This window comes from Mobula birostris, chromosome 1 (genome assembly GCF_030028105.1).
Source record: "Mobula birostris isolate sMobBir1 chromosome 1, sMobBir1.hap1, whole genome shotgun sequence".
Taxonomy (NCBI): Eukaryota; Metazoa; Chordata; class Chondrichthyes; order Myliobatiformes; family Myliobatidae; genus Mobula; species Mobula birostris.
In genome coordinates this window covers 51,938,746-52,009,268 of record NC_092370.1, presented here as the reverse complement: position 1 = coordinate 52,009,268, position 70,523 = coordinate 51,938,746, and the positions used below count along the sequence as shown (strand labels likewise).

At 40.8% G+C, this 70,523-nt stretch overlaps 1 long non-coding RNA gene across 1 annotated transcript; it reads right to left on the bottom strand.

Annotated features, from left to right (window-relative positions):
- Positions 1–18,719: 18,719 nt before the first annotated feature.
- LOC140197903 (uncharacterized) lies at positions 18,720–36,763 on the bottom strand. The gene is made up of 5 exons (XR_011886054.1): positions 36,648–36,763; positions 35,181–35,243; positions 32,975–33,092; positions 18,943–19,060; positions 18,720–18,848 (listed from the first exon to the last, which is right to left on the bottom strand). It is a non-coding gene; the product is annotated as an uncharacterized lncRNA (long non-coding RNA).
- Between the last annotated feature and the right edge of the window lie 33,760 nt (positions 36,764–70,523).

Here is a 70,523-nt window from a genome sequence, read left to right as displayed (position 1 = left end):
TTCTATCTACCTCAGCTTTTCTTTTCTGCCCATTCTCTACATTTCTTAGTATCCAAAACTATACTGTTATTTATCTTTTATGTGAATAAACATCCTAACCATCTGAATGAAAAAAATACTGTTTATCTCAGCCTTAAGTCCCACTTATCCTGTGACAATAACGGCTAACTTTAGGCTCTCTAGACATGAGCAAAGACCTCTCAGTACAGAGATCATAATTGTTGCTGGTGGAAAGGGAAAACTTACTGTAGTCTCTTTGCAAGGTGCAGCCATTTAGTTAAGAGTTATGGAAAATTGCTGGTAGTTTGTTACTGACCTGGTTGTAAATTGAGATCATATGGAGCCAAAAAATGGAAAACATTTTGTTTTCCAAAACTGGGATTTCCTCATTTCAAGAGGCATATAAATACAAGTTGGAGAATGATAAATGAAGCGGAAATGAGAGCCTGGTGTAAAAATTAACACTCTCTGCTGACATATTTATCGTCTTAGAATCGTAGAACACTACAGTACAGAACAGGCCCTTTAGCTCGTTTAGTGTATGCTGAATTATTAATTCGCCTAGTCCTATCAACCTGCACCCAAATCATAGGCATCCATACCTGTCTCATCCATATATCTATTCAAGTTTCTCTTATCAAATCTGAATCCACCACTTCTGCTAGCAGCTCTCTCCACACGCTCACAAATCTCTGAGGCAAGAAGTTCCCCCTCACATTCCCCTTCAACATTTTATCTTTCATACTTAACCCATGACCTCTAGTTCTAGTCTCACCCAATCACAGTGGGAAGAAGCCTGCTTGCATTTACCCTACCTGTGCTCTTCATAATTTAATATACCTTTATTAAACCTCCTCTCATTCTCCTACGTTCTGGGGAATAAACCTACTTAACCATTTCCTATAACTTAGATCCTCAAGTCCTGGCAGCATCCTTGTAAATTCTTCTGGACTCTTTGAATCTTATTGACATAGTTCCTGTAGATAGGTGACCAGAACTGTACACAATACTCCAAATTAGGCCTTATTAATGTCTTATTAAACTTCAACATAACATCCCAACTCCTGTACTCAATACTTTGATTTATGTTCTATAAGCTCTCTTTATGACCCACGTTTAAAGGAATTATAGACTGTATTTCCAGATGCCTTGTTCTATTTCAATCCTCAGTGCCTTGCAGCTCAACGTGTAAGTCTCACCCTGGTTTGTCTTCCCAAAGTGTAACACCTCACACTTGTCTGTACTAAATTCTATCTGCCGTTTTTCAGCCCATTTTTTCAGTTGGTCCAGATCCCACTGCAAGCTTTGCTAGTCTTACGCGTTGTTCACTATATCTCCAATCTTGGTGTCCTCTGCAAATTTGATGATCTAGGTTACTATATTATAAGAGCATAAGAAATAGGAGCAGGAGTAGGCCATCTGGCCCGTTGAGCCTGCTCCGCCATACATTAAGATCGTGGCTGATCTGACCATGGACTCATCTCCACCTACTTGGCTTTTCCCCATAACCCTTAATTCCCCTAATGTGCAAAAATCTATTCACCTTGTCTTAAATATATTTACTGAGGTAGCCTCCACTGCTTCACTGGGCAGAGAATTCCACAGATTCACCACTCTCTGGGAAAAGCATTCCTCCTCATCTCCATCTTAAGTCTACTCCCCTGAATCTTGAGGCAATATCCCTGAGTTCTAGCTTCACCTACCAGTGGAAACAACTTTCTTGCCACTATCTTATCTATCCCTTTCATAACTTTATATATTTCTATAAGATCTCTTATTCTTCTGAATTCCAGAGAGTACAGTCCCAGGTGACTCAATCTTTCCTCATAGTCTAACCCCCTCAACTCTGGAATCAACCTGGTGAACCTCCTCCGCACCACCTCCAAAGCCAGTATATCTTTCCTCAAAGGAAGAGACCAGAACTGCATGCATTACTCCAGTTGCAGCCTCAGCAGTACCCTATACAGTTGCAGCATAACCTCTCTGCTCTTAATTTCAAACTATCTAGCAATGAAGGCCGTCACCCTATTTGCCTTCTTGATAGCCTGCTGCACTTGCAAACCAACCTTTTGTGATTCATCCAAATTAATGATATACATGAGGAACAACAATGGACTAAGCATCGATCCTTGTGGCACACCAGCAATCACAGGCTTCCAGCCAGAGGGGCAACTATGTATTACCACTCTATGGATTCCCCCATGAAGCCATTGTCTAATCTAATTTACTACCTCATATTGAATGCCAAGCAACTGAATCTCCTTGACAAATCACCCACATAGGACCCTCTCATAGGCCTTGCTAAAGTCCATGTAGACACCATCCACTGCCTTGCTTTCATTAATCTCCCTGGTAACTTCTTCAAAAATCTTTATGAAGTTGGTTAGACATGACCTACCATGTACAAAGCCATGTTGACTATCCCTAATCAGACCCTGTCTACCCAAATACTCATATATCCTGTCCCTTAGAATATCTTCCAATAGCTTTACCCACTACTGATGCCAGGCTCACCGGCCTATTGTTTCCCAGCTTAATTTAGTAGCTGTCTTAAACAACGGAAAACATTAGCTATCATCCAGTCCTCTGCCGCCTCACAAGAAGCTAAGTTTTAAATGTCTCTGCTAGAACCCCTGCAATTTCTGCACCAGCCTCCCACAAAGTCCAAGGATACTGATACTACACCTTGTCAGGTGCTGGGGATTTATCCACCCTAATTTGCCTCAGGACAGCATACACCTACTCCTCTGTAATCTGTATATAGTCCATAACCTCACTGTTGTTTTGTCTGACTTCTACAGATGCTGTGTCCATCTCCCGAGTAAACAAAATGTAGCATTTTGAGTAATCCTGCTCAAGTTTAGTTTTGAGCATAAGTTATGCCTTAAATGTTAGCAATGTTTAAGTGAGCTTAAAAATATGTCCATTTGTTCATATTTGTTTTACATAAATATATTCTTTGGTGACCTTTAATAATTTAGCAAGCCCAAAGTCTGAAATTTTATAAATGATGTTTTCGTCCTCGAGGATGTTTCTTACTGCTATATCCAGATGGGCATAACAGTTGGATTCAAAGCATGACTTTGCAGCAGCAATCTGAATGGCCATGTCTCTATTAATTGTATGGTTGTAAAACAATCTTCACTTTCTGGAAAGGGATACATTTAGTCATCAATCAGCCCATACATAGTATTTGAATATACGCTCCGAACGTAAGGGTGGGAGGTCAGGGCGATCTAAAAATTAGTTTTGAGTTAAGATAGCCCAGGTACTCACTCCTTAAATAATTCAGGAGATCTCCCTGTTTCATCATTTTAGTGATAATGAACAAAGGTTGTGTTCTGGTGCATAACACATACAGTGTGATCAGATTCTGGTGCTTGAATCTCTTCATATCTTGTGCCTCTTTCAAAAAATTGCTGGAATCTGTATTACCTACTAATACACAATTATGTTTGATTCAGCAGGGACTCTTCCAAACATGGATTGCATACAGTTCTGGTCACCCCACTTTAGGAAGTATGCTGAGACTTTGCAGAGGGTGTGGAAGTGGTTTACAAGAAGGCTGCCTGGTTTAGAGCACGTGTTCTATCACGAGAGGCTGGATAAACTTGGGTTGTTTCCCCTGGAGTGTTGGAGGCTGTGTGGAGTTCTGACAGAGGTTCACAAGATCATGAGAGGTAGAGATAGAGCGGACAGACAGTATCTGTCTCCCAGGGTTGAAATGTCTAATGCTAGAGTTCAGGCATTCAAGGTGAGAGGGGGTAGATTCAAAGAGGATGTGAGGGGTAAGTACTTAACTCAGAGAGCTGTGGATGCCTGAAATGCACTGCCTGGTATGATGGTAGAAGCAAATGCATTAGAGACTTCTAAGCAACATTTGGATAGGCACATGGATGTAAGGAAGATGGAGGGATATAGACATGATGTAGTTAGGAGGGATTAGTGTTTGGGTGTTTTTGATTTGCTTTTTAGCTGGTTCAGCACAACATTATGGGCTGAATGGCCTGCTCTTGTGCTGTACTGTTCCATATTCTATGTTCTATGGATGAGACTGTGCAGCTCAGGACGTTGATTTACCTACAGGATGAAGCATATCCACACACAAACAAAAACCAGTTAGCAATTAGGAGAAAATGTGCATGCAGCTATGGTGGGTGATCTCAATATGCAGGTGTAATACATTCCTATTGAGAAGGTCAATAGTGTCAGTTCTCCCACATAGAACAAGATCATTAGAACATTAAGTTAATCTCCACTATATATGGGGAGCCATAACAGCATAGCAGTTAGCATAATGTTATTAAGCTTGGGGTGTTAGAGTTCAGAGTTCAGATTTCAATTCCAGTGTCCTCTATAAGAAAGTTTGCACGTTCTTCCCATGTGCCTGTGTGCTTCGTCCGGGTGCTCCGATTTCCCTGCAAAGTCCAAAGACGTACTGGTTAGATGATTAATTGGTTACTGTAAATTGTCTTGTGATTAGGATAGAGTAAAATTGGTGGGTTGCTGGGTGGTGTGTCCCAGTGGGCCAGAGGGGTTTGTTCAATGCTGTAGCTCTAAATAGAAATTAAAATATTCAATGCTGTACAAGCAGGAGTTAAATTCCAAAGCACAGAGAAAGAACTCAAGAAGGAAACGAAATCACTTGTAATACGCATCTTTGGCATATAATTATTTTCCTTTTTTTTAAATTTTATTTTTATTTGGATAAGGAATTCACAAATATCATGTACTTTTTTCACACATATAACCTTTTCCATTTTTTTATATGTATAAAACTACAATTATTTATACATTCTTAAGTACACATTGAGATGATATAAAAGGAAAATAAACATTTAAATAGATAATTATGTACTGTGGTAAATCTAACCTATTAGGCTAAGTAATGGAATTAGTTGTTAAGAAAAATGGTAATAATAGTTTCCATATAACCCTTCTGGACCATTTCCACTGGTCCAAAATGTTGTATATAAGCCTATGTATCAACCATTGTAGGTGTTTATATCCTAATTTGTTCATGCTTGCTCCTGCCCGCAGACATAATTATCCAATCCCTATGTACTTATTTACTTAATTTTTTCATTTTTTTATCCCTTTCCCAAATCTTTCCCTTTACTTGTGTTAATTCTCTATTTTCCAAAAGAAAACAATAAAAACAAACATTTAGACTAGGGGTGCTTACGTTAGCAATATTACTGTGTTGATGAGAAGAGCAGTATAAATCATTAGGAGAGTCATCTAAAGTCTGCTCGCATTGGGGTTATATATTCAATCCATTTATTCCAGATTTGATAAAATTTTTCTTTTTGAGTTCTCAGGGAGGAAGTCAACTTTTCCATTTTAAATATTTCCAAGATAATTTCGTACCAGTCTTCTAATGTAGGTGGTATTGGATTTAGCCATTTTCTAGTGATTGATTTCTTACTTGCCGCTAAGACGGCCTGCAGCAACTTTATATCTTCCTTCTGTTCAAGAAACAATACATGCCCCAAATAGAGCGTCTCAAAGTTCAGAGGTATCTGGGACCTAAGTACCTTAACTAATGTTCTATGAATACCTTCCCAAAATAGACTTAATTTAGGGCAATCCCAAAAAATATGAAAATGATTTGCCTCCTTGGAGCTGCACCTTCTCCAACACATCACATTTGTATCTTTATATTTTTCCTGATATGGGGTCTTGAAGTATCTTATAATGTTTTTCCAACAATGTTCTCTCCAAGTCAAAGAATTAGTCGAGGACCATTGAAAGCTGCAGATTTTCTCCCAAGCCTCCTCTGAAAGTACCAACCCCGCTTCTTACTCCCACTTCTCTTTAATATACAGTGTATTTACATTTTTAGCATGGGAGAGTGCATTATATAATCGAGAAACTGATTTACTAGGTATTGAACTGCAAGCCGAATTCAGAATCTTGAAAAATTCTAATTCTACTGTTGATAGGTCTGTATATCTACAACTCTGGTTAACATAGTTTCGTACCTGAAGGTACCTGAAAAAGTCATTATGTTCTAGGCCATGTTTGTCCTGCAGGATTCGGAAACTTTGTAATACTCTTTTATCTATAAATGAGAGGTAGGTTGTAAGACCTTTCTTTATCCATAGCTCAAATCTTTTATCTCCTCTGTTGGGAAGGAATTCGGTATCATATGCACACCATCTAAAGAGTTTTAACATGTTATTAATTCCACATGAATTAACCACCTTCTGCCATACTTTTAATGTAAGATTTATCCAAGCATTTTTAAATTTTTCCAACTGGGCCATCAATCCTTTGTCAGCTATTGAGGCCTGAAGAGGAAAACTGTCAACTAATCCAAATTCTATTTCCTTCCATCTAGCCTTATATTCCCTATTACACCAATATAACAGAGGGGTTATCTGTGAGGCATAAAAATAATTTCTCAGGCAAGGAAGAACCATACCTCCTCCTTCCTTCCCTAACTGTAAGGTGTTATATCGAATTCTAGGTTTCTTTCCTTGTCAAATGAAGCGGGAAATCCATTTGTCCCATTCCCTGAATTGATTATCATCCACCTCCACCGGTAAAGTACGGAAAAGATACAATAACCGAGGAAGAATATTCATTTTTATAGTATTTATCCTTGAATTTAAACTTAAAAAGGGGATAAGATTCCATCTATGCATATCTGCTTTTATCTCTGAGATTAATGGCCCTTAATTTACCTGTGACAGTGTTGAAAGATCCTTCGGCAGGGTTATTCCTAAATATTTTAATGATTTAGCTTCCTACTTAAGATCATATGTATCCTGCAATTTTTTGGATGGTGTATAATTTAGGGACATAACCTGCGTTTTCTTCACATTTATTTTATAACCTGATATTTTCCCAAAGTCATCCAACAGTGTAAACAATCCTATAAATGATTTTTCTGGTTCACTCAGATAGACCAAAACATCATCTGCGAATAACGCCACTTTCTGTTCAATCCCTGCCACCTTGATACCTTTTACGATTTCGCTCTGTCTTATTAGTTGGGCAAGCGGTTCAATATATAGCGCAAAAAGGAGAGGAGAAATTGGGCATCCCTGTCTAGTGCCTCTCTCTAAGATGAAGGAGTCAGAGAGGTCCCCATTTATCTTAATTCAGGCTGTAGGGCTGTCATATAGAGTCTGAATTACTTTAATAATCATTTCTTGAAAGCCGAATCTTCCTAACACTCTGTATAGGAATGCCCAACTAACCGAATCAAAAGCTTTCTCAGCGTCCAATCCTACTACCATTGTCTCTGTCGCGTTCTTATTAACCTGTTCTAATATGTGCAGAGTCCTCCTTATGTTGTCCTGTGTTTGTCTTTGTTGAATAAATCCAGTCTGGTCTAAGTGGATTAGGCCAGGTAAAAGCTTTTCCAATCTGCGCGTTAATATAGATGTAAATAGTTTGGAATCTAAATTAAGAACACTAATTGGCCGATAATTGCCACATTCTAGTTTATCTTTACCCTCTTTAGGAATAACTGAAATAATCGCTTCTCTCCAGGAAGGTGGAGTTTCTCCTCTCTGCAAGATCCAATTAAAGGTGTTAAGTAGTAATGGGGCTAACTGTGTCTTCAGGGACTTGTACCACTCTGAGGTAAACCCATCAGAACCCAGGGACTTTCCAGCCTTTAACCTAGAAATGGCCACGTTCAGTTCTTTGACAGTTACTGGTTCTAATAAACTTTCATTTTGTAAATCTGTAAGTTTAGGTAGATCTAAAAAATTCAATACACTGTCTATATAGGGCTCATTGGGGGCCCGGGGTTGGGAGTACAGCTCTCAATAATATGTTTCAAAACTCTCTTGAATTTTCCCTATTGTACTCTCCACAAGCTTTGTCTTTGGATTCTTTATTTTATGAATTGTATTGTCTGCTTGTTGTTTTCGTAATTTATATGCTAATAATCTAGCTGATTTACCTCCTACTTCATAATTCTTTTGTCTCAGGTAAAGAAAATTTCTTTGAGTTTCCAACGTATAAATATCGTCAATTTCACCTTGCAATTTCCTAATTTCCTGTTTTTGATTTGAATTACTTTTGTTGCTATCTACAACTTGAAGTTGTTTTAATTTTCCTTGAAGGTCTGCTAATTTTTGTGCATTGATTTATTTCATGTGAGCGGTAATGGAAATAATTTTCTCTTTCAGTACAGCTTTCAATGTATCCCATAAGATCACTGGTGATGTTTCTCCCGTGTCATTAAGGTCTAGATATTCTTTGATTTCTCCCCTTAATCTCTCCATTACTTTCGGGTTATTGAGTATATGTGAGTTTAGCCTCCATAGTGTTTTCCTCATTTTCCTTTCCAGGATTAGAGACATAGAGACTGGGCTATGATCCGACAGATCAATTGTTGCAATATTACAGTTTTTTATCCTGAGTCTATCTGTATTAAAGATAAAGAAATAGTCTATCCTTGAATAGGTTGAATGAGGGAAAGAGTAATATGTATAGTCTTCACTAGTAGGGTGTAATTCCCTCCAGACATCTATAATTCCCAACTCCTCCACCAATGAATTCACTTTCCGAGTCAGAGGTTTATTCTGAGTAACTATTCTTGAAGAATCTAATATAGGATTTAATCTAATATTAAAATCCCCTCCACAAATTACTACCCCTTGAGAACTGACCATTAGGTCAAAAATGTGTCTATAAAATGACCATTCACAACCTGGAGGAGCATAAACACTCAGCAATGTTATTTTGTACCTTCTATTCTTCCTGTGATTTTTACGAACCATCCTTCTTTGTCTCTAGTCTCTGAAATATGTTCATAATTAAGAGTACTTGATATCAAAGTAGCTACCCCTCTTTTGTGAATCAATTTATATAATGAATAAAATACATGCTTAAAGCCCATTCTTTTTAATTTTCCATGTTCAGATTGGCTCATATGTGTTTCCTGGAGGAAAGCTATTTGTGCCCTCTCTTTTTTCAATTTAGACATAATCTTATTTCTTTTAATTGGATTCAAAACCCCATTAACATTATAGGAAATTATTTTTACCAATTCAGTTTGCATTTTTCTCTAGTAGAAAAAAAAACTCTCCTTTTCTAACCAAACAGTAAGCAATCCCTTCTCAACAGTAAACCAAGACATATAACCACACCCTAGACATTTTTGAACGTGCAACATTTGAAAATTTTTCCCGACTTCCCACAGTGAGGCCTGAGCACCGACCCGCCTCAGTTCAGAGGGATAACCTCTATCTTCACCTTGTGTTAGAGGGCCCTCAGCAGTTTGAATAATCATAGAGAATTTTCTCCTATTTATGTCTCGACCATATTGCTATCATTTCTCTTAATTAATCTGTGTTCTCTGTACATTTGTGTCTGAATATTTGCAGCTTTTCCTTGTAGTTTGACACTCTGGTTCGAGTGGAGCGTCCTCGCCCCACTAACTGCCACGACTTCTGCCGAATCCTCTCCAGTAGCGACTCCGGTTGGGTGATAACTTTAATAGATAGTCCCCGGTCCGCCAGGTCCAACGTTGCCTCCTCCACCGTAGCGTAAGTTTTTGTCCCTTCGTCGTAAAAGACTCTCAGCCGAGCTGGATACAGGGTCTGGAATTTGATGTTGTTTTCCTTCAGGACTCTCCGTGTTTCCGTATATTCCTTCCGTCTGGCAAGAATCCCCGGTGCGTAGTTGTGGTCTAAACTGATTTTACAGTTGTTCCACATGAAACCTTTCTTTTGCCATGCCCTTTTAAGCACCTCTTCCTTCGTTCTGTAACTGAGAATTCTGACCAGAATCGATCTGGGCTGGGCGCCTGCTGGAGGCTGTGGTGCCAACGCGCGGTGAGCTCTTTCTATCTGTAGGTCTTTTGCGGCCGGTATATCAAGGTTCTCTCTAAGTAGCTTCTCCACGAAGGGAATCATCAATCCGGGTTTACCTTCAGTTCCTTCGGGAACTCCGTAAATCCTCACATTTTCCCTTCTCGAGCGGCCTTCTTGATCTATTAGTTTCCACTGGAGCTGGTCTTGCAGCTTCAGCATTTCTGCTATCATCTCCTCTGCGTTTTGTAGCTTCTCTTCAATTCCAACAATCCTCGCTTCGGCTTCATCTATCCGCGAGTTAGTTTTTACTATTTCTCCTTTAATATCTTCCAGCTGTTTGCTGTTATCTTGTCGGAACTCGCGAATCTCTCCGAGAATCAAGGACAGAGTCACCGATTCCCCCTCATTATCTCCGTCCTGGCTTGCCGTGGGGGAGCTAGGCCTGTCGCCTTGCTGCGTCTCTTTATGTTTATCAGCCTTCGGAGCGGACTTTTTAATCTTGTTCTTAGACATCATCCTTGCCCCTTTTATTAATATAGTTATGCAATATTAAGTATTTGTCTAAATTCGATTATGGGGCAGTTTACTTTCTTTTTTGTCGAGAGACCTTTTCCTTACGCCGCCATTCCCTTGATGACCCGGAAGTCCCCAACATATAATTATTTTCAAAACAAACTCATGAGTGTTGCAGACAATGGGGTATAATCGGCAGTGAGAACACATCTGTACATGGTGGGTGCTGTTTTGTCTATGCAACTATATATCAATTAAATAAATGTATGCATGTGGGAGATGGCTTTACCTGCTGTAAGAGAGAGTGAGCTCGAGAACAATACACATGTATAGAAAACAGATCAATGCACATGTGTAGAAAACCGTCCATACATAGAGCTAAGGGGAGACATTGGTCTAAAAGAAATAGATTCATACATAACAAGTTCCAAGCCCCAGACTTGGGGTTGGGACCCTGCTGCTGTTTTTGATTTATGTCAACAAAGTAGAGTCAGAAACTCAAATTGATTTGAAAATGGCAACAAGCTGCAAAGAGGCAGTGAAATTGAAAGATCCAGCTTAATACAAACTCAAATGGTATTCATTTGCTTCCTTAGGCAGTCTCTTGCAATAGAGGATGACTATTCACTTCATTTCTGTGAGTTCTGAGGTGAAGAGTAAGACCAATGTGTAGACCCTTCCACAAATGCTGGCTCCCAAAGTGGAAATGATCAATGTTTTTCCAGGATTTCGTTGTGAATCTTTATTGTCAGAATGTGCCATTGTGCAGTGGGAAGGTTGATAGAGGATCTTCATCTTGTGAATTTTGAGTGTAAGACCATCTGCAGTTTTTTTCAGGCAACGATTACATTAGTTCTGACTTCGGGGATTGGCAATTACAAATGCAATTGCTGTTTGCACACTGCAGCTTGACTGCCAAGATTGGGGTGCTCTTAACTCTGCAGTACAGTCATCAGAGTTGAACAATTTCCTTTTCGTTCTTAGAATTAGTAATGCTCCAATTACAAATTTTTCAGACTTAATGGAGTTGGGAAGGAATGCTGGAAGAGAATTCTGGTGACGAATTTCTCTCTAGTAGGCCTCTCTAGACTTTCACAGTTAGATTTCTTTTCTTTCATGAAAAATATCATAATTATGGATATCGGTAATCACCTGTTATAACATCCTTTTCCTAAAAGCGGATGAAGAGATTGTGGATTTATGATTGAAGCCCTTTACTGCCAATTTTTAGAACTTCAGAAAGGTACGGTAGCAAATCTTGTCTATATGGACTTTAGTAAGGCAGTTTACAAGATCTCTTTTGATAGGTTGATCTAGAAGATTATGATTAATGGGATCCATGATGATTTAACAATATGGCTAGGTTAAACTCCATCTTCTTCATATCTGTAATTGATCTATACCTTGCTGTATTCTTTGCCAGTCTTTTACGCTATCCACAAACCACCAATCTTCATATCATCTGCAAACTTACTAACCCACCAATCCATTTTCATCTATGTCACTTATATACATCACATCACAATTAACAGACGTCCCAGCACAGATTCTTGTGGAACACCACTAATGACAGACCTTCAGCTCAAATAAGTCCCTTCAACCACTACCTGATGACTTCAATGTGCAAGCCAGTTCTGAATCCAAACAGCCAATTTACCATGGATCCCATGCATCTTAATCTTCAGGATGAGCCTCCCGTGAAGGACCTTGTCAAACGCTTACCTAAAGTCCATGTAGACAACGTCCACAGCTCTACCTTCATCAATCACCCTCATCACCTTGTCGAAACATTCAATCAAGTTAGTAAGACATGACTTGACCTCACAAAGCCATGATGGCTTCCCTAATTAGGTCATAGTTTTCCAAATGCTCATAAATCTTATCCATAATAATTTTCTCCAATAGCTTCCCTCCCACTGATGTGAGACTCACCAGCCTACAGTTGCTGGGTTTATCCTTGGTTCCCTTCTTAAATAATGGAACAACATTAGCTACTTGCCAGTCTTCCAGGATCTCATCTGTCGCTAGAGAGGAGATGAAGGTATTGCCACAACAATCTCTTCTCCTGCCTCTCTCAATATCTAGGGTATGTCCCATGCTCAACAATCCTTTACCACACAATGCTCCAGCGTAGCAATACACTTGGCAATGATCTCCCTGCCCTCCATGTCCCTTTCCTTGGTAAATACCGATATAAAGTACTTCACCCACATCCTTTTCACCTAGGCAAATGTTCCTCTCTTCATCCTTGAGTGGTCCTCTCTTTTCCCTAGTTATGCTCTTGCTCTTGCTGTCTGCATATAATACCTTGGAATTCCCTTTAATCCTACTCACCAAGAACTTTTCATGGCCCCTCCTGGCTTTCCTAATTCCCTTCTTGACTTCTTTTCTGGCTTTTTTTACAATCCTCCAGGGCTCTGTTTGATTCTAGCTTCCTAAGCTTTACACTCATTTTTATCCAAGCAAGTGTGAGTTTTGCACTTTGGGAAGGCAAATGCAAGGAGAAGCTATAGAGTTGGACCTTAACAACATTGGCATGGATGAGGTTTTTGGTGTCCAAGTCCATAGCCACACAATCAGATAGGTACTAAAGAAGTATTATAGCATGCTTGCTTTCTTTGGATGGAGCACTGAGTTTAAGAGTATGTCATATTGTAGTTATATAAAACTTTGGTAAGGCTGTATTTGGAGTGTTGTATGCAGATCTGGCTCCTCCCATTACTGGAAGGATACAGAGTATTTGGAAAGACTACAGAAGGATGCTGCCTGGATTAGAAGGTATGAATTACAAGCAGAGGTCAGACAAATTTGGAATATGTTTTCCAGATGGCTGGAAATGGCAGAAACGTAATAAAAAATTATAGAATGAGAGTCACAAGTAGGTTGGATAGTCAGAATCTTTTCCCCATGGATAAAATTCCAAATACTATAGAACATGAACTTAAGGTGAGAAGGGATGAAATAGGGAGTTGATTATGGCATGACTATGCATCATGACCGCTCTGTCAGGAGAAGGCCTTCACTGGAGTCAGCCTTCCTTACTTCTTGCTTGTTCATCATGTCTTAAAAGCGAGTTGTGACCTTTGATGTTGAACTCACCTATGTGGTTTTGTTTGTCCGCCTTTGAGATGTACACCTAGATGCAGAAAAAGTACATCATTTATAAGGTGGGGCATTTGAACACATGGCTGTAGTGTGCAGTTAATGTTTTTAGTGTGAGTCAAAGGGTCATAATGTGTTTGCTAATTCCACAGAAAGTGATAGAAAAGTACAGCACAAAAAGAGGTCCTTCAGTCCATCTAGTTTGTGCTGAACCATTTAAACTGCCTACTCCCATCAATCTACACCTGGACCATATGTACCTATCCAAACTTCTAATAAAGGTTGAAATTGAGCTTGCATGCACCACATCAGCGCTGGCAGCTCATTCCACACTTTCACGACCCTCTGTGTGAAAAGGTTTCCCCTCATGTTCCCCTTAAACTTTTCACCTTTCACTTTTAATCCATGACCTCTGGTTGTAGTCCCACCCAACCTCAGTGGTAAAATCCTGCTTGAATTTACTCTATCTATACCCCTCATAATTTTGTATACCTCTATCAGTCTTCTACTTCCAAGGAATAATGACCTAATCTATTCAATCGTTCCTTACTACTCAGGTCCTCTAGTCTCAGCACCATCATTTTAAATTTTCTCCATACTCTTTCAACTTTATTTACATCTTTCTGCAGATAGGTGACTAAAACTGCTCACAATACTCCAGATTAGGCCTCACCAACATCTTATGCACCTTCAACATAACATTCTTTCTCCTGTACTCAATGCTTTGATTTATGAAGACCAATGTGCCTAAAGCTTTCTTTATGACTCTATCTACCTGTGACACCACTTTCAACAAATTATGGACCTGACTTCCCAGATCCCTTTGTTCTACCGTACTTCTCAGCATCCTACTGTTCACTGTGCAAGACCTACCCTGATTGGTCCTACCAAAGTGCAACATCTCACACTTGTCTGCATTAAATTTCATCTGCCATTTTTCAGCCTGTTTCTCCAGCTGGTCCAGATCCCACTGCAAACTCCGGTAGTCTTCTTCGCTGTCTGCTACATCCTTAATCTTGGTGTCATCCGCCAATGTGTTGATCCAGTTAACCATATTATCATCCTGATCATTAACATAGATGACAAATAACAACAGACCCAGCACGGCTCTTCACTAGTTACAGGCCTCCAGTCAGAGAAGCAGCCAACTACAATCAGTCTCTGGCTTCTCTCACAAAGCCAATGTCCAATCCAATTTGCTACCTCATCTTGACGCCGAGCGACTGAACCATCTTGACCAACCTCCCACATGGGATGTTGCCGAAACCTTGGATTAGCTCACTCTTGATGACATATCTCACTCACTCTGTGAAGATAACTTTTCTGTTCCAATTTGTGTCTCTGTAAGATGGAGTACGTGTCTTCTAAACTGGCCACCATACCTCATTCAGTGTGCTGATGTTAATGTCAAAACTCCTGACTGTAATGTTACAATAGAAGAGTGATATTCATGGACTGCCATGACTGTCCATGACGATCTTGCCATTCCATGTCTTAAGTTTAATATTTTGGAATGGATGTTGCCTTGCGTGGTTCATTTGAACATTGGGTAGGTCAGAACAAAGTTCCATGGCAAGTGACCACAGCAAATGGAGATCAGGCTCTGCTGCTTGGAATCAATTGAAGAGAATTATACACATGAAGGAAAAGGGAGAATGTCTCATGCCTCACTAGCTCAGAAATATTGAAGGATGAAGATGAACTTGGTAGAGTTCAAGTACCAGGATTCTCAATATTTCAAGAATTTTGTTTTGTGCTAATGTATCACGATTAATTACTCGGCCTGAAGTCTTTAGCTCTTGTTGGGATTTGGCAAACCATTTGTGAATGGAGTGGGCATGGAGGAGATATGGCAGATGTGAAGTAATTTTGTAGCGTGTCAATATTTGCTCATTGAAAACAGTCAGCTACAAGTTGTGTCTTCTACTTCACCAAATCCATGTCCTTTCCTTCCTGTGAATCACATGTTGTGGAAATAGAGGTAATTTTCCCACTTAGGTATACATTTTACAAGAGCTATCTAGAAGTAATAGGAAAAGTTGCAATAGAACATCTAAAGTAATAAGTTTATCAGAAAAGACATAAAATATAAATTGCATAACATAAAACATAAATTACTGCAAATGAGATCCAAGCCTGAAGAATATATTAATAATGACTTTACCATCACCTGTGTAATAAAAATTTTAAGTAGATTTTATCATGCTTTGGAAGATGGGTGGGGAAGGTTTCCAAATTCATTTTAAACACAATTGAGAGAGAGCAAGATGAACACTTCAATGAAGCAATTGCTATCTCCTTCCACAAATCTTTCTAAGTTTTCTATTAATTCCACACTTTGAGGATAAATAGAAAGGATCTAATGAAACATTTCTCCTGTCCAACATTTCCAAAGTTTATATCACTCCAATTCTGGAATTGTGTGTCTAAGGAGGAACCATTAGATTTCTCTCAGCATCAAACTGAGATTGAGGGGGCTGGGAAAGAGAGCAAGTATAGCTTTTCTTTGTACTCCTGATATCTGGAGAATTATCTTCAATTTTTCCTCAACATACTTTTGCTCTTGATTTTAGAAAAGGCATCATCAGTTTACTGTAATGGAATTGACCAATCTCCTTTCTTGTTCAGTCATTAGTTGGTAATTTTCCAGTTCACTTCTGTATGGCCTCTGTGCACCCATCCACGTTCACGCTTGCAACTGTGAGTAATTATTGCAGATATAAATCCTGTTCCTAATGTACTGTGCTACTGCTGCAAAAAGACATTTTCATGCCATTTATACCTTGTGAATGTATGGCTATAACAATAAACTTGAACTTGAACCTGAATTATGATCGTGACATAACCTTGCAAATTTGTATTTTGGTGCAGAAAGCCAATCTGTAAAGATGTGCATGCTCTTTACCACACTGAATTAAAAAAAACATGAATTAAATTACAATCAAAAGCAAACAATGATAACCTGCTTTTAACATTTTAATGGCAACAGTTGTCATCTTCAGAAGTTTTCTGATGACTCTGCCATAGTTGGATGCATCAGCAAGGGAGATGAGGCTGAGTACAGGGCTATGGTCGGAAACTTTGTCACATGGTGTGAGCAGAATTATCTGCAGCATAATGTGAAAAAGACTAAGGAGCTGGTGGTAGACCTGAGGAGAGCTAAGGTACCGGTGACCCCTGTTTCCATCCAGGGGGTCAGTGTGGACATGGTGGAGGATTACAAATACCTGGGGATACGAATTGTCAATAAACTGGACTGGTCAAAGAACACAGAGGCTTTCTACAAGAAGGGTCAGAGCTGTCTCTATTTCCTGAGGAGACTGAGGTCCTTTAATATCTGCCGGACGATGCTGAGGATGTTCTACGAGTCTGTGGTGGCCAGTGCTATCATGTTTGCTGTTGTGTGCTGGGGCAGCAGGCTGAGGGTAGCAGACACCAACAGAATCAACAAACTCATTCGTAAGGCCAGTGATGTTGTGGAGATGTAACTGGACTCTCTGACAGAGGTGTCTGAAAAGAGGATTCTGTCCAAGTTGCATGCCATCTTGGACAATGTCTCCCATCCAACTACATAATGTACTGGGTGGGCACAGGAGTACATTCAGCCAGAGACTCATTCCACTGAGATGCAACACAGAGTGTCATAGGAAGTCATTCCTGCCTGTGGCCATCAAACTTTACAACTCCTTTCTTGGAGGGTCAGGCACCCTGAGCCAATAGGCTGGTCTAATTTACATATTACTATTTAACTATTTATGGTTTTATTACCATTTATTATTTATGGTGTAACTGTAACGAAAACCAATTTCCCCTGGGATCAATAAAGTATGACTATGACTATGACTATGACTAGATCGCTTTCTATGCCTCTCCATATCCGATGTGCCTCACTAAAATGAATTCTTCCTTTGGTCTTTCCTATTTGTCCACAGTGTTATATGACAAGTGATGAAGAATGGGCTTTTTCTGTTGTTAAAAGAGAACAACAGATTTAGGCAGACTAACTGCCAGCACGCACTAGATTTACAACAATGTGCATTTTGTACTCAGCATCATGCCAGTCATATTCACCCATTCACAGATTAAAATCCCTATTAACCTCAGACAAACATTTCCTGAAAAGGTCAAGAAAATTCTTCACCCTGTCCCCTCCCATGGAGTTCTACAAATTGCTTTGAGGAGATGGTTAGAAGAATATCAGATGAAGCACTGAGAGAAAAAAAAAACTGACAGGAGGATGAAATACATCCACAAACTCTGCAAGCCTTTTGTGAGGGATGAGCTGTGTTTAAGTGCTGAGAGAGGCGAGTGGTATTTAATCCTCTGGATACTGTATATAGAAAAAAAACTAAGTCTTCACTAAGAATAAAATTTGAATGGCAATTAAAATTAGCAAGCTATTTAAGTGTGATACATTTGTAATTATCTCATACTTGGCTCTCTCATAGTAATTCTGCTTACATTTATTTGTTAAAAATCTCCTGGTTTCATCATTAAGCACATGTCATTGACAAATTACCTCTCTGCACCTTTTCAGTCAAGTTGTGAAAGGTTCATTGTAAGCAGTGAGCAACAAGTCCAGGTGTGTTGTGCCTTATTGAAGTCTACACAAATTTCACCTCCTGGTTGATTTACTGGACTAGCATGCACAAGACAGGGCCACTGATGCAGAGGCACAAGTTCAAGTCCTGCTGTGGTATTCAATTGAAGTAATTAAATCAAGTTGGATTAAAAGTCTGAATAATATTTTAGATTATGAGGACACTCAGTCCTCATTTATTGTCATTTAGAAATGCATGCATTAAAAAATGATACAACGTTCCTCCAGAATTGTATCACAAGAAAACATAGGACAAACCAAGACTAAAACTGACAAAACCACGTAATTATAACATATAGTTACAACAGTGCAAAGCAATACCATAATGCATAAAGAGCAGACCATGGGCAAGGTAAAAAAAAAGTCTCAAAATCCCGATAGACTCATTGTCTCAAGCAGGTGGCAGAAGGGAGAAACTCTCCCTGCCATGAACCTCCAAGCGCCGCCAACTTGCCGATGCAGCACCATTGGAAACACCTGACGGCAGCAGACTCAGTCCATTCGAAAACTTCGAGCCTCCAACCAGCCCCTCTGACACAGCCTCTCCAAGCGCCATCCTCTGCTGAGCACTTTGACCCCGCCCCGGCCGCTGAGCAACAAGCAAAGCCGAGGACTCGGGGCCTTCTCCTCCGGCGATTCTGGATCACACAGTAGCAGCAGCAGCAAAGCAGGCATTTCAGAAGTTTCACCAGATGTTCCTCCGTGGCTTAATTGATTCTAATAAGATTCATCTAATTAATTGATATCTTCCAGGGAAAGAAATCTATCATGTTTGGCCAACATCTAGACCCTCCTTCAATGTCTTTTCAGTCAAGGATCAGCAAGGGAAGGACCACCACCACACTGTGAACAAACTTCAATAAAAGCTGAGTGTTTGATCAGCACTGAATAAATGACAGAAACATTGACATTTTCATATTAGCTTATGAATGTTTATTCTGAAATTACCTTCCAATTTTTGATTTATTGACAGGAAACTCCAAATAGGTCTGTTGAATTACATTACAGGTGTAAATTGATGAGTCACTTTCTTGCAAGTGTGATTTGAAAATGATACCAGATATTTCTGTTAAGGAAACAATGAAATTAGTGCAAGGAAGGAAGCAATTTGGCTTTTGCCTTTCTATAAGACTCATATCTTTAAATGGATTCATCTACCCCAAACCTTTTTTCATATGACGACCTTGTGTGTTCCATTTGCAAATATTTATGTAATTTTCTTTTGGGTAATAATTCACTTTAATTATTTTAGCATGCCAGTTCCAGTACTTACTTTATATTAAAATAATAGTAATAAACTGCAAAAAAATCTATTATTTGCTATCTATTGCTGGAATCTATTTTCAGAATATAGTAGCAGGACAATTAAGGAAAAAAAACAGATTTAAGTAAGGAAAATCAATATAAATTCATGAAAGGAAAATGGTAGTTGGCAAATTTATAGAGTCATAGATTTGTACAGCAGGGAAACAGACTATTCAGTCCAAATCATCAGTGGGCATCCTAATGTACGTATTGCTGCCATCTCCCAGCCCTTGGACCATAGCCTTCTATACCTGGGCAATTCAAATGCTCACCTACTCTCTAAAGGCTGGCAATGACTTATCCATAACCACTATCTCAAGCAGTACATTCTAGGTACTTACCATTCTCCTGGTGAACTAAGCCCTCAATTATCCCCTGTAAATCTCTTTCCCCTTCACTAGTGAGGTTTCAAAAGTGTCAGAGATCAACATATCTCAATTATTTATGACATCTGTTAGTGACTTTAATAACATTTCAAAATAATTGGACAGGTACATGGATAAGAAAAGCTTCATGGCATATGACCAAATGTGGGAAGAGTCTAACATACTGTAGATTTGGCATTTTTTTTTTGCATGGACTAGTTTGGCCCAATGGCTTCTTCCATGCTATACTACTCTCTGATTTTGACTTAAATGAAGAGGTAGCTGCATTGTGGCCAAATATGCTGGTGATACAAAGGTAGATGGGAAAACAAGATGTGAAGAGGACATAATGAGTGTGCAAATGAACATGGATAGGTTCCGTGTGTGGACAAAATTATGACTGATGAAGTAATGTGAATACATTTTATTATTGTCACATGCATCAAAGTACAGTGGAAAAGCTTTATTTTGCATTCCATACATACAGATCATTTTACCACTTCAGTATATCGGAAAGCAATAACAGAACGTATTATAGTTACAGAGGGAGTGCAGTGCAGGCAGACAATTTACCCTGACAAGGAAAGTTGTGAGTTCAAGAGGCCATCCTATTATAGAAGATGTTTGTTCAATTGTCTTATAGGAGGTGTCGTTGAGCCTGGTGGTACGTGTTTCCAGGCTTTTGTATCTTCTGCTCAATAGGGGAGAGGAGAAGAACAGTGAATGTATAATGTGGGGAAGGAAACCTAAGTTCATTGATTTACACAGGAAGAATAGAAAAGCTGAATATTGATTAAATGAAGAGACTACAGAATGCTGCTGTATAGAGGGACGTGGGTGTCCTCACGATATTTATTTTCCCCAGGGTAGGGTAATCTAGATCTAAAGTGCATATGTTTAAGATGAGAGGGGAAAAATTTAAAGAAGATTTTTCGGACAAGTTTTTAAAAAAAAATGGAGGATGGTGCATTCTAACCAGTTGTATTACCGTCTAGAATGGGGGTCACCGTGCAGGATTAATATAAGCTGAAGAAAGTTGTAAACTCAGTCAGCTCCATCATAGGCACTAGCCTCCCCAGCATCCAGGAATTCTTCAAGAAGCTATGACCTTCCAATATCCAGGCAGCCTTTCTTTCTTTCTTTCTTTCTTTCTTTCTTTCTTTCTTTCTTTCTTTCTTTCTTTCTTTCTTTCTTTCTTTCTTTTCTGTTTCCCCCCCCTTTTTTTAGGTAGGGGTATGTTACAGGGGGAAGGGTTAAGGGGAGGGGGGAGGGTAGATATTATTCTATGTAATCAAGTTTGAAAATTGAGTAAAAAACATTTAAAAAAAAGGTGGTATCCATCACTAAGGAGCCCCATCACCAAGGAGCCCCATCACCCAGGACATGCCCTCGTCTCATTGCTACCATCAGGGAGGAGGTATAGAAGCCCAAAGACACACACTTAACAATTCAGGAATAGCTTTCTGCCTTCTGCCATCTGAATGGGCAATGAACCCATGAAGACTACCTTACTATCACAATGTATGCCAGTGATTTTAAACCTGTTTCTGATTCTGATATGGAATGAACTGCTAGAGGGAGTGGTGGAGACTAGCAAATTACGATACTTAAAAAAACATTTGGACAAGTTCATGCACAGGAAAATTTTAGGGAGATATGGACCAAATGCATGTAAATGGAACTAGCTTAGCAAAGGATAGACAAGTTGAAGTGACAGGGCTGTTTCCAGGACATATTACTCTATGACCCTATAACTCCATGGAGCTGAGATTGATTGATAGGATCAACGTGGTCATTCCTACTCCTACTTCCTGTGTTAATAGACAATAGACAATAGGTGCAGGAGTAGGCCATTCGGCCCTTCGAGCCAGCACCGCCATTCACTGTGATCATGGCTGATCATCCACAATCAGTATCCAGTTCCTGCCTTATCCCCATTATCTTTGATTCCGCTATCTTTAAGAGCTCTATTCATCTCTTTCTTGAAAGCATCCAGAGACTTGGCCTCCACAGCCTTCTGGGGCAGAGAATTCCATATATCCATATATGTTCTAATGCTTTTATTTCCAAAGAGTAAAGCAGATGAGTTAATCATGCTGATCTCTGTTATTTATTGCTATTTATAGAACGGTATTCTGCATTTACACAGTTTGTTTATGGTTTATAGCTCCTGATGTTTACAGTTTACAATTACTGTTCTATAGATTTGCTAAGTATGCATGCAGAAAAAGAATCTCTGGGTTGTATGTGGTGATATATATGTACTTTGATAATAAATTTTACTTTGAACTTTGAAATTAAAAAACAGAAAATATTGGAAATACTTAACAGGACAGGCAGCATCTGTGGATAGAGAAACAGGTAACATTTTAGCCTGATAACTTCAATAGATTTCTACCAACTTTGTATTTAACTGACAATTCTATGCTTTCTCTGTGCAGTTTTTCTGCATATATTCATGAATTAACTTTAAATTCATTCCTTAATACTACCTGCACAAGTTTTTGGCCTGTTATTTCTGTTTTTAGCAATATATGACAATTGATGTCTTCACTTAACTCACTCTAATTTGTAAGTAATAGACTGCAAGGAATTGTAGGGCACATTATACCTTATACCTTAACATAGTCAGTGTATTTCAAACATCCAAATCTAATTTCCATGAGGGTGGGGTGAATTTTTTAAATGAGCCATAAGCTTATCTGGAAATTTCAGTGTCCAAGTTACGTCTGATGCTCAGAGGTTGCTCCCAACTGGGGCACAAAAAAGTAACAATAGATGAAAAAAAGTAAGGATGAAAATGAAATTTGCCAGGAATATCAAAGGTAATATAATAGAATGTAAGTATGCAGAGACATTAAGATAAAAAGGGCAGTTAAGGGGAACATACGCTCGCTACGTGCAGGTTAAAATGCAATTTTAATTGAGAGTATAGAATGGGCACCTGACTATTGATTTTTCACAGTGTATAAAAAGAATCAGATATCAGGGATCCAAGGAAAATCTGATGGGACAATGAAATGAACTGAATAGATCTAACATTGAAAATGACAGTACAGAATAACGGTAGTAGAAATTTATGGTGAATAAATCTTCAAGGACTAAAGATTTTCACAAGCAAGTATCAAAATAAATAGACGAGGAAGCCTCAGTCATTTCTTATAAAATTCCAAATTCAGGTATAGTATGGTTTTGAGTATCACAAACATTATTCTTTAAGAGAACAAGGTGGTAAAAAAAGTAAATCAGCATTCAATACCATCATCCCCTTAGTCCTTCTTCTTGACAATCAACACCAGCACACCTTAGGGATATGTGATTAGCCTCCTGTTCTACTCTCTCTATACCCATGACTGTGTGGCTAGACACAACAGCACAAATGGCATCCATAAATTTGCCAATGACACAAGTGTGTCAGAAATATCTCAGATAGTGGTGAGGAAGCATGCAAGAGTGAAATAGACTGGCCAATTGAGTGCTGTTGCGATAACAACCTTGCGCTCAACATTAAGACCAAAGAAATGATGGTGGACTTCAGGAAGGGGAAGTCGAGGGAACACACATAAGTTCCCATTGAGGAGTCAGCAGTGGAAAGTTCAAAGTAAACTTATTATCAAGGTACATATAGGTCATTATATCAACACACACAAACTGCTGGAGGACCTCAGAAGGTTAGGCAACATCTGTGGAAATGAATGAACAGTCAATGTTTTGCGCTGAGACTCTTCTTCAGGACTGGAAAGAAAGGGGGAAGTTGTTAGAAATAATAAGCTGAGAGGAGGGGAAGGAGGGTAGCTAGAAGGTGAGAAGTGAAGCCAGGTGGGTAGGAAAAGTAAAGGGCTGGAGAGAAAGGAATCTGACAAGAGAGGAGAGTGAACCATAGGAGAAAGGGAAGGAGGAGGGGACCCAGGGGGTGGTGTTAGGCAGGAGAGGAGAGCTAAGAGGATGGTTTGGGGAATATGTCACCATATACGACCTTGAGATTCAATTTCTTGTGGGCATACTCAGCAAATCCAAGGGCCATAATAGAATTAATGAAAAACAGCACCCAACAGGGTGGACAAATGACCAATGTACAAAAGACAACAAACTGTGCAAATACAAAAGGAAAAAAAAACAATAGCTATCGAGAACAGGAGAGGAAGAGTCCTTGAAATTCAGTCCATAGTTTGTGGGAACAATTCAGTGGTGGGATAAGTGAAGTTGAATGATGTTATTGCTACTGGTTCAAGAACCTGATGGTTAAGGGGTAATAATTTTTCCTGTACCGGGTAGTGTGAATGCTGAGGATCTTATACCTTCTTCCTGTTGGCAGGAATGAGCAGAGTGCATGACCTTGGTGGTGGAGGTCCCTGATGACAGATACTGCTTTTGACAGTGCTCCATGTAGATATGCTCAATTGACCGGAGGGCTTTACCCATGATGGACTGTGCCGTATCCACTTTCTTTATGTAGGATTTTTCATTTAAAGGCATCGATGTTTCCATACCAGGCCATAAGGCAACCAGTCAGTATACTCTCCACCACACATTTATAGAAGTTTGGCAAAGTATTAGATGTCATGCCAAATCTTCACAAGTTTCTAAGGAAGTAGAGGTGCTGCTGTGCTTTCTTCATAATTGCGCTTATAAGTGCTGGGCTCAGGTCAGGTCCTCTGAAATTATATCACCAAGGAATTTAAAGTTGCCGATCCTCTCTATCATTGAACCCCTGATGAGCACTGGCTCATAGACCTTTGGATTCCTTCACTTGAAGTCAATAATCAGCTCCTTGGTCTTGCTGGCATTGGGTGAGAGGTTGTTGTAGCACCACACAGCCAGATTTTCAATCTCCTTCCTATATGTTGACTCATCACCACCTTTGATTCGGCCTACAACACGGTGTCATCAGGAAACTTGAATATGGCATAGGAGCCGTGCTTAACCTCACAGTCATAAGTTTAAAACAATTAGAGCTGGGGTCTAAGCACACAGCCCTAAGAAGAACCTGTGCTGATGGTGATTGTAGAGATGTTGTTGCTAATCGAACTGACTGGGACTTGTAAGTGAGGAAATCAAGGATCCAATTGCATAGGGAGGTATTGAAACCAAGGTCTTGAAGGTTATTGATTAGTTTTTGAGAAGATAATAGTTTTGAATGCCAAGCTGTAGTTGATAAGGAGCACCTTGATGTATGCATCTTTGCTGTCCAGATGTTCCATGGTTGAGTGAAGACCAATTGAAATGGCATTTACTGTTGTGCCAGTAGGAAAATGGGAGTGGATCCAAGTCACTTCTCAGTCAGAAGTTGATGTTTTTCATCACCAACCTCTCAAAACATGTCATCACAGTGGATGTAAGTGCTACTGGGTGATCGTCATTGAAGCAGTTTACCATGTTCTTCTTAGGCACCATTATGACTGAGGCCTGCTTGAAGCAGGTGGGTACCTCAGACTGTCAAAGTGAGAGGTTAAAGATAGCGGTGAACACTACAGCCAGTTAATCAGAACAGGATTTTAATACTTGGCCACGACACTAACAGGACCAGGTGCTTTCTGTGGCTTCACACTCTTGAAGGATAACCTTGACCTCATAAAATGAAATGACAGGTCATCGGGGACTGTGGGAGTTTGTGAAGGTTCTTTCATGTTTTGACAGTCAAAGCAAGCATTGAAGGCATTGAACCCATCTGGTAGTGAAGCCTTGTTTTTACCTGTGTCGCTTGAGGAGTGTGCAATTTCAGTTTCCGAGGTGTCAACATCTCTGAAGATCTATCTGGATCTACCACATTGATGCAGTTACAAAGAAGGCATGCCAGCAGCCATATGTTTGAGGAGTTTGAGGAGCTTTGGTATGTCACCATAGACTCCAGCAAATTTCTAAAGATGTACTGTGGAGAGCATTCTAAATGGTTAAATCGCCATATGGTGGAGGATCAGAAAAATACTGGAGCACTGTAAACTCATCCAGCTCCATCATGGGCACTAGCTTCCCCACCACCGAGGGCATCATCAAAAGGCGATGCCTCAAAAAGGCAGCATCCATCATTAAGGACCTCTATCACTTAACACATGCCCTATTCTCATTACGACCATCAGAAAGGAGGCTTGGGAGCCTGAAGACACACGTTTAACAGGAGCTGTTACAGGAGCAGCTTCTTCCCTTCAGATTTCTGAATGGAGCATGAACCCATAACCGCTACCTCACTATTTTTTGCTCCTTCTTCACACAATATCATATATATACTTCTTATTGTAATTTATAGTGTATTTTATGTATTGCACTGCATTGCTGCCACAAAACGATAAATTTCACCCATATGCCAGTGATAATAAATCTGATTCTGATGCAGGATTTAACCCAATTGTGTCATGCCACTTGAAATTATCATTGCAGACTGAATGATTAAATTCTGTACTTGGACAAATACAAGTTCACCGAAGTAGATCAGCATAAACTGGATGTACAAATCATGTCAGGCTAATGTCGCTGAGGTTTTATAAGATAATAGGATGGTGGTTGAGGGAGTGATGAGAGGCATTGCTCATGTGGACTTTCAGAAACATTTAATACCTTTCCACAAAATACTGGAGTCAACAAAAGACTCACTGAAGCTTTACTCAAAACAGAAGAGGGAGGCAATTTTATTCATTATCACGCAACTGACTTAAACTTGGTGGTGTAGTAATTTTTGATGATGAGCCCACACATGACTCTTAATCTTGCCTATCACAGTGTCATAGTGCCTATAATACTGGGTGGTTCAAGTGAAGCTGTGTAATTTTCACCACACTAGGCAGGGTCTCACAGGTGTTGCTTGGAAGATACAAGGAATGAATAAGGAAACATAGAAACATAGAAACATAGAAACATAGAAAATAGGTGCAGGAGTAGGCCATTCGGCCCTTCGAGCCTGCACGCCATTCAGTATGATCACGGCTGATCATCCAATTCAGAAACCTGTACCAGCCTTCCCTCCATACTCCCTGATCCCTTTAGCCACAAGGGCCATAGGAATGGAATACCACTTCTCAGATTAGTGAAAGTAGAGCTCATCAATGACCATATAACCATATAACAATTACAGCACGGAAACAGACCATCTCGGCCCTTCTAGTCCGTGCCAAACTCTTACTCTCACCTAGTCCCACCGACCTGCACTCGGTCCATGACCCTCCATTCCTTTCCTGTCCATATAGCTGTCCAATTTAACTTTAAACAACAACATCAAACCTGCCTCAACCACTTCTGCTGGAAGCTCGTTCCACACAGCTACCACTCTCTGAGTAAAGAAGTTCCCCCTCATGTTACCCCTAAACTTTTGCCCTTTAACTCTCAACTCATGTCATCTTGTTTGAATCTCGCCCCCCTCAATGGAAAAAGCCTATCCACGTCAACTCTATCTATCCCCCTCATAATTTTAAATACCTCTATCAAGTCCCCCCATCAACCTTCTACGTTCCAAAGAATAAAGACCCAACTTGTTCAACCTTTCTCTATAACTTAGGTGATGAAAATCTGGTAACATTCTAATAAATCTTCTCTGTACTCTCTCTATTTTGTTGACATTTTTCCTTTAATTCAGTGACCAGAACTGTACACAATACTCCAAATTTGGCCTCACCAATGCCTTGTACAATTTCAACATTACATCCCAACTCCTATACTCAATGCTCTGATTTATAAACACTTTCTTCACCACCCTATCCACATGAGATTCCACCTTCAGCGAACTATGCACCATTATTCCTAGATCCCTCTGTTCTACTGCATTCTTCAATGCCCTACCATTTACCATGTATGTCCTACTTTGATTAGTCCTACCAAAATGTAGCACCTCACATTTATCAGCATTAAACTCCACCTGCCATCTTCCAGCCCACTCTTCTAACTGGCCTAAATCTCTCTGCAAGCTTTCAAAAACCTACTTCATTATCTACAACTCCACCTATCTTAGTATCATCTGCTTACTTACTCATCTAATTTACCACCCCATCATCCAGATCATTAATGTATATGACAAACAACATTGGACCCAGTACAGATCCCTGAGGCACACCATTAGTCACTGGCCCCCAAGCTGACAGACAGTTATCCACCACCACTCTCTGGCATCTCCCATCCAGCCACTGCTGAATCCATTTAACTACTTTGATATTAATATCTAACGATTGAACCTTCCTAACTAACCTTCCGTGTGGAATCTTGTTAAAGGCCTTACTGAAGTCCATATAGACAACATCCACTGCTTTACCCTCGTCAACTTTCCTACTAACCTCTTCAAAAAATTCAATAAGGTTTGTCAAACATGACCTTCCACGCACAAATCCATGTTGACTTTTCCTAATCAGACCCTGTCTATCTTGATAATTATATATACCATCTCTAAGAATACTTTCCATCAATTTATCCACCACTGACGTCAAACTCACAGGCCGATAATTGCTAGGTTTACTCTTAGAACCCTTTTTAAACAATGGATCAACATGAGCAATACGCCAATCCTCCGTCACCATCCCCATTTCTAATGACATTTGAAATATTTCTGTCAGAGCCCCTGCCCTATTTCCAGACTAACTTCCCTCAAGGTCCTGGAGAATATCCTGTCAGGACCCGGAGAGTTATCCACTTTTATATTCCTTAAAAGCGCCAGTACTTCATCTTCTTTAATCATCATAGTTTCCACAACTTCCCTACCTGTTTCCCTTATCTTACACAATTCAATATCCTTCTCCTTCGTGAATACCGAGGAAAAGAAATTGTTCAGAATCTCCCCCATCTCTTTGGCTCCACACATAGCTGTTCACTCTGATTCTCTAAGGGACCAAGTTTATCTCTCACTATCCTTTTGCTACTAATATAACTGTAGAAACCCTTGGGATTTATTTTCACCTTACTTGCCAAAGCAACCTCATATCTTCTTTTAGCTTTTCTAATTTCTTTCTTAAGATTCTTTTTACATTCTTTATATTCCTCGAGCACCTCATTTACTCCATGCTGCCTATATTTATTGTAGATATCTCTCTTTTTTCAAACCATATTTCCAATATCCCTTGAAAACTATGGCTCTCTCAAACTTCTAACCTTTCCTTTCAACCTAGCAGGAACATAAAGATTCTGTACCTTCAAAATTTCACCTTTAAATGACCTCAATTTCTCTATTACATTCTTTCCATAAAACAAATTGTCCCAATCCACTCCTTCTAATTCCTTTCGCATCTCCTTAAAGTTAGCCTTTCTCCAATCAGAAATCTCAACCCTGGGTCCAGACCTATCCTTCTCCATAATTATATTGAAGCTAATAGCATTGTGATCACTGGACCCGAAGTGCTCCCCAACACAAACCTCCATCACCTGACCTATCTCATTCCCTAACAGGAGATCCAACACTGTCCCTTCTCTAGTTGGTACCTCTATGTATTGTTGCAAAAAACTATCCTGTACAAATTTTACAAACTCCAAACCATCCAGCCCTTTTACAGAATGGGTTTCCCAGTCTATGTGTAGAAAATTAAAATCTCTCACAATCACAACCTTGTGCCTACTACAAATATCTGTTATCTCCTTACAAATTTGCTCCTCCAATTCTCGCTCACCATTTGGTGGTCTATAATACACCCCCATAAGTGTTACTACACCTTTCCCATTCCACAATTCCACCCAAATGACACAAAAAACAGAGCATTCTTTTAGCAAATTACACTTTGTGGCCACTTTATTAGGTATGCCTGTACACCTGTTTTTTAATACACATATCTAATCAAACAATCATGTGGCAGCAACTCAATGCATAAAAACATGCAGACATGGTCAAGAGGTTCTGTTGTTAATCAGACCAAATATCAAAACACAGAAGACATGTGACTTAAGTGACTCTGACCATGGAATGATAGTTGGTGCTAGATGGGATGGTTTGAGTATCTCAGAAACTGCTGATCACCTGGGATTTTCATGCACAACAGTCTCTAGAATTTACAGAGAACGGTGCAAAAAAAAAACCAAAAAAGAAAAGCCAGTGAGTGGCAATTCTGTGAGCAAAAGTGCCTTGTTAATGAGCGTGGTTGGAGGAGAATGGTCAGACTGGTTCAAATTGACAAGAAAGTGACAGTAACCCAAATAACCACACATTACAAGCCACTCATCTTCTGGTATGCAGAGGAGCATTTCGGAATGTACAATATGTTGAACTGTGAAATAGATGGGTTATAGCAGCAGTAGAGAGAGTGGTTGCTGAAGTCTATGCTCCCTGTATGTCTTAACCCCAAAATACACCCTAACAAACCTACTGTCCTGCTAATCTTCTACAAATTAAATGTCAATCCATTGAATTTATGCACTTCAGTGGAATTAGATATCACGTGTATTAAATTCTGAGGATTTTTGGAGTCAAAGTATTTATCATCCTTTTACTGTATTACTTTTTCTTCACCATTGTGAGAGAAAAGAAGGGGTGATATTTTAAAAACTCCCTGGAGATTTTTTATTAAATCTAGTTTTTACACTTACCTTTTCATTGATCTTTTTAAATTTAATTTCACAATGCCCTTCATTATTTTTATAATGTTCAACTAATTCAATGGTGGGAAAATCAAGATTCTCTTTGATATGAAATCTTCCATTCCTGTTTTGAAAAATAGACAATAGACAATAGGTGCAGGAGTAGGCCATTTGGCCCTTCGAGCCAGCACCGCCATTCACTGTGATCATGGCTGATCATCCACAATCAGTATCCAGTTTCTGCCTTATCCCCATAATCTTTGATTCCACTATCTTTAAGAGCTCTATCCATCTCTTTCTTGAAAGCATCCAGAGACTTGGCCTCCAAAGCCTTCTGGGGCAGAGCATTCCATATATCCACCACTCCCTGGGTGAAAAAGTTTTTCCTCAACTCCATTCTAAATGGCCTACCCCTTATTCTTAAACTGTGGCCTCTGGTTCTGGACTCACCCATCAGTGGGAACATGCTTCCTGCCTCCAGCGTGTCCAATCCCTTAATAATCTTATATGTTTCAATAAGATCCCCTAATAAATGATAAAATGGACTACAAATTCTTCAATTCTAGCTGAAAAAATATATAATTAATTAATTATCACATTTGTTGATTATGAATATTCTTTTCCTTGGCACAAGAGGAGTTGGTGCTGCAGAATACACCACAATGCCTGCTTCCTTTCCATGGTGCTTTCATTTCAGAGGATCTCTCCTGGATCCAGCACTTAAGTGCTATTACAAAGAACGCATGGCAGTGCCTCTACTTTCTTAAAAGTTTGTGAAGATTCAGCATGTCATCTCAAACCTTGACAAACTTCTATAGGTGTGTGGTGTACAGTATATTGAATGGTTGCATCACGGCCTGGTATGGAAATGCCAATGGCTTTCTTACGGAAAAGTCCATCACAGATAAAGTTCTCCCCATCACTGAGCACATCTGCAACGAGTGTTGTTGCAGGAAAGCAGCATTTATCATCAAGGATTGCCACCATTCAGGCCATGCTCTCTCCTCACTGGTGCCTTCAAAAAAGGAGGTAAAGGAGCTTCAGGACCCACACTTCCAGGTTCAGGAACTGCTATTACCCCTCAACCATTAGGCTTTTGAACCAGAGGGGATAACTTTGCTCACCCCCAAACTAAACTGATGCCGCACACTATAGATTCACTTTCAAGGACTGTCCAACTCACGTTCTCAATATTTATTATGCATTTATTATTATTATTTCTATTTATTTTTTTCTCAGCTCAGGCTGGTAAAACCTAAGCCGTGGGCATAGCTAAGCATGTTCATTTTATCAATTTCTAGGAACTTCCAGACTATTTTTGTGGTGTTTAATATTGTGGCTTTCCAAAGGTTTACATAGATATTGCTGTGCAGCCCTAATTGTTTAATGCTATTGTGTAGTACCTTTGGGATGATACCAGTTGTGGATATTACCATCAGGACAATGTATATCCTGTTCATGTTCCAAAGTCATTCAATTTCCTCTTTTAATTCAGCATACTTCTTGTGTTTTTCACTTACTGATTTCTGTAAGTTATGTGTGTTTGGATTGGCTATATCTATTAAATATTATTATTATTTTGCTTTTTATTTCTTTTTTGTATTTTCAAAAACTGTTGTCTGTTGCACATTGGTTGTTTGTCCATTGCTTATGTGCAGTTTTTCCTTGATTCAGCTGTGTTTCTTTCTAATTACTGTGAATGCCAGCAACAAAATGAATTTCAGGGTAGTACAGAATATAGTGACACACATGTACTCTGATAATAAATTTACTTTGAACTTAAAACTTTCAATTTTGGTCCTGTACCCACTGAATTCCTGTTACTTTACTGGAAGTGTCATGGAATATGAATTGCATGTGGTTAGACCGAACATTAGATGGTGTTTGTTTCACAGTATCAAGGCAGATATGTTATGCACATGATATTTGAGTAGACACAGACCCAAAGGAACCTAGGCCACAGGACTGGGATAGATTAAATCCCTTGCATTTGTGGATTACCTCCAAGATGACCACAACCTTGTCGTTTGGAGACTTGAGTGCCTCAATGACCAGGAGAGTTTTGCCGGCTTTATGCTTTGGCTCTTGGTAGGGTCACCCATGCCAAACAGTTCAAAGGGCAGGGGACAGACTAAGAGTAGTCCACTTGTCCTCCAGGTTCGGGGGTTCAGCTCAGGGCTCACAATCTTGACTAGTAAAACAAAATTGTTATGGAAACAGCAATGAAGAATCCTTCAACATCTGAGTGAGATGGTATCCCTGAGTCTTCACTCGGGACTTGCATGACAGACAGTAGCGTAAACCGAGAGGAAGCTACTGACATAATGAAGGAAGCCATGAATATTGTCAGAGATGGAGTTCTTTCATTGCTGCCCTAAACACCAGTGGCATAACAGGCAGTAAATAAGTACGTACTTGAAAATTATGGCCAACATCAGCCTGAGAACTTTTTTGTAAAATTGCTTCAGACTGCAATATTGTTGAAGTATATTTGCAAACTAGTAATAAACATACGGGGGATATACAAACTTCAGATATAGATAATTAAAAATAAACTTACATAAACTACGTGAACTGCCAAGTGCACATGAGAAACAATATCATCTCACCATATCACAAACAATACCATATGTTTGCTAAAGGAAACGCTATTGGGATAAAGCAATTTGGGATTTGCTTTTGTATCTCATGGTGCCATATTAATACACAGATGGAATACTGCCCTTCAATTTCCTAACAGCTGCCTAATGAGACCAAGTGTTGAAATGTACACTTAAACTACTGTACAGAGGTAACACCTTGATAGTGTATTTATATCAAGTTTAAATTCTTACCTGTTAGTACATATGAATCCTACAACGATTCACTTTTGTAGATAAGAACCAAGCCAACATATTGACTGGATGAAAGATGATTTTCTGCCTTAGTTGGGTTTCTTTCCCACAGTACCAACTGTAATACAAGTGAATATGACATTAGGTAAACAAATCAAGCTTTAGCCACTATATCATAAAGTAAAAGTAAACTGCTTACAAATGGATTATCAGTCGCTTTTCCATATTGTAGATCTCTGTGCATTGTTAAAAATTTGCAGAGGTAACAGCTTGCAAAGTGATGAAGTTCAAACATTTATTCATGTTTATCTATACAACAGAGGTCCCCAACCATCTTTATGCCATGGATCCTTACCATTAACCTGGGGGGCTGTGGACCCCAGGTTGGAAACTCCTGCCATACAACATGTATCAAAACATAGAAAAGATGGTCATTTGGTTTAATTATTATAATTTTTTATTAATAATGCAAACTATTTAGTCACAGATTCTACTCTGCTGATTTATTCTCCTAATGAGAGTTAGGACAGAGTGTGTGCATGGAATGCACTGTCAGTGACGGTGGTAGAGGTGGATACAATAGTCTTTTAGATAGGTACATGGAGCTTAGAAAAATGGAGGGCTATGTACTAGGGAAGTTCTAGACTGTTTCTAGAATAGGTTACATGGTCAGCACAACATTGTGGGCCAAAGGGCCTGTAATTGCCGTAGATGTTTCTATAATGAGATAAGCATAATCACTCTATAATCTTAAAACCTTATCAGAGGAAACTTGGCTTCTTGCACATTGCAGATACAGTATACCAGGTAGGTAGATTCTGACATCAGTTTACAAGCTGATCTGATCTTAATACAACCATCAATTATTTCACTCATCTCTCTTTTGCCACATGGGTGAGCATTGTGTCCAAGCTGAAGGAGACATCGGGAATTCCATATCTGTAAGATGCAGGTTAGTTGAAGCTCCGTATCTTCAGAGCATTTCAGTAACCCTCAAAGTGTCAAGTGTATTTTGAGAGTTGTTTAAAGTTGCTCAAGTCTATAAGGAGTAGTATGCTTGTTGCTAATTATTTTCCTTCCAAAACTTTGGAATTGGACCTGGTTTATTGTCGCATGTACCAAGATAGAGTGAAAAGCTTGTCTTGCATACCGTTCATACAGATTGAATCATTACACTGTGTATTGACACTGAACCTTACTTTCTACCTGTACTGCACTTTCTCCGTACATTTAATTAATCATTCTGTTAGTGTTTTACCACTTTCTACCTCAATGCGTCGTGTAACTATTTTAGCTGTATGAACAGTATGCAAAACAAGCTTTTCACTCTATCATTGTACACTTGTCAATGAAAAACCAATTCAATTCTAATTCAAAAGATCGCTGAACTGCTGTACCCCTTGAATTGCATTTGGACTCTCGTGTGTGGCCATGATGACACCAGCCTGACCTATGCCCAGGTGTGATGTGGATTTGGTACATGTTGCAAAGGAAGTCTGAGACATCAGCCAGCAGAAGCTGTAATGTGATGACTCCACAAGTTCCTTGGTGCTATTGGCCACCACATCCGTTCTTGAACTCTGCTACAAACCTAGTGCCCAGCTCTCTGCCAGTTTCTAAACCAGGTTCTTTCATGCTTCTCGGCAAAGCGTGCAGGGTTCCTGCATTGTGAAACCTGTACAGCTGGATCATCAATGAGCTCCCATTTAGTACTTCGTAATTTATCAGGTGTGGATTCTGTCTTTATGCTATCCTCACAGTTATGCAAAATGGCAATATCTGGACAGATAATTACAAATAAAATCAGAGGAGGAGGGATTTTCATCTTTACTTCCTGCAGGCTCAACCACTTTGGTAACTTGGAGTTCTTTATGATCAGAGAGAATAGAGAGAAAAGCATTGTGAGATTATAATTGAAGCCAAGAAGAAGTATAAGGTACACATCTAAGAATAACATTGATCTTTCTTCCAGTATCCAATTTTCCCACTGGATTCCAATCTACTGTGATCCATGCCTCTGCCCTGTCTGCTGTTTTGCCATCCTCTCTTCCTTACCATCACCCACCTTGCCACCTTCTGCGCTCTCCTGCTATGGCTCTTCTATCTAACTGGGTGAGTCCAATTAAGGTATGAATTAAATTCAGTACGACGTCTGTCAACTGCATCTCAGCCGCGCGGACCTAGCCCCAACCATCATTCTTCTTACCTTCAAGCAGTTTTCCGATCATCTGTCTCTTGGTCAAGTGGAGTTGCCTTCTTCCATCATGTCCTGAAAAATCAGATTATTTTCTCAGCAAGTTTATTTTTGAAAGACAGAATTTAGTCTGTGATGGGGAGTAATAAAGATTCCCCATGTAATATTGTGATAATACACTGTATACCTGTTTTCCATTCTTGCTCTGTGCTCATTCAAACTCACAATCACATTTGTTTAATTCAGGTGCTATGAATTGTCAATAAAATCCTGAACCAGAAATAACTTTAAAGCGATTGGAATAATACATAATCAGTTGTAATATAAACCTAATATCTGCATTTATATTTGACCTTTAGTTCTGCTATTGTCATTTACCTTAATACCTGTTTTTATATGTTTTCTATTTATTGCACCATGACCATCCCAGCTGTTCCCTTGTCCCTACCTCACCAGGTCTGCAGATCCAGAATTGGCCGTTGCTTCAGAGGACTCTTCTTCCCTTCTGATCTTTGCAAGTGAAGAACCAGCCATCAGTTATCACGGATAAAATGATTTATCTCATAATGGATTTTCTATCAGGAAGTGCTCCCTACTTTTGCTTTTGAAAACAGGAATATCATTACATACAAAGAGCATGGTGAGGCTGTATTACAGAAATGTGAAACCTTGACTCTGTCACTATCACTTCACTGAATGCCAGGCAGGCATTTCACTTCCCTAAGGAAGCCACTTACAAGTTATTGTACAATGCTGAAAACTGTGCTGCTCTCTCCAGCCACGACATGTGCCTTTTAATGTTCCAAATATCATCATTTCTGTTCTACAGAGTCATCTGAGACCATTCAACAACTCTGATGGAGACATTGGGATTCAGTTCCTTCATCAGCTAGTTAAACGTGAAGCACTTTAGTGGCTCTGCTGTGCTCTACCTCTGGAATTTAGGACCTTTGTAACCAAACAATAAAAATGACTGACAATTCCAGTTCTATCCTCACAATACAAATGTGATTCTGGTAGGAATAAAAATAAATAAATGACACAGAATTTAACACAAAAGCTGACATTTTGTTACAATTTCATATTCACCAGCACCCCCAAATTAAAAAAAAAATAGCATGTGAGGATTGTGCTGGGAAACACAAGACATTCTGCAGACATCTTGAGCAACACACACAAAATGCTGGAGGAGCTCTGCAGGTCAAGCAGAATCTATGGAGGGAAATGAACCATTGGTGTTTCAGGCCAATTCCCCCAGAATTTTGTGTGTGTTGTTGAGGGCTGTTGTGCAAAGATAGTGTATGTTGGCACTGGTATAGTTTTTATCATATCATCCAGTTGACACAGTCAGAACAGCAAGGTGCCAGATTATGCTGCCCAACATCATGGTCTCATTTGGTGCAGAGCAACATCCTTGTTGATTTCTCCAGTTTCGTGGATGAAATACTGTATACCATTTCACATGTGGTTAATACTCACAATTCTCCTTCCAGGCTCTTAACCTTCGCAAATATCTCAGCAAGAACAAACCCAGAACAGAACCAATTATGCTTGGAGGATTTAGAATCTTTCCAAACTTTCTGAACAAGCCTCCAATCCCCTTCTTTGCAAAGAAATTCCAGATAATCTTTCCTTGGAGCTAACTGTTCATGAATTGGTGCCACACAGCACGGAGGTAAGAAATTTGTTCTTGTAAAATCCTTTGTCGTTCCCCCTTTAGTGTCTGGGTTTGTAGTACCAGGACTTGTGTGTGCAAATGCTGCTGACTGGTGTTCATAGCAGGGACACATACTGCAGCTGAGTAGGTTCATTAATGCAGAGTACAGCACCACTTGACTCACTCAATATATAGCTTGAGCCTCATGATAAATTTACACTGTTCTCATTCACTGAAGTGGAATTAAGGTTTATAGGAAGTCTGAAGCAACAACATATGACTTCCATTGTGATGTTGTGTGAATGTTTGAATAAATGCGTGGTATTGAAGAAGTTGTGACATTATCAAACAAGTGGAAATTTGAGTCATAGAGCTATAGAGTCAAAGAATCATAGAAACATACAGCATAGAAACAGGCCCTTCAGCCCATCTAAACCATGCCCAATCATTTAAACTGCTTAATCCTATTGACCTGCACTGGGACCATACTACTGCTAACCATGTATCCATCCAAATTCCTCCGAAACGATGTAATTGAGCTCACATGCACCACTTGTGCTGGTAGCTCTTACGACCCTCTGAGTGAACTTAGAATATAGAATAGTACAGCACAGTACAGGCCCTTCAGCCCACAATGTTGTGCTGACCCTTGAACCCTGCCTCCCATATAACCCTCCCACCTGAAATTCCTCCATATACCTGCCTAGTAGTCTCTTAAATTTCACTAGTGTACCTGCCTCCACCACTGACTCAGGCAGTGCATTCCACGCACCAACCACTCTCTGAGTAAAAAACCTTCTTCTAATATCCCCCTTGAACTTCCCACCTTTTACCTTAAAGCTATGTCCTCTTGTATCGGGCAGTGGTGCCCTGGGGAAGAGGTGCTGGCTGTCCACTCTATCTATTCCTCTTAATATCTTGTATAGCTCTATCATGTCTACTCTCATCCTCCTTCTCTCCAGAGAATAAAGCCCTAACTCCCATAATCTCTGATCATAATTCATGCTCTCTAAACCGGGCAGCATCCTGGTAAATCTCCTTTGTACCCTTTCCAATGCTTCCACATCCTTCCTATAGAGAGGCGAACAGAACTGGACACAATACTCCAAGTGTGACCTAACCAGAATTTTATAGAGCTGCATCATTACCCCGCGACTCTAAAACTCTATCCCTCGACTTATGAAAGCTAACGCTCCATAAGCTTTCTTAACTACCCTATATACCTGTGAGGCAACTTTCAGGGATCTGTGGACATGTACCCCCAGATCCCTCTGCACCTCCACACTTCCAAGTATCCTGCCATTTACTTTGTATTCTGCCGTGGAGTTTGTCCTTCCAAAGTGTACCACCTCACACTTCTCCAGGTTGAACTCCATCTGCCACTTCTCAGCCCACTTCTGCATTCTATCAATGTCTCTCTGCAATCTTCAACAATCCTCTCCACTATCCACAACACCATCAACTTTTGTGTCGTCTGCAAACTTGCCAACCCACCCTGCTACCCCAACGTCCAGGTTGTTAATAAAAATCACGAAAAGTAGAGGTCCCAGAACCGATCTTTGTGGGTCACCACTAGTCACAACCCTCCAATCTGAATGTACTCCCTCCATCATGACCCTCTGTTTTCTGCAGGCAAGCCGATTCTGAATCCACCTGACAAAACATCCCTGGATCCCATGCCTTCTGACTTTCTGAATAAGCCTACCGTGTGTGGAACCTTGTCAAATGCCTTACTAAAATCCATATAGATCACATCCACTGCACTACCCTCATCTATATGCCTGGTCACCTCCTCAAAGAACTCTATCAGGCTTGTTTGACATGATCTGCCCTTCACAAAGCCATGCTGACTGTCCCTGATCAGACCATGATTTTCTAAATACCCATAGATCCTATCTCTAAGAATCTTTTCCAACAGCTTTCCCACCACAGACGTAAGGATAACTGGTCTATAATTACCCGGACTATCCCTACTACCTTTTTGGAACAAGGGGACAACATTCGCCTCCCTCCAATCCTACGGTACCATTCCCCTGGACAACATAAAGATCCTAGCCAGAGGCTCAGCAATCTCTTCCCCTACCTCATGGAGCAGCCTGGGGAATATTCCGTCAGGCCCCGGGGACATATCCGTCCTAACGTATTTTAACAACTCCAACACCTCCTCTCCCTTAATATCAACACGCTCCAGAACATCAACCTCACTCATATTGTCGTCACCGTCATCAAGTTCCCTCTCATTGGTGAATACCGAAGAGAAGTATTCATTGAGTACCTTGCTCACTTCCACAGCCTCCAGGCACATCTTCCCACCTTTATCTCTAATTGGTCCTACCTTCACTCCTATCATCCTTTTGTTCTTCACATAATTGAAGAATGCCTTGGGGTTTTCCTTTACTGTACTCGCCAAGGCCTTCTCATGCCCCCTTCTTGCTCTCCTCAGCCCCTTCTTAAGCTCCTTTCTTGCTCCTATATTCCTCAATAGACCCATCTGATCCTTGCTTCCTAAACCTCATGTATGCTGCCTTCTTCCACCTGATTAGATTCTCCACCTCACTTGTCACCCATGGTTCCTTCACCCTACCATTCTTTATCTTCCTCACCAGGACAAATTTATCCTTAACATCCTGCATGATTTCCCTAAACATCGACCACATGACCATAGCATATTTTCCTGCAAAAACATCAATCCAATTCACACCCGCAATTTCTAGCCTTATAGCCTCATAACTTGTCCTTCTCCAATTAAAATTTTTCCTGCCCTCTCTGATTCTATCCTTTTCCATGATAATGTTAAAGGCCAGGGAGCGGTGGTCACTGTCTCCCAGATGCTCACCCACTGAGAGATCCGTGACCTGACCCGGTTCGTTACCTAATACTAGATCTAGTATGGCATTCCCCCTAGTCGGCCTGTCAATATACTGTGACAGGAATCCGTCCTGTTTCCTCTCATGTTCCCTCTAAACTTTTTACCTTTCTCCCTTAACCCAAGATCTGTAGTTCTAGTCCCACCTAACCTCAGTGGAAAAGCCTGCTTGCATTTACCCTACCTCTACCTCATAATTTTGTATACCTCTAACAAATCTCTCCTCAATCTTGTATGTTCTAAAGAATACAGTCCTAATCTTTTCAATCTTTCCTTGTTACTCAGATCCTCCAGACCTGCCAACATTCTTGTAAATTATCTCTGCACTCTTTGAACCCTGTTTACATATTTCCTGTAGATAGGTGACTAAAACTGCACACTATACTCCAAATTAATCCCCACCAGCATCTTATACAACTTCAACACAACATCCCATCTTCTATACTCATTACCTTGATTTATGAAAGCCAATGTGCCAAAAGCTTTCTCCACAACCCCATGTACCTGTGATGCTACATTCACTGAATTACAGTAGTTGAGAGAATGATTTCTTTCAGCTTTTATTTCTTTCATCACATTCCCAGTGGGTCAGAAGTTTGCATACACTTTGTTAGTATTTGGTAGCATTCTCTTTAAATTTTTTAACTTGGGTCAAACATTTTGGGTAGCCCTCCACAAGCTTCTCACAGTAAGTTGCTGGAATTTTGTTGCATTCCACCAGACAGAACTGATGTAACTGAGTCAGGTTTGTAGGCCTCCTTGCTCGCACATGCTTTTTCAGTTTTTCCCAAAAATTTTCTATCGGATTGAGGTCAGGACTTTGTGATGGCCCTCCAATACCTTGACTTTGTTGTCCTTAAGCAATTTTGCCACAACTTTGGAGGTATGCTTGGGGTCATTGTCCATTTGGAAGACCCACTTGCGACTGAGCTTTAACTTCCTGGCCGAGGTCTTGAGATGTTGCTTCAGTATATCCATATAATTTTCCTTCCTCATGATGCCATCTATTTTGTGAAGTGCACCAGTCCCTCCTGCAGCAAAGCACCCCACAACATGATGCTGCCACCCCATGCTTCACGGTTGGGATGGTGTTCTTTGGCTTGCAAGCCTTATCCCTTTTCCTTCAAATGTAATGATGGTCATTATGGCCAAATAGTTCAATTTTTGTTTCATCAGACCAGAGGACATTTCTCCAAAAAGTAAGATCATTGTCCCGATGTGCACTTGCAAACTGTACTCTGGCTTTTTTATGGTGGATTTGGAGCAGTAGCTTCTTCCTTGCTGAGCAGCCTTTCAGGTTATGTCGATATAGGACTCGTTTTACTGTGGATATAGATACTTGTCTACCTGTTTCCTCCAGCATCTTCACAAGGTCCTTTGCTGTTGTTCTGGGATTGATTTGCACTTTTCGTGCCAAAGTACATTCATCTCTAGGAGACAGAATGCGTCTCCTTCCTGAGCGGTATGACGGCTGCGTGGTCCCATGGTGTTTATACTTGCGTACTATTGTTTGTACAGATGAACATGGTACCTTCAGGCATTTGGAAATTGCTCCCAAGGATGAACCAGACTTGACATCATTTCCTGACCTCAATTTGTGGGCAGAACTGAAAAAGCCTGTGCGAGCAAGGAGGCCTACAAACCTGACTCAGTTACACCAGTTCTGTCTGGAGGAATGGAACAAAATTCCAGCAACTTATTGTGAAAAGCTTGTACCCAATACGTTTGATCCAAGTTAAACAATTTGAAGGCAATGCTACCAAATACCAACAAAGTGTATGTAAACTTCTAACCGACTGGGAATGTGATGAAAGAAATAAAAGCTGAAAGAAATCATTCTCTTTACTATTATTCTGACATTTCACATTCTTAGAATAAAGTAGTGATCCTAACAGACCTAAGACAGGGAATGTTTTCTGGGTTTAAATGTCAGGAATTGTGAAAAACTGAGTTTAAATGTATTTGGCTAAGGCGTATGTAAACTTCTGACTTCAACTGTATGTCTCTATATTTCCAGATCCCTTTGTTGTATCACATTGGTCAGTGCCCTACCGTTCACTGTGTAGAACCTACCCTGGTTGGTTCTACCAAACATCAAAACCAAAAAAAAAGATTGAAAAATCAGAAGAGAGAACTAGTAAAACTTAACGGCAGAATTTAAAAAGACAAGCTTTAAAGTAATACTTTTAGGTAACTTGGCTATTTTCTTTCATAGTTGGTTGTCAATGCTTCCTTCTCAGTATTTTTGCAGGCTAGGGTTGATTTGGCTCTGTTCCGTGTTGGAAATACAGTAAGCCATCAAAACTCTATCATGTGCATGGCCTTAACAGAGAGTACTAGGGCAGCTTCTGCCAACATACGTTTGCTGGTGATCCCCCTCAGGGTAAGCATGGATTGGGTGAAATTATTTAAACCAAAAATTGGAGAAATGGGAAAATAGAATTTTATTAAAATATTACTGCATTGCTATAGCGTTAGTTAACTGAGTTGATTGATATATTATGTTTGAAACCGATAAAATAATGAATTATTTTTAAACTGCAAGATTTGTTCAATCAGAAACAGTCACTGCTTTTTTTAAAACATTGAATTTACTTTTTCAATGGATGAAATAATTTATAGATACGGTGGGTGGATTTTGTTCGAAGTTTATTTGGATACAAAGTGCCACATCCGTTCAAATGGGCCACTGTAGGCAGATGAACAACACAATGATTCTATATAGCCAAGAGCTCTAGATTCTGTGGGATTGGAATTCAAGGATGCTTCTTCTTCTTTCGGAAAATACTTACAGCTGCTGTTAATTGTTCATTTGACTGTCCTGTGGCTAGAGTTTACATACCTGGCAATGACATGAAAGGTCATTAATAGGCTTCACAGATGATCTGTAGAACAAGTGAATGGAAGCTTTTCTTGTACCTTGATTACTATACTGCAACCATCTTCAAAGCTTTACTTGTGTAGGATAGAAAATTTTGTGTCCTGTGAATATGGAAATATGACAGAATCTTTGACTCCTATCTTCTCTTCTTAGATCTTGCAGCTGTTTGAAGACTATGTCTGTGACCGTTAAAATAATTATCAAGTCTGCTCGAAGCCTGCATTGTCATCTGTGGCTGTTTAAGAATCGCAGAATATCTCAGACATCTGTCCCAGATGAGGAAATTATGACAGTAGAAAGTGTTTTGAAGAAGATCAGACTGACATACAGAAGTGACCTTAGAGAATTAGGCTTCTCAGGCACAGGGACACAAGTGATTGCAGATGTTGGAATGTGGAGCAACAAACAAAATGTTGATGCTGTAGAAAGGTTTTAGCTTGAAATGTTGACCATTCATTTCACTCCACAGATGTTACTGACCTGCTGAGTGCTCCAGCATTTTGCTTGTTGTCCTCCAGCATAGATCTCACCCATGAAATCCACAAAGGAGAGATGCTTTTTGATTATTCATTTGTGAAACATGTTCTTCATTGGCAAAGCCAATTTTTATTTGGTCAAGGGAAGTGATGGTATTTCTAACTGCTGCCTGTCAGCATTTTTTCAACATTTCCATTGGTAAGGCGTTATTCAGCTCCTGCCTTTTGTGAACATATGTTTGAGAAGTCTACGTTGTGCAGGATTACGGTGGAATTGGCAGGGGCATTTTTGTGGTGGATCCCTTAGAGTAAGCATATACTAGGTAGGGAAGAGAGCACTAAGAAAAGCTGTCTTGTTACTGCCAGGCGATTTTGGACCAATGTGAAAAAGTATTTGTGTGTGTTGCTTGGATTTCCAGCATCTGCATATTTTCTCTTGTTTGTACATAGTGCGAAGACAAGAGAGACAGAGACACAAAGACACACAAGTGAAGGGTACACTTTCTCATTCATGATGGGTTTCAAAAATAGTGCAAAGACTTTGTTGTACCAGGAGATGGATCACTTGATACAGGATTACCTTTCTGATTTGTTCTTGGATCCATCATATAGTGTATATTGATGTTTGTAGTCCAGTTCAGAGGAGGCCAAAGGTGGTCTCCTTATGGTTGATGATGGGATTCCTTGCAATTGTAATGCCATTGAATATCAAGTCTAAGTGATTAGATTTTCTTACTACATATGGTCATTGCCCCATGCTTTTCAGATGTGACTATCACTAGTTACTTAACAACCTGTACCTGAATGCTGTCTAGACGTGGCTACATGCAAGCTTGGGCTACTTCATTTGCTGAAAAGTTACAAATGTAATTGAATATTGCCAGATCAGTGGCAAACATTTTTACTTCTGACCTCACATTGGAAGGAAGATCCTTGATGAGGCAGAAGAACTTCTGGGGCAAACTTAGGGCGAGGCATGGCTCCAACCATTGGTAAGTTTTTCCCCTTGATTGCCTTTGACTTCTGTTTGACTGTAATGTTAGAATGAGACATTTGCAAGTCGCCAGCTTACAGATTGCCCTGTGTTATTCACACAGGGAAAATAAGTTTTATTCTAAACTTGATTGAACATCCTTGCAGACAAGTTGAGATGCAGATTTATGCCAGTATTCCTTTCTGTTACACAGAACACAAATCTTCTCTCAGTCATTACATCTAGGAGCACCTCCAGCATGCATTAAGCAATATCTTAAAACTTGCCTGCGGCTTTATTTGCCTTCATATTGCTTTTGTACTTTTCATTTATAACTCACCTGCTAATTTCAGTTGGGGAAAATTGTTAATAGGTTATGGTGTTTTCAATAAGAGCATTTTGAATGTTGTTTTCCATACTGTCACACATCGCCATGCCTTTAGAATTGATCTTTACACCACCTCTCTTTGACAGCGGGTGCTACAGTCCATATTTGTTTTGCTCATCATTAAATTATTAAAGCTGAGACCTTGTGATATTTGAGTGAGCTGTTGTTTTAGGACCTTAGATTGATTTTGAAGATTTTTTTTTAATCGATACTTCTCTTGAATAATTTTCCATTTTATTTCATAATAGGGAGATGGCATAAATTTTATTTTATTAGTAATGAATTTTAAGGTGGATTCAACTCACGATGCTCTGATGTTACTGTGGATCCATTTTTTTCTTTTGGTTTAATATATTACACTCACTGCTGCATCAGTTTTACTTCAAACTTTTATTTGTTTTTAGAAACTTACGTGTAAAGTACACTTATCCTCATAAATATGCAATTAGAATTTTGTTTTCTTTCTGTCCCCACCTCCAGCTCTTTGGTTTAGTTTCTGGTAGTTTTATACCTGCTTTGTGAGAGCAAATTCCATTGTTTTCCTCTAGTTTATATTATTATTTATATTATAGTTACATTTATTTCAATAATTTATGATGTCTCACCCCAATATAGTTTCAGCATTTATGTAGTGGATTGTTCTGAAGATTGTATCAAAAATTGAAGCTTCACTTGGATTATAAAGGCAAGACAAATCCAATGAAAATGAAACTTTGCAGAATAATATTACCAAAGGAGCTGAGGGGAATTTCCTTCAGGCTAAGAGATGATAAATTAGATCTGGATTTCGCCATCTGAATACCTAGCTGAGATGGAAAACCTCATTTCATTTAAAGCATACCATTACCTAGAAGACTGTAAGGTAAGTTTTCTCAGTAACTTTTACAGCTGGAATTGAAGTAATGAATTGAATTTGGTCTTCCTGTTCAGTAATTTCCTGATTCTCCGAAAAAAAGATAGAAAATGTTAGATTGACAGGAAATAAAATAGGAAAATGGAAGATACTTCGAAAAAAATTGAACAAATACATTTATATGAAAAAATGGGATTTTTTAAATGTAATAGATTTTCCTTGTGCTTTTGGGGCTAAATATCAGAACTCAGGGCAAAATTATTTGCAGAAGAAACGTATTTGGTAGATCGTTACTTGGAGGTATAGTGTCATTGTGTAGATGCTGGGCTGGAGAGACAATCAATGTCTCATTTAATAGAAAGCTATTTCAACCCTGACCATCAGAGATTCTCACTGTCATCAGAGGATGGAAGAGTTGTGCCATTAGTGGTGACAAATTAAAGCAAAGATTAATAATCAATGCATTGGAATAAGATTGAACACAACTACTCAATGCAACACTGGAAAAGGGTACAACACAATTTCTCAAATTCACGCTGGCAGCGAAATGAGGCTGCTGAGGACTGAGGCAAATCTCAAAAAGAAATAAATAGAGATGGTGAAAGTAATGAGATTATTTGAAAATTATGCATGCAAGGATATATTGTTGGGAGGAATTTGAAGATAATTGATTACTTGGAAAGTGCAATTTAGTGAGGATAGGGAAACAACAGAGAATTCAGAGTATAAATATATCCAGTCTTGCACCATACATTAGCAGATTCAAAGGCTTCGCTATTTCTAAAGGGGTGGAGTTGAGAAGATAGGAGTTTTATTGAAATCTGTATTGAGCCTTGGTTAAACTACACAGGGGAATACTGCACATAGTTTTGTTGCCATATTATAAATCAAATCAAACAAAGAAAAGGAGGCAATGGGGAAGGTGCAAAGAAGATTTAGATAATAGCAACAATGTACAGTATGTTCATGAATAGAGGGACCCTTGGGTGTACATCCACAGTTCCAACAACAGAGGTGGATAGGTGAAGAAAGAACATGGCAGGCTAACCATCACAGGTTAGGACATAGAATATAATATTCGGGATGCTATGCTGTCACTTTACAATATACTAATTAGACCGGATTTGGAGTATTGTGTGCCATTCTGGTCACCACATTATTGGAAGGATAATATTGTGCTTGAGCAAGTGTGGAGGAGATTCACCAGGATGTTGCTTGGATTGGAGGACTTTAATTATAGGGAAATATTGGGAGGTCTATGTTTGTTTTCCTTGAAGCAAAGCATGTTGAGGGAGTGACTTCATTATTAATAATACTTTTTCTGTAAAAAAATTATGGTAAACAATCACCGCAAACAATGAAGAGGTGAGTGAAGGTGAGGCTGACTTGAGGGTCAAGGCATGTGGGTATGAGCGAGGTCCAGGCATGTTCGAGGAGAAGTGGTCAGAGTGAGGTCGAGGCATGTTTTGAGATGGAGTCGGGGCATATGAAGCAGAGAAAAGTCAGAGCGGTGGAGTTTTGGAGCCTGTCCACCTGAACCGAGAGCCAGGTTTGATTGATCTAAGCATCGGGCCGATTTGGAGAGGTCGGGTATGAGCCGAGACGTGGTGGCAGGGTCTAGGCCCAGAGCATATCAACGTGACCAGGCCCAGGCCTTTGAATAAGGAAGGACCCAATGTTTGGATGATTTAAACACTGGGCCGGATGGACTGAAAAGGCAAGGTATCGGGACCAGAGGTGAGGATCGAGTTGGTTCTGCTCACTGCTCTGTGACATTTGTTGCACTGAGACCGAGGCTGAGGGCCTGCTCCATCCTCTCCGGGCGTCGTGTCTATGGACTCACTTTTGTTCTGAATGCTGATTGCTTGCTTGCTTTTATTGTTTGCACGATTTGTTTTTCTGCTCTCTTTCTCTGTGCATTGGGTGCTTGTTGAATTTTTTTTAAATGGGCTCATTTGGGTTTCCTGTTTTGTGGCTGCCTGTAAGGAGACAAATCTCAACACTGTATAACGTATAATTTATAATAAATGTACTTTGAATTTTGAAAAAGGCATACAAAATTATACGAGGCACAGAACCTTTCTTCCACAACAGGGGGAATCGACTTCAAGAGGGTTCAGGTTTAAGGTGAGAGGAAGAACGTTTAAAGGCAATCTGGGGGAAAGGTTTTTACACAGAGAGTAGTTGATATCTGAAACTCACTGCCAGAAGCGGTGATGGAGACAGCTGCCATCATTATGTTTAAGACATATTTAGATAGGCCTGGAAGGATTTGAACATAGTGTGGGCTACTAGGGATCAGTGCAGACGGGCAAAGAGAACGGAATGGTTGTGGTGGCTGAGGAGCCTCTTTCTGTGCTGTATGGTTCTATGACTCTCTAACTACATAGCTATAGGTTTTTTTAAAATGAATGGTGTTGGTAGAGTGGATATAAAGGGAGTAGTTCGATTATTTTTTCAGATATAATATTTGCTTTAATTGAGAAACAGAGTAACTAGATACAATTTATTTAAGAGAGTCACCAAAAAATATAATAGAGAAGTTAGAAGAAACACTTTAACCCAAAGCGCAATGGAAATGTGAAACTCACTGTGACTGGGAGTGGTCGGGGCTAAGGTATTAAGGCGTATTAGAAAAGGGAAAATGTACAAGGAAGAAGAGAATCATGGTCATAATAAGAAACTGAAGCATAGTTGTGTATCCGATGCAAGGTGCAGGAAATGCTGCTGTAAGTAAGCTTTTTATTGCACCTCAGCATAGATGTAATTCTGCATATGACAATAAACTCACCTTTGAATTTCAGAGTCAAAGTTGGCTTTGACAATAACTTTAAAATTCCGATGAGGCAAGAAGGGAGGAAGGTCAGGTAAGAGCATACCTGCCACCTTAGATCGATGAGCCAAATAATCCAATTCTGTACTGCATATCCTGTGGAATGCTTTCCACAAGCCGAAATTTATGAAGATGCCATTAAAAAGAACTCCATTAAATTTGAGAACGTATTGTGGTGAAAGGAACAGATGAAGAGTGAAGTGGGGATTTGCACTGGTGTAGCGTTATTCTCACTCTCAAAGCTTGCATAAAAGGCATTGAGCTCACTGGGGAATGAAGCATCATTGCCACATACGTCATTTGCTTTTGCCTTATTGGAAGTAGCGGTATGCAAACCTACCACAATCGTCATGTATCTGATTGTGTCTCTAGCTTCACACGGAATTGCCTTTCTCTGTCACAAGTGGACTCCCGTAGGTTGTACCTGGACTTCCTATAAGGTTTGGGATTGCAGATCTTCAACACCAGGTATCCAGCCCTCAGCAGACTGCGAATCTCCTGGTTCATGCAAAGCTTCAGATTTGGGAAAGCTCGGTATGTTCTCGAAGACACACAGTCATTCATGCAGGTCTTGAATAAAACACTTATGGCCATAGGATATTTATTCAGTCCTGTAAATGTTCCTCCACCTTCCTTCACTATACCTCACTGTCCTCACCATTGGTGCTCAATCTGCAGCCTCTATCTGTACTCTGGGAGCAGAAATACAGCCAGATGATTGGACTTGCCAAAGTGTGGCTGCAGTATGACACAGTAAGCACTCATGATGGTGGTATAACAGTGACTGAGTGTGTGGGGTCCTGTGGTTCTGCAGGTGACACGTTAGTGGTGGCTTGGCCAAGCTGGCCTGGTTGAAGACTCTCATGGTGATTGGGAAGGCATCAGGGTGCAGTGCCTCATGACTGCTGATCATGACGCTCAGCTCCTCTATGGCTAGCTGGATGTTTCCCTGGGTGGAATATACACTGCTACCCAGATGATGGCAGAGAACTCCCATGGCAGGTAGAATGGATAACACTCTTCAGCCAGGTCAGGGGAGTAGTCCAAGACAGAACTGCCTTGTCTGCGTCCCACGATGAGTTGACCATGAAGCAAGCACTGCTCCTCTCTCTTTACCTGGTGCCACCATCCAGTCCATGTGGTAGATGATGTTTGAATAGCCTTCTTGCCAGGAACACTATTCTCAATGGTTATTGACCCCAAGACTTTGCTGGACATTCTATGAGTGAGGTTCACAATTCTTAACTTGGCATCAGAAAGGATGCAGAAGAGCTAAAACTGAATATTACATTGAGTATGTGGATTGCATTTAGGTCAGAGTCTTGTCTGTTCTACTTGCTGAGAGTGTTCTCTGCCATTATCTGAGCAGCGGTATGGATTCCACCCCAGGCAAACATCCAATCTGTTTTATTCCATGGAGCCTTACCGTTAATTGAGGGGTCTGTGGACCTCAGGTTGGAAACCCGTGACTTAGGTGCTCTTTTTTGAGATCACTTTATGAAGAATCTACAGCATGGAAAGCAAAATTCACACTACAGTACTGGGGCAGTAGAAGCTGACTTTCCTCTCACAGCATAGGAAATAGCTGGAACTGTGAAAAACACAAATTCAAAGCAAGTATGAACACATTACTATAAATAAGTGGACTGATTTAGAAATGAGTCTTAGTAAAGACATTGCATTGAGAACATTGTGAACTTGCCTTGGTTTATTTTTGTCATAGATACTGAGATACAGTGAAAAGATTTTGCCCATGTTCTATCGAGACAGGTAATTCCATACATGAGGTAGTAAAGAGGGAAATCGAAAGCAGAGCTTAATGTACAATTACAGAGAAAGTGCAGATTAGGAGGACAAATAAAGAACCACATCAAAATAGATCAGGGAAATCAAGAATTCATAACTTAGGGTATGAAAGATTTATTGAAGAGTCCCACGAACACAAGAAAATCTGCAGATGCTAGAAATCCAAAGCAATGCACACAAAATGCAAGAGGAACTCAGCAGGCTAGGCAGCATCTATGGAAAAGAGTTAGCAGTCAAAACGTTGACTATTTACTGTTTTCCATAGATACTGTCTGGCCTGCTGAGTTCCTCCAGTTTTCATGTGTGTTCCATTGAAGAGTCCAATTGCTTAGTAGCTGAGGTTGCACAGAATGAGAGGCCAAGATTGCAATGCTGAGTGAATTGCAAAGTAAGGTTATAGAAGATCTCCATGCAGAATTTGTAGGTTTTGTGAATGTAGAAGTGGTAACTTAAGCATTTGACTATTGGTTTATCATAGGCATGGGTATGAAAACCTTAAGTGACACACACAAAAGTTGTTGGAAAGATTCAATAGATTAGGCAGCATCTATTGAGGGAAATCAGGACTGATGAAGGGTCTCAGCCCAAAATGCTCACTGTTCATTTGCCTCCATAGATGTTGCCTGACTTGATGAGTTTCTCCAGCATCTTGTGTGGTTTGCTCAAGATTTCCAGCATCTGCAGAACCTCTTGCATCAAATGCAACCCCTAGCTAGGAGATATTCCCGGCACTGTCTCTAAGAAGTTTGTACGTACTCGCTGTGCCAGTGGGTGTTTCCTCCGAATGCTCTGTTTTCCTACTACATTCCAAAAAAGTAGAGGTTAGGAGGTTAATTAGTCACATTGGTGTAATTGGGCACCACGGGCTTGTTGGGCTGGAACGGCCTGTTACTATTAATAAATAAAATTAATTATATACTGTACATTAACAACATATCAGATTGCAAAGCACAACCTCCTGAAGCAGCACTGCAGCTAACAGAGATCCGCACAATTATTCTAGTAGTTCCATTAGGATCTCTGAAAATGTGTGTTAATATTCTAGTATTAATTGGAAATGTTCAGTCAAAAGTAAGCCTCTGGACTCACAGCCGTAGAGTACACATCAGAATAATTAAGAGCTACCCTGTCACCCATTGTCTACTACACGTCAGATAATGGTCAAAAATGTTCAACTGGAAAGAGAAACAGATAAAGTGATGTTTCACTTCTCTTTACAGTCCAGCTTCAAAAGGGGAAGTAGAAGTGTCAGTTCACATAGGAAAGATGAACTGAAGAACCACAATGTTTCCCTGAAGGTGCGGCATCTGCTGGCATTGTTACTTACCCTGTGATGCCTTAGATGCCAAGAATGATTCAATGGCCAAAGAGTTGAGTGTCACTGTGATGCATTCCCAGAGAAGAAGCAGTCCAGCTATGAGAGTGCAGCCAAAGTCATACAGTAGTCCCGCACAAAAACAGGCCCTTCCGTCCATCTAGTCCATTCCGAAACCATTTAAGCTGCCTACTTCCAATGACCTGCACAGGGACCATAGCCCTCCATGTCCCTACTATTTATGTACCTATGCAAACTTCTCTTAAACATTGAAATGGAGCTTGCTTTGACCACTTGCATTGGCAGCTCATTCCACACTCTCACGATGATCCGAGTGAAGTTTCCCCTCATTTCTACAGAATGTCACGTTTCTCTATTATTATAACCTTAGAAGGGTTACACTTGAAAAGTTATTGTTCATCAGAGACGTCCAGGTATAAAGTGGTGTCACTGAAGTCTTTGGAGATGGACATGACTGTCACAATGGTGGGGCATTGGGAGCAAGGGTGGACCCAAATGCAAGACACATCTTGTGAGGTTAATTAAATTGGGTTTATTGTTTGATACCAGGAGAGCAAAGCAGAAGCAGGAGTAGTGAACTGGACAAGGACTCAGGACTACGACTAGGCTGGGACTAAGGGTCTGGGCTAGGACTCGAAATTGGATCCCAGTAGAGGTGACATGAAGAGGCTACGCTATGGACTCCGAGCCAGAGACTGGGCAAGGACCCAGTACCTGGGTCTTGCCCCGGGCTTGGACCCTAGAACCAGGCATGGACATGACATGGGCTAGGGAGAGGAGGAACATGGAAAAACAGAGCCTCAGTCTCGGAAGAGCAGGTACATGGAACCATGGACACATACACAGAACAGGGAGCCGGGACTCCTCCTTGGGTACAGGACATAGGGCCGGGACTCACGACCCCCCGCGGGGCAACGGCAAGATGGCCAGACTTACCCCACGGAAGCGAGGACAAGACAAGACCAACACGAAAGAACACCAGACAGCACCTATCTAGCTCCAGCGATAGAACTAGACCGAAGTGCAGGCGAGGGCTACAGGTGAGGGCTAGGGGTGAGAGGGGCAGAGAAGGGATTCAGACAAGGGGGTAGGACAGGAATCACAGACCGCCAGGGCCAGGACTTGACTCAGAACTTGGAAGCCGCCAGGGCCAGGACTTGAATTGGAACTTGGAAGCCGCCAGGGCCGGGACCTGACTCGGAACTTGGATGCCGCCAGGGCCAGGACTCGACTCGGAACTTGGATGCTGCCAGGACCAGGACTTGACTTGGTACTTGAATGCCCCTGGAGCCAGGACTTGACTTGGTACTTGAATGCCCCCGGAGCCAGGACTTGACTTGGAGCCTCCGGGTAGTGGCAAACTCTCGACTAGGCCTGGGAATAGTAGACAGCGGTTCCTGATTCCCTCCGGCGGGTTAACTGACGGACTCACCTCGGTGAGCAAACTTTGCAGGCTCACTTTGGCGAGGTAACTTGACAGGGTTGCTCCGGTGAGGAAAGGCGAATTACCGGCACTCGCTTTGGGCGGAGACTAGGCTTGCTCCGGCCAGATGACATTGGCACGCCGTACCTTTGGTGACTTTGCAGACGCTCTCGCGCCGAACGGCTGAAAGCCGGAGACTATAAACTACCGGTTCAGTCGAGAGTAAATTGCCTCCAATCACCAAAGTCGAGGGACACGGGAAAACAGGGAACCAAAGGGAAACAGGGAGTCAACAGTCCGGATCGTATCATAAACAAAATAAATTTAAAGGGACCCTGATCCGGACCATGACAATGACGGTCCCATGTGGTCCATGGTCCCTGGTAGCAATGCTTATCCTGATGCATCTTGTAGTGAGTGTTGTCAGTGGCATCACTACTGAGGCTGTCGTTGAAAGATTAGCTCAGCAGCTAAAAGCTGCAGCAAACATTCCCAGCTAGTTTGGAATCTGGGAAGTGTTTGAGCAAACTGCAGTTCTGAATCTCTGGGTGAGATATCCTGACACCAGCAAAATGTTCCAGATTAAACAAGTGTGCAGTTCTCCTGAAATCATCCTATGTCAGTCTCTGTGGAGCTTTGACCTCCAATTTACAACAGCACAGACTGAGATATGCACTGAATGACAGCTGATGTCATTAGGTGCCTGTTTGACATTGGACCGCAAATTGAAGAGCATGATGCAATTTTGTACTTGGCACAATTTCATCCAGAAATAATGTTTATTGCAATTACTTCAGAACAAAAAAATAATTCTAAGTTGCATTATGCTGAAGAAAACAATGTTCTGCAATGCAGTTTCCAGGCAGGATTTTTTGAATGATCATGAAATAAAGCTTTACTAATCAAGATAAATGACGACCTCAATCCTGAGAGTTCACCATAAACCTCCAATCAGTCCAAAGAAACAGAAGAGAAAATTCGTTGGCAAATTTCTGTCACACAAAAACAAAAGGCAGCAAGAGCCAAGATACTATAACCTGGAATACACAGTAAGCGTAAAGGCAGAGAGGCCACAGGTAACATCATAAACATTGTGCTTGCAATCTGAAAGGGACTCAAAGCAAAAAGCAGCAGGTACTGGAAATCTGAAATAAAAGCAAAAATGCTGGAAATAGCACGTGAAGCAGGATTTATTGGAGGGAGAAAGAGAGTTAATGTTTGAAACTGTGAGTCTTTCTTTCCAGAAAAGGAACAGTACTGCATGCTTCTTACTGCCAGCTTCCCACAGATTAGGCTTGGTATATCGCTTCTGGTACTGGGAAATTAGCTTGGATTCTTAACCCTAGTTAACGCACTTGGATTTCATGATGCTGTTAGATGTAAAGCGAGACATTTGGCTGATAAAGAAGCAAAGGAATAACTGCCAGGAAATATTTGTCTTTGATACTGTGAATTTCACTCCATGGCAATAAAAAAAGAGCAGAGGTATCTTCACAGCTATCATGGGATTTAGAGAGTATGGCTTTAAGTGTTTCTGTAGGAGACTCAGTGGGGATAACTCACTTACTAAGAACAGCTGATAACAGCAACATCAAGTTGCCTTTTTTTACTGATTTGGGTATTACTGCTAATAGGAGCCTGGAAAAATCAGAATTTTCACAAATCTATATCAGATGGGTAAATGTAACTACTGTTTAGGAGATCCCATAGTAATTTACAAGGGTTTCGAGGCTTCAATTTTTCCACTAGATTCAGCAAGTCAGTGCTACTAATTAGATATAACAGTACCACAGTACACATAACAGGCAATTGTATCTTCCAGCTCTGTATTCTGAAAATGGGGAATATCTGAATAAGTAAATGAAAAAAAAATGGTAAGAGTGTATTTTTAATAGAAAGTGCTACTTATATCAAATTACAATGAAAAAGTTATACTTTTTAAAAAAAATCCCTTGAGAAAAGATCTTACTTTCACTATTTTGATGTATTTTTGGTGTTCACATATATTGGTATTCAAGTAACAACCATCTTTGTGGCAGATTGTCCCTGAGGAAAGGGATCTGGCAATCTGCGATTTCAGCAGAAGCATTCAGTGCCAGTGGAACAGCTTCCAGAAAGAAAGAAAACCTGTTACAAGTTTTATGTTTGCACGGAGTAAGGTAAGGCCTGAGTCGACGTAGTAGTAGTAGAGGAAAGTAAAGAAGGTACGTCGGAGGTCTCTACCAAAGGAGGTGGAAAGTATTCCTTCCTTCTGCTGGCATGCAGGTCACCAGGGTTGGTGGTAAACTCTGGATGTTCACAAAAATGATTCCAGGATTGAATGGCTTGCCATATGAAGAGTGCTGGATGCCTCTGGGCCTGTATTCGGTAGATTCCAGAAGGATGAGGGGTGACCTCATTGAAACCTATCGAATGGTGAAAGGCCTTGATAGAGTGGATGTGGAGAGGATGTTTCCTATGGCGGGAGAGTCAAAGACCAGAGGACACAGCCTCAGAATAAATGGGTGTCTGCGAATAAAGTGGTGATTCTGTGGAATTCTTTGCCACAGGCAGCTATGGAAGCCAAGTCTTTTCGTATATTTAAGGCAGAGGTTGCTAGCTTCCACTAAGTACAGGCATTTAGAAATTACCCGCAGATGGCCCCCGCTACTCTCATTTGCTTTGCATGTAACATCCACTCAGTGGCCAGTATCAGAGGAGCTTTCCAGTTGCTCATGTGCAGCACAGGAATACAACTTCACACCAGTACAAGCTCAGCCATTACTGATCGCGGCCTATGGACAGCACAGCAGGGTAAAAGCACATCATGTTGACTCTGAGTTCTAAATTCAGTTCTCAATCTCAGCTAGGCATCTCATCCTACTCTTTCTCTCACTGGCACATGGCACAGGTAGATTGCCACTTTGGAGGTCCTGCTTTTCAGCTTCCTACCTAGCTCCCTAAATTCTCTCTTCAGGACCTCTTTCCTTTTCCTATCTTTTTCCTTGGTGTCAGTATGTACCAAGACTTCTGGCTGCTCATCCCCCCCACCCCCCCTTAGAATGTTGTGGACCCGATCTGAGATGTCCCTTATCCTGGCATGTGGGAGGCAACATACCATCCACAGAATCTCATATCTACTCCTCTAAATACAAAATCCCTTATCACTACTACAGTCCTCTTCTTCCCCCTTGCTTTCTGAGCCACAGCACCAGAAGCTAGGTTCTAGAGACCCTGTCGCTGAGGTGCCCCCTGCCCCCCCCTCCCACCCCCCCCCCCACCGGGTAGGCTGCCCCCTGAACGTATCCAAAACGGTGTTCTTATTATTGAGGGGAATCGCCACGGGGTATTCTGTACTGGCTGCCCATTTCCCTTCCCTCTCCTGACAGTCACCCATTTTCCTGCCTCCTGCAACTTAGAAGTGACTATCTCCCTGTAGCTCTTATCTATCATCCCCTCAGATTCCCATATGAGTTGATCAGCTCCAGTTCCTTAACATAATTTCTGAGGAGCTGAAGCTCAGTGCACCTGGTGCAGATGTGGTTATCTGGGAGGCTGAAGATCTCCCAGAATTCCCACATCTCACACACAGAACTCAACCCAGCCCCTGGCAATATTCTCACTGCTATAACTGTGCCCTAACAGATGAAAAATGAAGAAGCAGAAATGTATCAGATACTTACCTTGGCCAAGCCAAATGAGCCAAAGCCTCCCCACTCAACACTGGTCCACTCACACAGTGGCTGCTCCACTGGTCCCTGCCTTATTTTTGTTTGCCTTTGCTAATTCATGAGGCCTCCTGCACTGCCAAAATCCTGTAAGAACTCCTTTATTATAATCTCTCACTCTCTGACCTACGTGAGGCTTCCAGCACCGATTCGACTGCTACTGTGCTGCTGTCATTCAAAGCAAGTAGCACTCAGTCCATAGAAATGAGGGTAATTTAGGCTAATATGTAATGAATTCACATAAAGTTTCCTACTCCATGTAATAGATTCTGGCACCAGAGAACATTCAATCCTGCCATCAGCAGCCTGACAAGTCGTAACCCATTACAGATTTAAAATAGCAATACTAGTGAACTCTTACAGATTATACAAAGGCTTATTGTGATGACATATGTAGGCTAGTACAGTGTGATACCTGAACATCAGAACATCATGCCATCCCTCACTTTTGTTTGAAGAATCACAAATGGTTAGAGCCAAATATGTTAGCTTGAAGCATTTTTTTTTGGTTCAAAGCTTAATTGCTTTTAGAAGATTTGTGGGAGCACTGGGTCCTGAGTGTCACTATCAAACCATGCCATTAGGTTTGGAATAGTATCAGTTGAAATGCCAAATGTACTGCATTGTTAGAGAATGGAAATTTTCAACAAAATCAAAAGGCTATTGATTGTATTTATTGATCTAGTAAAATAATAACCATTTTCACCCGCTGCCAAAGCTTAAGTCTATTTAGAATGGAGATGAGGAGGAATTTCTTTAGACATAGGGTGGTGAATCTGTGGAATTCCTTGCCACAGGTGGCTATGGAGGCCAGGTCATTGGGTACATTTAAGGCAGAGGTTGATAGGTTTTTGATTAGTCAGGGCATGAAAGGTTGTGACGAGAGGGCGGGAGAACGGGGTTGAGAGGGAAATGAATCTGCCATGATGAAATGGTAGAGCACATTTGATGAGCTGAATGCCCAAATTCTGTCCTTCTGTTTTATGGTCTTATGGTCATATGGTCTATCCCACTGAATCAGAAGAAGATTCTTAAGTATCCTTCTGACATAACTGTGTGGCCCTGGTATCTTGTATTACTCTCATTCTAAAAATCCATTAATGACCTTAACTAGATGTCCTTCAGTTCACTTTCTGATGACTATTTGTATGATCTGTAAATATGGAGAGTAATTTTTCATGAAGTATTCAGCTTCTGAGATTCATTAAAGTTCTACTAGCGGTTAAACTAGAAAGTATGTACAAGGATGAATAACATCATATTCTTACAAGGTAGGTTCATGGTAACAAATCAACTTTATCTGCTAGATACTGGATTGGAGGTTTTATATTTTTGAATGCACGCAGTATATGGAATAAAATAGATGATCTTGTAGCACAGTTAGAGATTGGTAGGTACGATGTTGTAGGTACCACTGAGTCATGGCTAAAAGAAGGTTACAGTTGGGAGCTTAACATCCAAGGAAACACATTGTATCAAAAGGATCGGCAGGTAGGCAGAGGGGTTGGTGTGGCTCTGTAGGTAAAAATGAAATGAAATCATTAGAAAGAGGTGGCATAGTATTGAAAGATCCTTGTGGGTACAGTTAAGAAGACCCTGATGGGTGTTATATACAGGCCTCAGAACATTTGCCAGGATTTGGGCTACAAATGACAATGGGAGATAGAAAAGGCTTGTTCAAAGGGCAATGTTACGATAGCTATGGGGGATTGCAATATGCAGATAAATTGGGAAAATCAGGATTGTGCTGGATCCCAAGAGAGAGAATTTGTAGAATGCCTGCAGGATGCTTCTTTTAGAGTAGCTTGTGGTTGAGCAGACTAGAGGAAAGGCAATTTTGGATTTGGCAGTGTATAATAAACCAGATTTGATTAGGTAGCTTAAGGTGAAGAAACCCTTCGGAGACAGTGACCCTAATATGATAGAATTTACCCTGCAATTTGAGAGTTAGAAGCTAAAATCAGATGGATCAGTATTACAGTGGTGTAAAAGGAATTAGAGATGTGAGAGAAGAGCTGGCCAAAGTTAATTGGAAGGGGACACCAGCAGAAATGATGGAGTTTCTGGGAGCAATTCAGAAGTGACAGGATAGACACATAGAAACATAGAAATCTACAGCACATTGCAGCCCTTTGGCCCACAATGTTTTGCCGACCATATAACCTACTTGAGAAGCTGCCTTGAATTACCCTGCTGCATAGCCCTCTATTTTTATAAGCTCCATCTACCTATCTAAGAGTCTCTTAAAATATCCTGTTGTATCTGCCTCCTCCACTGTCACTGGCAGTGCATTCCAATCTCTGTGTGAAAAACTTATTCCTGACATCCCTTCTGTTCCTACTTCCAAGCTCCTTAAAACTATGCCTCCTCATGTTAGCCATTTCAACCCTGGGCTATCCACATGATCAATACCTCTCATCATTTTATACACCTCTATCAGATCACCTCTCATCCTCTGTGGCTCCAAGGAGAAAAGGCCAAGTTCATTCAACCTATTCTCATAAGGTACGCTCTCCAATCCAGGGAATATCCTTGCAAACTTCCTCTGCACTCTTTCTATAGTAGCCATAACCTTCCTGTAGTGAGGTGACCAGAACTGAATACAGTACTCCAAGTGGGGTCTGACCAAGGTTCTTATAGAGCTGTAACATTACCTCACAGCTCTTGAAATCAATCCCATGGTTAATGAATGACAACACATCCAACACTTTCTTAACAATACTGTCAACTTTGAGTGTCCTATGGACATGGACCCCAAGATCTCTCTGATCCTCCACACTGCCAAGAGTCTGACCATTAATACTATATTTTGTCTTCAAATTTAACCTACCGAAATGAACCACTTCACACTTACCTGGGTTGAACTCCATCTGCCACTTCTCAGTCCAGTTCTGCATCCTATCGATGTCCCACTGTAACCTCTGACAACCCTCCAGACTATACACAACACTTCCAACTTTTATGTCATTAGTAAACTTACTAACTCACCCTTCAACTTCCTCATCCAGGTCATTTATAACAATCACATAGAGGAGGGGTCCCAGAAAAGATCCTTGCACAACACCACTGGTCATCGACTTCCATGTCGAATACGAAACATTTACAACCACCCTTTGCCTTCTGTGGGCAAGCCAATTCTGGATCCACAAAGCAAGGTCTCCTTGGATCCCATGCATCTTTACTTTCTGAATGAGCCTTGCATGGTGAACCTTATCAACTGTCTTATTGAAATCTATATACACTACATCCACTGCTCTACCTTCATCAATGTGTTTTGTTAATCTTCAAAGAATTCAATCAGGCTCGTAAAGCATGACCTGCCCTTGACAAAGCCATGCTGACTATCCCTACTTAGATTATGTGTCTCCAAGCGTTCATAAATCCTGCTTCTCTGGATCTGCTCCAACAACTTGTCCACCACTGAAGTAAGACTCACTGGTCTATAATTTCTTGGGTCATCTCTAATCCCTTTCGTGAATAAGGGAACAACATTTGCAATCCTCCAGTCCTGCAGTACTTCTCCTATCCCCATTGATGATGCAAAGATCATCGCCAAAGGCTCAGCAATCTCCTCCCTCACTTTCCACAGTAGCTTGGGGTATATCTCGTCTGGTCCTGGCGACTTATCTAACTTAATGCTTTTCAAAAGCTCCAGCACATCCTCTTTCTTAAAGTTTATATGCTCAAGCATTTCAGTCCCCTGCAAGTCAACCCCACAATTGCTAAGGTGCTTTTCCCTGGTGAATACTGAAACAAAGTATTCAGTAAGTACCTCTGCTACCTCCTCCGACTCCATACACATGTTTCCACTATCACACCTGATTGGTCCTACTCTCACACGGCTCATCCTCTTGCTCTTCACATACTTGTGGAATGCCTTGGGGTTTTCCTTAATCCTGCTCACTAAGGACTTCTCATGGCCCCTTCTAGCTCTTCTAATTTCATTCTTAAGCTCCTTCCTAACAACCTTGTAAATTACTAGAACTCTACCAGTACTCAGTTTCTTGAACCTTTCGTAAGCTTTTCTTTTCTTCTTAACTCGATTTTCACATCCTTTGTACACAATGGTTCTTTTACCCTGCCATCCTTTCCCTGTCTCAATGGCACATACCTAAGTAGAACACTGTGCAAATGTTTGCTGAACATTTGTCACATTTCTGCCATGCATTTCCTGGAGAACATCTGCTCCCAATTTACGCTGCCAAGCTCCTGCCTAACAACATCATATTTCCTCCTACCCCAGTTAAATGTTTTCTGAAATTGTCTGCTCCTATCCCTCTCCAGTGCTATGGTAAAGGAGATAGAGTTGTGGTCACTACCTCCAAAATGCTCTCCCACCGAGAGATCTGACAGCTGACCAGGTTCATTTCCCAACCTAGATCAAGTACAGCCTCTCCTTGAGTTGGCTCATCTACGTATTGCATCAGGAAATCTTTCTGAACACACCTAACAAACCCCACCCCATCTAAACCCCTTGCTCTAAGGAGATGCCAGTCAATATTAGGAAAGTTAAAATCACCCATCACAACAACCCTATTATTATTGCACCGTTCTAGAACCTGCCTCCCTATCTGCTCCTCGATGTCTCTGTTACTATTGAACATACCAAAGGAGTATTCCAAAGGCAGGATGATGCAACTGTGGCTGACAGGAGAAGTCAAAGCCAAAGAAAGGGCATATGATAAAGCAAAATTAGTGGGATGTTAGAGGATTGGGAAACTTAAAAACCAAATAGAAGGCAACTAAAAAAGTCATGCAGGGGGATTAATGAAATACGAAGATATGCTGCCAATAATATTAAAGAGGATACAAAAGGTTTTTTGAGATATATAAAGGTTAAAAGAATGGCGAGAATAAATATCGGACTGTTGGAAAATGATGCTTAGGAGGACAAGGAAATGGCAAACAAAGTCAATAAGTATTTTGCATCAGTCTTCACAGTGGAAGACAATAGCAGTATGCCGGAAGTTCGAGTTTCAGGTGCAGAAATGAGGGCACTAACTATTACTAGGAAGAAGGAACTTGGGAAACTGAAAGGCCTTAAAGTAGATAAGCAATCTGGACAGTTGGACTACATCCCTAGGTCCTGAAAGAGGTGGATGAGGAGATTGTGGAAGCATTTGTAATGATTTTTCAATAATCACTAGATTCTGGAATGGTTCTGGAGGATGAGAAAATTGCAAATATTACTCCACTCTTCAAGCAGGGAGGAAGGTGGAAGAAAGGACATTATAAGCCAGTTAGACTGACCTCAGTGGTTGGAAGGATGTTGGAGTCAATTATTAAGGATGTGGTGTTGAGGTTAAAATAGGCCAAAGACATTATGGTTTCCTTAAGGGAAAATCTTGCCTGACAAACCTGTTAGAATTCTTTAGGGAACTAACAAGCGGGATAGTCAAAGGAGAACTGGTGGATGTTGTGTACCTGGATTTTCAGAAGGCATTTGAAAAGAGGCCACACATGACACTGCTCAACAAGATAAAAGCCCACAGTATTACAGGAAGCAAAGAGTGGGAATTAGGGAGCCCTTTCTGATTGGCTTCTAGTGACTAGTGTTGTTCCACAGGTATCTATGTTGGGACCACTTCTTTTTACATTGTATGTAAATGGTTTGGATGACAGAATTGTTAGTTTTCTGGCCAAGTTTGTGGACAATATGAAGATAGGTGGAGGTGCAGGTAGGCTTCAAAAGGACAAACAGATTAGGAGAATGGGCAAAGAAATGGTAAATGGAATACGGTATCAGGAAGTGCATGGTCATGCACTTTACTCGAAGGAATAAAAGCAGAGAATATTTTCTCAATGGAGAGAAAATTCAAAAGTCCGAGGTGCAAAGGGTCTTAGGCCCAATCAGCGGTGGGAGCAGTGCATAGTGAGGAGGTTATGGTGCTCATTTACAAGGAGAGCTTCGCAAGCATTTGGTGTCATTCCAGTGGCTGAATCAATAGCGGGAGCAGTGCAGAGGGGAGTAAATAGAAGGGGCAAGTGGAGTGGTCATTGTTGGGAGAGCGGCAGTGGTGAGAGCGGGAGTGTTAGGCTTTGGCTCAAAAGAGGCTGCAGCTCAGAAGAGGCGATGGCTTTGGGTAAGTTGTCCAGGAAAGTTTCTGTTAAATTTCCCTTTCTTCTTACTGTGTCAGGGGTACTTAGGGTAGTTTAAATGGCCATTGTGTGTTCTTCATGCCAGACGTTGGAGTCCTGAGAGACCCAGAGTCTCCCAGGGAACTACATCTGTGTGAAGTGCATCCGACTGTAGCTCCTTGAAGACCATGTTAGGGATCTGGAGCAGCAGCTGGATGACCTTCGGCTTGTATGGGAGAGTGAGGAGATCATCGATTGGAGTTACAGGGAAGTTGTCATCTGTAAGTTGCAGGGTGACTATCAGGAGAAGGAATAGGAGGTGAATAGGTAGTTAATGCAGAGCAGCTCTGTGGCCATTCCCCTCAATAATAGGTATACTGTTTTGGATACTTTTCTGGGGGATGACATCCCACGGGAATGCCATGGAGACTAGGTTATTGAGCATGACTCTGTGGTGCAGAAGGGAAAGAGGGAGAAGAGGGGAGCTGGAGCGATACGGGACTCAATAATCAGAGGAACAGACAGGAGATCCTGCGAACAAGAACACCCAAATGATACATTGCCTCCCAGGTCCCAGGAGGTCTTGGATCGCTTCCACAGCATTTTGGAGGGGGAGGGAGACCAGCCAGATGTCTTGGTACATATTGGTACCAATGACATAGAAGGAAAAGCAAAGAGGTCCTGAAAAGAGAATTTAGAGAGCTGAGCAGAAAGCTAAGAAGCAGGACATTTCTGGATTACTACCTGTGCCACACACCTGTGAGGGTAGAAACAGGATGATTTGGCAGATAAATGCGTGGCTGAGAATCTGGTGCCGGGGGCAGGACTTCAGGTTCTCGGATCATTGGGATCTCTTCTGGAGGAGGTATGACCCGTACAAAAGGGACGGGTTACACCTGAACACAAGGAGAACCAATATTCTCCTGGGCAGGTTTGTTCAAGCTGTTGGGGAGGGTTTAAACCAATTTGGCAGGGGTTGGGAACCAGAGTGAAGAGACTCAGGATAGGACGTATGGTAAAAAAGCAAAGATAGCGTGCAGTCAGACTGTCAGGAAGGGCAGGCAGATGATAATACAAAATTGCTGCCAGCAGGGTGAGTATCAGTGCGTTAGAGATGCAGAATCAAAAAAAGATAGCAAATACAGTACTCAAAGTATTATATCTCAATGCACGGAGCTTAAAAAATAAGGTGGATGATCTTGTTGCGCTTCTACTGATTGTTGGGTATGAAGTTGTGGCAATCACTGAATCGTGGCTGAAGGATGGTTGTAGTTTGTATCTGAATGTCCAAGGTTACACATTGTTTTGGAGGGAAGGTAGGCAGAGACGGTGGTGTGGCTCTGCTGGTAAAGAATGACATAATATCATTAGAAAGGTGTGACAATTTGTTGCTGAACCTACTAGGGGATCAGCTATATTGGATTGGGTGTTATGCAATGAAGCGGAGGTAATTAGGGAGCTTAAGGTAAAGGAACCCTTAGGAGACAGTGATCACAATATGATTGTGTTCCACTCGAAATTTGATCGGAAGGAAGTAAAGTTTGATGTAGTGATATTTCACTGGAAATTACAGTGGTATAAGAGAGGAGTTGGCCAAAGTAAATTGGAAGGAGATGCTGGCAGGGATGACATCAGAGCAGCGATGGCTTAAGTTTCTGGGAAAAATGAGGAAGGTGCAGGATAGATGCATTCCAAAAATAAAGAAATATTCAAATGGCAAAATAGGACAACCGTGGCTGACAAGGGAAGTCAAAGCTAATGTAAAAGCAAAAGAGAGGGAATATAACAAAGCAAAAATTAGCAGGAAGACAGAGGATTAAGAAGCTTTTAAAAAGCTACAGAAAACAACTTAAAGAATCATTAGGTGGGAAAAGATGAAATATGAAAGCAAGAAGCAAACAATATAAAGCTGGATAGAAAAAACTTTTTCAAGTATATAAAAATAAAACAAAGATGAGAGTGGATATAGGACCGCTAGAAAATGAGGCTGGAGAAATAATAATTGGAGACAAGGAGATGGCAGATGAACCAAATGAGTATCTTGCATCAATTTTCACTGTGGAAGAAGTGTTGAAGGGTGTGAGGGAAGAGAAGTGGGAGCAGTTACTATTACAAAGGAGAAGTCGCCTACAGGGTTGAAAGACCTAAAGGTGCATAAATCACCCAGACCAGATGAACTGCACCCTTGGGTTCTGAAAGAGGTAGCGTTAGTGATTGTGGTGGCATTAGAAATGATTTTTCAAAAACCATTGGACTCTGGCATGGTGCCAGAGGACTGGAAAATTGCAAATGTCGCTTCACACTTTAAGAAAGGAGGAAGGCAGCAGAAAGGAAATTATAGACCACTTAGCCTGACCTCAGAGATTGAGAAGATGTTAGAGTCAATTGTTCAGGATGAGGTGATGGAGTACTTGGTGACACAGGACAAGATAGGACAAAGTCAGCATGGCTTCCTTCAGGGAAAATCCTGCCTGACAAACCTGTTAGGATACTTTGAGGAGATTACAAGTAGGATAGATAAAGGGGATGAAGTGGATATTGTACATTTGGACTTTCAGAAGGCCTTTGACAAGGTGCCACACATGAGGCTGCTTACCAAGTTAAGAGCCCATGGTATTACAGGAAAGCTTCTAGCATGGTTAGAGCATTGGCTGATAGGTAGGAGGCAGGGAGTGGGAATAAAAGGATCCTTTTCTAGTTGGCTGCCAGTGGCGAGTGGTGTTCCGCCAGGGTTGGTTTTTGGACTGCTTCTTTTTATGCTGCATATAACTGATTTAGATGATGGAATAGATGGCTTTGTTGCCAAGTTTGCAGATGATATGAAGATTGGTGGAGGGGAAGGTAGTGTTTAGGAAACAGGAAGGCTGTAGAAGGACTTACATAGATTAGGAGAAAGGGCAAGAAAGTGGCCAAAAGAAACATAGAAACATAGAAAACCTACAGCACAATACAGACCCTTTGGCCTACGTGCAGTGCCGAACATGTACTTAGTTTAGAAATTACTTAAGGTTACCCATAACTCTATTTTTCTGAGCTCCATGTACCTATCCAAGAGTCTGTTAATAGACCCTATCATATCCTCCTCCACCACCACCGCGGGCAGCCCATTCCACGCACTCACCATTCTCTGCATAAAAAAACTTACCCCTGACATCTCCTCTGTACCTACTCCCAAGCATCTTAAAACTGTGCCCTCTCGTGTTAGCCATTTCAGCTCTGGGAAAATGCCTCTGACTATCCACACAATCAATGCCTCTCATCATTTTAAACAGCTAAGAAAATGAAATACAATGTTGGAAAATGCATGGTCATGCACTTTGCTAGGAGAAATAAACATGCTGACTATTTCGTAAATGGGGAGAAAATCCAAAAATCTGAGATGCAAAGGGACTTTGGAGTCCTTGTGCAGAACACCTTAAAGGTTAACTTGCAGGTAGAGTAGGTGGTGAGGAAGGAAAATGCAATGTTAGCATTCATTTCAAGAGGTCTTGAATACAAGAGCAGGGATGTGATACTGATGCTTTAGAAGGCACTGGTGAGCTCTCACCTTGAGTATTGTGAACAGTTTTGGGCTCCTTATCTGAGAAAAGATGTGCTGGCATTGGAGAGGGTTCAGAGGATGTTCACAAGGATGATTCTGGGAATGAAATCTTCTCATACGAGGAACGTTTGATAGCTCTGAGCCTGTACTTGCTGGAATTTAGAAGGATGAGGGGAGATCTCATTAAAGCCTTTCAAATGTTGAGCAGCCCAGACAGAGTAGATGTGGAGAGGATGTTTCCCATGGTGAGGGAATCTTGGACAAGTGGGCTCAGCTTCAGGATAGAGGGGAGTCCATTTAAAACAAAGATGCTGAGAAATTTCTTTAGCCAGAGGGTGGTGAATTTGTTACCACAGGCAGCTGTGGAGGCCAGTTCATGGCGAAGATTGCTAGGTTCTTGATTGCCCATCCATCAAAGGTTATGGGGAGAAGGTGGGGCAGTGGGGCTGAGGTGGGGGAAAAAGAAGGATCAACCATGGTTGAATGGTGGAGCCGACTCGATGGGCCAAATTACCTGATTTTGCTCCTATGTCTTGGGGTGTTATAGGAGTCCTCGTGCAGGATTCGCAAGGGTTAATGTGCTTGTGGAGTTGGTGGTGAGGAAGGCAAATGCAATGTTAGCATTAATTTTGAGAGGACTGGAATATAAAAGTAAGGATGTCATTCTGTGCCTTTATAAGGTACTGTTGAGACCTCATTAGGAGTATTATTATCAGTTTTGGGCCTCTTATTTAAGAAAGGATTTGCTGACGTTGGAGAGAGTTAAGAGGAGTTTCATTAGAATGATTCCAGGAATGAACGGCTTGTCGTATGAGGAACAATTGATGGCTCTGGGCCTTTACTTGCTGGAATTTAGAGGAATGAATTTGAATGTTCAACGGCCTAGATAGAGTGGATGTGGAGAGAATGTTTCTTTTATCTGGAGATTCTGGGACCAGAATGCACAGCCTCAGAATAGAGGGACATCCATTTAGAATAGAGTTGAGGAGGATCTTCTTTAGCCAGAGGGCTGTGAATCTGTAGAATTTGTTGCCACAGGTGGATGTGGAGGCCAGGTCATTGGGTATAGTGAAAGCAGGATTTGATAGGCTCTTGATTAGTCAGGGCATGAAAGGTTATGGGGAAATGCAGGAGACCGGCTGAGAAGGAAATGCATCAGCCATGATGAAATGGCAAAGCAGACTCGATGGGCCGAATGGTCTCATTCTGTTCCTATGTCTTATGGTATTATTAATGATCATGTCATGGTTGGCATAGAAATGGACAAAAATTGACAAGGATGTTACATAATACATTTGATGATAAGGTGAATTTGCAAGCATGAGAGTTTTCGCAGATGCTGACCAACTCACACAAAATGCTGGAGCGGGCATCTATAGAATTTAATGAACAGTCGACATTTTGAGCTGAGCTCCTTCATCAAGACTCATAAGGTGAATTTAAGTCCCTCTACATAAATGGTCATCTTATATTTTTGCTGTCTGCTGCACAAATACTTCAGCATAGTCAGCTGACTTAACCTTGATGAGGCAGTGTAAGGAACAGAGACTGTGAGGTTTGAGCAAAGTCAGTAAGAACTTAAACACAATAGCTTCACATAGCATGAACTGCATAAAAGGATCATCAACAATTTCAATGGTGCACTGTAAACACAAGAGTAATACACATCAAGTGCTGGCAGAACTCAGCAGGTCAAGCAGCATCTATGGAGAGGAATAAACACTGTTTTGGGCCGAGATCCTTCATCAGGACTGGAAAGGAAGGGGAAAGAAACCAGACCAAACTCAAAAGACATGAAATTCTTCAGATGCTGGAAATCTCGAGCAGCACACTCTGGAGGAATTTAACAGGTCAGGCAACATTCATGGAGGGCAAAGAACATTTGAGGTTTCGGGCCAAGGAACACTTGCAAAATACAGGAGTAACTCAGCAAGTCAGTCAGCATCAACCAATAGTGCATGACCTCTTGAGTTCCTCCAGCATTTTGCATGTGTTGCTCAGTGGGATACTATGTTTGGCTGCAGAAGAAATTAACTAAGCAATAAACGTGAACGCACAGTTTCCAGGGCCTAGTAACGAATGCTGAGCTGGTGTGGGAACCCCAAACTCTTATGTTTTCTCTCAGGAAACTGGAATCACTTCTGAAGTTGCTGGCTCTCAGGAACTGCCTCCCAAGAATAGTAAAAGAAGTTTCATAACCCAACTCACTGAGAAACCAAAGAAGGTGACAAGGAGCCCTTTTAGTAGGAAAATCTGGCTACTGATGACAGAATTATGCAGCAGATGTACAGTATCTTAAATCAGAGCGGGAAAGGTTAAGGGAAAGAATGCAGGATCAACAGAGGAAGATGTCTGGCATTAGTGCTTGTGCCAGTAGAGGATGCTACAGCTGAATGCAAATTCAGTTTATGGAAATAACTACAAATGATAACTGTTGGAATCTGAAAAAAAATGCTCACAAAGTGTTGGGAAAACTGAGCTGAAAATTATAGATTCATAATGAATATTTCTTCTGCTAAATTTCTTCACATCACATCCCATTTTAGTTAGAAATCCCTAAAATGCATATTTACATTTTTGTCCCAGATGCCTTGCTACTTCCTCTTGCAACTTTCTGACAGAAAGGTTTAGCAGTGTGCCCATGGCTGTACTTTGTATCTACAGCAGGAAATGACTACATCTGTTACTGCATCACCTGAGGACTCCTAGTCATTGTTCCTTCTGAGAAAGGCTCAGGTTCTTACAGTTCTGATGAAAGGTTTTCACTCAAACCAATTAACTGTACTTCTCACTCCACAGGTGAACCCAACATGATGAATATTTCCAAGAGCTTCTGTTTGTATCTTCATATGAAGTTTGCTTTGGTCTCCAGCTGCATTGTTTGAAGTAGGAATGTAACACCAGAAAGACTTTTGGGGAAATGTCTTTCAAGCTAAATCCCATTCTATCCTTTATACTTCCTTCACCAGGGACCGTCACCATCTGGCTTCTTCTCATGACTACCATAAGGGAGGAGATATAGAAGCCTGTATGTTTTCGGAACAGCGTTTTCCCTTCCAACATCAGAGTTTTGAAAAATTGCTATTAGCTTTTGCACTATTTGTTTATTTTGTTTTGTAACTTACAGTAATTATTTGTCATGTATTGTACTGCAGCCACAAAACATTTCATGACATATGTCAGTGATAAGCCTGATTTTGATAATTCCACTTTCTCCAGCAAGTTAAACCTACCTTTGTCCCTTTTCCTCCTTCTCCACTAAACGTCCATTGGGTTATAGAACTTTACAGAGTTACTACCCATTTGGGGGAAGAAATGTCTTCTCTTCTCTGTCCTGGAAAACAAATCCCTCTTTTGAAACTGTAGTTCAAGACTTCTTAGCCAGGGGAAATATCATCTCTGCACCTTCAGTGTCATGCTCTATTAGAATTTTGGATGGTTTAGAAAGATCACATCTTATTCTACTAAACTCTGTGGAATATAAACTCGTTCTGTTTAATCTTTCCCCATAGGGCAATTTTGCTTTCATAAATCCAAGTTGTGAGTCTAGTTTACTCAACATCCCTTTTCACCTTCCTGAATAATAGATAGCTGTGATTTTGCAAATGATGCCAAGCAAACTCATCTGTGTTTTCTTATTTTCTCTCTCTCCTTTTCTATTGGAGTTACAGTACACGTGAAACAGAAAAATCCCCCAAAAAATGGTAAATAATTGACAAACTGTTTGAACACTGAATGGTCACTGGATAGAAACATAGAAAATAGGTGCAGGAGTAGGCCATTCGGCCCTTCGAGCCTGCACCGCCATTTATTATGATCATGGCTGATCATCCAACTCAGAACCCCGCCCCAGCCTTCCCTCCATACCCCCTGACCCCCGTAGCCACAAGGGCCATATCTAACTGTTGCATATCTGTTCACAAGGAAGGCATGAAGTAATATATTTTTGTGATAATATTTTGTTTTGTGCACTGTGATATATGTATTGTGGGTGTACTGAGGTCCGGAGGAGCTTTGTTTCTTTGGTTGTATATCTGTACAGTCAGAGGACAAAAAACTTGAACTTCCAGTAGGCACTGGATATGGATTTACTAACTACAAAGGATTTACGTGTTGGAACTTGCTGCCAAGGGAGGTGATGGAAACAATACAACAGCAACATTTAAGAAGTATTTAGACAAATGTGTGGAGCTAAAAGAGATGGGGGAGATCTTACGTGGGTTTTTTTGCATCTCTATTTACTCAGGAGATGGACACAGGGTTTGTGGAATTGAGGAAAAGCAGCATTGAAGACATGGACCCTCTACAGATCACAGAGGAGGAGGCGTTTGCTGTCTTGAAGTAAATTAGAGTGGATAAATCCTTAGGGCATGACAAAGGGTTTCCTTGGACCCTGATGGAGGCAAGTGCTGAAATGGCTGGGGCCCTAGCAGAGATAGATGTAGAGAGCTCTTGCAGCGACAGGTTAGGTACCAGAGGATAGGAGGATAGCCAATGTTGTTCCATGGTTTAAGAAAGGCTCTAAAAATAAACCAAG